The 72,089-nt window shown below is 41.9% G+C and overlaps 1 protein-coding gene across 1 annotated transcript; it reads left to right on the top strand.

Annotated features, from left to right (window-relative positions):
* Window positions 1-30,108: 30,108 nt before the first annotated feature.
* Window positions 30,109-57,196, top strand: SPTSSB (serine palmitoyltransferase small subunit B). Its single transcript, XM_080658428.1, has 3 exons — window positions 30,109-30,606; window positions 41,157-41,249; window positions 56,202-57,196. The coding sequence occupies exon 3, from the start codon at window positions 56,234-56,236 to the stop codon at window positions 56,462-56,464; it is 231 nt and encodes a 76-aa protein (XP_080514554.1). The 5' UTR covers window positions 30,109-30,606; window positions 41,157-41,249; window positions 56,202-56,233; the 3' UTR covers window positions 56,465-57,196.
* The last annotated feature ends 14,893 nt before the right edge of the window (window positions 57,197-72,089 follow it).

Here is a 72,089-nt window from a genome sequence, read left to right on the forward strand (position 1 = left end):
TAGGTGTTTATTCTTCCTGTGCTTTAAATTCCACAGTTATGTTTTAAATTGACCAATGAAAAGTGAACCCTCTAAACCCTCCAGGAAAAGAGCGAACATAGAGAACATACAAATTTAAATAAAATTTGGAATGGAGTCACTTAAACTAAGTGGCTACTGAATTATTAATGTTATGAAAGTTGGGTCATGAGAAAACGACTTTTTTTTTTTTTCTTAACTAGCCTAGGAACTCAAACTAAACTTTCCAGTCCCACAGCGAGGCCTAGACATGCATTAAACTGCAAATAACCTACCGAAGGACTCAGGATGCGACCAAACTCCTGGCACTCATCCTCCACACCACCTGGTATCCAGAGTCCAGACCATCTGGGCATCTGGCTGGTAATCGTCCTGAGCCAATCCTAGGACTAAGAATTCAGGATTGATTATACTCAAGGATGTGACTTTTACAACAAAACTCTTAACTTTTCTTTCTTGGGAACACGTCTGGGTTTTTGCCTTGCTGTGTTTCCAGTCTGCAAACTCTAAGACCCTTGAATAAATCTTTGTCATTTATTTCTAGCCAAAGCCTCCTGGCTCTTTCTGAGTACATTCAACACTCTAGGCAATCTCTCTCTCTCTCTCTCTCTCTCTCTCTCTCTCTCTCTCTCTCTCTCTCTCTCTCTCTCTCTATCTTGCAGTTGTAATAAGAACCACCAGAGCACCAAAGTAGGTCACTTATAACATTGGTTTAGAAAGGAGTGCTGTCTGTAGGCTCACACAGGACCCAGGTGAGTTCCCCAAGCATTTCTAGCTGATAGCCTTGCTGTGAAGAGACTGAGATGACCCAAAACAGTAATGTGTTGCCCTCTAACATTACAACAGCTATGATGTCATTAGGCTACAGGAAATGTTCAGCTCTATTTACCCTTATGGAACCACCATTGTAAAAGTTGACCAAAACATTGTTATATGGCGCGTGACTGTAGATGCCAGGTGAAGATATTTACTTGGTGACTATTATGGGCATTATTTTTTAAAGTCATCCTTAAGCAAGATAAATTTTATTTAATTAAATTGATAAAATTCCATAATGTATTGTTTTTAGCAGGTCTTCAATATTTACATAATTTCACTGTCTTTTTTTAAAAGGTGTTTTTGTTGTTTCAAGCTTATCAATAACATTTGTTGTTTCCCAATATCAGGATTTTTTTTTAATCTTTTTATTTATTGATTGATTTTAGAGAGAGGAAGGGATTGAGAGAGAGAGAGAGAGAATCAATTTGTTTTCCACTTATTTATGTATTCATTGGTCGATTCTTCTATTTGCACTGGCAGGGGACCGAACCTGCAACCTTGGGCTTATGGGATGATGCTCTAACCAACTGAGCTACCTGGCCACTGTCCTTCATGTCTGACTTAGATCCACAATCAAAAAGAATAAGTCTTTGCTTTGTTATTACTATAGTGTTAAGGGGGGAAAAAGAAAAAGTTATGAAGAAGTGATGAGATATATTGAAAAATATAGCTATGAAGGAATTCTTGTGAAAACAAGAGTAAATAGCAGTAATAAACTAAGAATATTAAGTCTACGTAAGCTCCTTAGTTAAACTTCCCAGAAATTTAATGTAATTGTTAACAGGGTATAAAATGTCACTGAGAAAACCACAGATCTGTAGTAACTGTAGTCTATTCAGTCCCTTTTTGTAAAATTTCAAACCTACTTTTCTATAACAAAGAAACATGAATACTCCTCTATAAACTCCCACTGCTCTTTGTTGATATGCATATTAATATATTTACCATAAACAAACTTCTGCGTATGCTTATGTACTCTACCACCACCACCCCAAATACCAGGTTATAAACTGGCAAGGATTGTATCTTAATATTTTTTAATCTTCCACAATTCCTATCCAAAGAATAAAAGCAGTAAGTGTTTAGTGAATGTTGTTCCAATTGAACTAAAGTTTGCTTTAATGGCTTAACATTTTAGCTCAAGAGAGAATTTCTGAATAAGATATCTAAGACTCCATAATGTTATGGTACACTGCATGGTGGACAGACTAACTTTTTTTTCTCATTAGTTCTGCTATTATACCTAGGTTCAGCAGAAATGTTGCTGATAAGTCAATATGGTCTATTTCCAGAGTTTTAGATTGCCTGTTCAAAACCCAAAGCTATGTTGACAAAAGGTGTATCAAAGAGACTGATTGCACTGGCTTCTGACTGAATTACTGCTGGATAAGCTTTATTACCCCTTTTTAATTTCTCAACACCGAAGGCTCAGTGCAGAGGTTGGATTTAATTGCACTATATCAGGTTTCAGAAAGTATGGCTGGCATTCCAGATTCTACCGCTTTTCCCTCTAGAACCATTTCCTCTAATTAAAGAGATACGTGACTGGTTTGTATGGGGTTTTGTTTTCTGTTTCATTTGCTTTGTTTTTCTATCAAGAGTGGCTCAAAATGAAAGACCTAGCAAGAGCAATGCACATGCGTGAGATGAAGACCAATGGATACAGCTTTGAGGAAGCAAAGTAACTAGAAGAGAAGGGGGGAGGGAAGAAAAGGGAGCAATGAAGTAAGTGAAAGATACTTCAGTGAAAATGAAAAACAAAAATAGAGAAGTGTAGAGGTGTTCTCTCTTTTCCGCGTCAGCACGGAAAAGGAACGGGTCCGATTCTGAGTGGAGGAGCTGGGGATTAAGAAATAAGAAAGAAAGAGACCAGATAGAAAGATAGAAACAAAGCTGGGAGCCAGGTGGGACACCATCCTCTCTGATGGAGAGGCAGGGACATCCGGAGCCCACGCAGCACATTTATTTTATACTCCCAAATACCAGGAAGTATCACCAAAACTTAGGATCAAAGGAGCTTATTTGCATTTTTGAGTAGGCCCTAGCATTCCTGGTGCTTGCCTGGATTTACATATCAAAGCCCGCTAGGCCGACACCTGGGCTGATATGAAGGCCTAGCTGATAACACTCTCCACCTTCTTGGGGAGGGTGTATCTGAGAAGCTGCTCTGCCAGTCGCCTCGGACTCAGCTGACAACAATTTAAAGAAATGCCCATGTGCCTTCCCAGGCGGCCCTCTACAGAGAAGTGAGTTTTTGTGAATTCAAAGGCATTACCTAGGCAGGGCCGGGACACATCTCTTCTAGACTTGGCTACTGGAAGCATTTATCACCCTGCCTTTTCCTTTGTGGGTCTCAGAAAACATTAGTTATGCCTCTCAAAACTGAGCATACGTAAAAATCACCTGGGGGTCTTATGAAAATGCAGACTCTAACCCAGGGTGTCTGGAGTGCATCCTGAGAGACTGCATTACACACAAGCTTCCAGGTGATGCTCATGTCTTCTGGGGACCACACTTTGCATAGTAAGGTGTTAGTTGACCCACAGAAATGTAGTCTGGAATTTCTCAGCCTCGTTGGCACTCTTGATATTTTGGGCTGGATGATTCTTTGTGGTGGAGGACTGTCCTCTGCATTGTAGGATGTTTATTTTAACAGCATCCCTGACCTCTACCCACTAGATGCCAGTAGCAAATGTCTAAATTTTGACAATCAAAATTGTCTCCAGACACTGCTAAATGTCCCCTGGGAGGCAAAATCGCTCAGCTGAGAATCACTGAAATACGCAATGTGTTGGGGATGTTATAGGGGGAAGGCTGTTAGATGAAATGCAGGCAAGCAGCCCTGTCTCTTAGTTCTGTGCCAGCCCTGACCCTTAGCCAACCATGGCCTTCCCTTAAAAATAACAGGGGAGAGAGGAGGGACAGTGGTAGAAGCCTTCATGCCAACACCTCAGATAAAAACATTACGACTCGGCCAAGTGCAGCCTGGCCTCCCTCCAGGGGGACCTGTTGTCCAAGAATCACCCCCTCCATCTGCCACAGAGCTGGTAAGACCTGAAATATTCCCAGCATCTAGAAGAAATAAACTTCTTTGTGCTGATTCTTAGGGTTTAGATAAGTGTTATATTAATGGATATTTTTACTATTTCAGCAATGTTAAGTCTCTCTCTCTCTCTCTCTCTCACACACACACACACACACACACACACACACACACAAATGTGTGGTTTTAACATCACCTATAGGATGTATCTCAGAAACTCCTTCCTTCCTTGTATTTGTTGGGGAGCTGGAAATCATTCCCCCCACCTTTCTTTAGTTTTTATGGTTGGACTAATCTATATATATAAAAGCCCAGCGACCAAATGGCAGAACGACCAGAACAACCAGAATGACCAGTCGCTATGATGCGCACTGCAGCAGCCAACCGGCCTGATCTGGCCCGATTGCCTTCCCCCAACCACCCACAACCACTCCCCGCCCCCCCTGCCGGCCCCAACCCCAGTCAGCCCCCAACAGGCGGGCCAGCTGGACCCCACCAGTGCACAAATTTGTGCACCAGGCCTGTAGTAACAAAATAATAAAATGGACACAATACTAGTTCAATAGAAAAAAAAAAAAAAACATTTAACACATGCACATGGGAGAATCAAGATATAATGCTCAGATCATGAAATGAAGTTCAAGGAAATGATCAAGCTAGGTACCTTTTTAATACTTTTTAGACAAAAATATAAATAAATATGTAAGAAATTGAGAGGGCAAAGAAAGTTAGTGCTCATTTGAAAGTCATCTAAGCAAGCTTTAAGCTTGGGCAGTAAATTAATGAAGGTGCTACCAGGTTTGTTTGCACAGGCTGGCTCTGATTCTGTGACTCTTGTGACCTGGGTTGTCTCTGGGCCTCAGGAACAGGGTGGCACCTGTGGCACGGAGGGCTGTTTCCCACAGTTAGAGAGATGGAGGAGAGTCACAGAGCTGCTCCTGCTCCTGAGGCTTCCCAGGAGATTTTAATTCTAAATAATCAATATGCCATTGTGGTGCTAGCTAGTTTGGCTCAGTGGATAGAGCATTGGCCTGCAGACTAAAGGGGCTGGGGTTCGATTCTGGTCAAGGTCTCATACCTCAGTTTCAGGCTCCTGGCCCCTAGTCAGGACTTGTGCAGGAGACAACCAATCAATGTGTCTCTCTCACATGAGTGCTTCTCTCTGTCTCTCCCTCTCCCTTCCACTCTCTAAAAATCAATGGAAAAATATCCTCGGTGAGGATTTAAAAATAAATTAAATAAAAGCAGTTGTATTTTTAAATTTTTTAATTTAAAAATATATATATATGCCATTGTGGGGTACATTGGGGTGGCCTACCCTGGGCCCTGACATATTTTAAGAAGCAAATATTTCTAGAATATTTCAGAAACATGGGAGAATTCTCTCCCACCCTGACAAACACAAATATTTCAGAAACCTAGGAGGTTGTAGGATATATTTTATTTTTTCTTCCTGTCAAAAGCCAGTAAAATAATCTTTTATCATTTCAATGTTCCCCTTGTTTTTTCTTCTCCACTTAACTTCCAAATTAATCAAATTCTCTTCCAAAGTGTTTTTCCTTTACTTTCTTTACTCTGTATTGTTCAATTGCATTGAATAAATTTAGTTGAATATTTACTGGGCTCTACTAAGCTACCAACTGATGGAAGACAGAGAATCAGATGTTGTCTCTCGTCTCCAAAAAGTGAATTATCTATTTAGTTAAGGTAAGACTGATACAAATAAAGCCACTAGTGAACAATGCAAACAGTGCATAGCTGCTTCTCCAGCTATGTCCACACACAGGAGACTCCCAGCTAATCCTTGTGGAGTGAGGGATGAACCATTAACGCTCCAGTTTCCAAATGCCATGAGAGATGACACATCGAGACCCATGAGCGGCCGTACTGGTCAGAGGAGGCCCCATGAGAACTGTAGAGCTCCCCGAACCTCTGCACTGAGACACCCAACTCCAGCCTGGCTTTAGCAGCGTAAGGCTGTCCCCAGGACGGCACAGCTCCCCATAACAATGTCTGCCTGAGCCCAGCCGGCGTGGCTCAGTGGTTGAGCATCAACCTATGAACTAGGAGGAGGTCGAGGTTCTATTCCGAGTCAGGGCACATGACCGGGTTGTAGGCTCAATCCCCAGTGTGGAGTGTGCAGCTGATCAATGAGTCTTTCTCATCATTGATGTTTCTCTCTCTCTCCCCCCCTCTCTCTTCCTCTCTGAAATATGCCATATATATATATGAAAATATATATATATATATATATTTTTTTTTTTAAAGTCTGCCTAAGAAAGCTCGCCTGCCAGGAAAATTACTGCTTTTCTAGCCAACACCTGAAGATGGGCCTCGACCTCCCTGCCAGCTATGAAATGTATGTCCTACAACCCAGGAGTGTCTGTCTCGAGGACCTGAGAGCCATTCCTTTGGAATGCAGCCATTAGGAAGGATAGGGTAGGGCCTCCTTGTGGAGGACAGAATCCCAGCTTTCCTCATTGCCGCCCAGCACCTACAGCCGCCCATCTCCTTTACACTGACAACCCTTTGTCGTTTTCCACTTGTGTCCCCGCTCTTTCCCATCCTTAGTGGGTCAAGAAGGCAGGATGTCCTGTCATCGGTCCCTCAGTCGGTGTGCCTTCTTCCAGTCCATTTCTTAGACACTGGTCAGGGCCCCGTATTCCAACCTCCTACAGCCCCTGTCATTGCCTACCTGCTCCCACTTCTCTGCTGAGTCTTTTCCCCAATCAGCGACAGCACCTTGGAAGCATGGTCCTAGGGCAGACTGGTTGTGCACCCCTGCAGGGGTCTAGCATCTGAAACGGCCCCTGTTGCATCTAACTCCCAAAGTGCTCAGAAACTGGGACCCACACCAAGAGCCTCTACCAGCTGAGGAAAGAGTGAAGAAGCAAAATGGAGTCACTGTAGCCAAGCTGCTAAAATACTAAAACCAAGTATACTGAGTCAATGATGCTACTTTTGCTTTAACTAGTCTGGGAACTTAAACTTTTAAACTTTCCAGTAATGACTGGATATATACCTATACCTATCTATGTCTATGTCTATCTCTATCTATCTATCTATCTATCTACTATCTATCTCATATAGTCAGACATCAGACATCTGAAAAATTATCATCTCACACCAATCCAGAAGCTAAGAATGCAGGATTCATTCTTCTCAAGAATGTACTTTTACAAAAAGAACTCTTAGCTCAGTTGATTAGAGCATCGTCCCGATGTGCCAAGGTTGCAGGTTCAGTCTCTGGTCAGAGCACATGCAAGAATCAATCGATGACTGCATCAATAAGTAGAACAACTAATCAATGTTTCTCTCTTGCCCTTTCTCTCTCTCTCTCTCTCTCTCTCTCTCTCTCTCTCTCTCTCTCTCTCTCATCTCAAAAAAAAATAATAAAATAAAATAATAAAATAAAAAACTAGCTTTTTTTTCTTCTTCAGAACCTGCTGGGTATTGCCTAGTTGTATTTCCAGTTTGCAAACCCTAAGACCCTTGAATTAACTTTTATCACTTATTTCTAGCTAAAACCTCCTGACTGATTTATATTTGGTTGACACGGCAAATTAAGTGGAACGCCTGCTCCACCCAGGTGTAGTGGGGAAGGAAAGGCCTTCCCCGGTGGGAGGAGATGAACACACTGTTCGTGGTGCTTCCTCCTTCCCCTTTATCCTGCGTCCATAGGACAGAGCTGTCAGAACTTGAGATGACCTGGGAGCTCCTTTAGGACAGTCACCAGGAGACTGAGACCAGGGTCGCCATGCCTATTACAATCACCAGCGGCTGCTTTTGCCTTTGCACACAGGCTCTGCACCAGGAATTATTTCAGGTGCTTCGGAAATGACACTGTCCCCCCTTTTATAACAGAGGAAGATGCGTAGGCTCCAGGAAATTAACAGTCATGCTGAGGTTATGCAGCCCACAAGGGGCAGAGCTGGAATTCAAACCCGCTTAAAAAAAAAAAATTAACCAAATTTCCAAACATTTCACAAATATGAAATTTAAAAGAAGCCACAGTGCTCTCTCCCAAGTTTAGAAAAAAAAAATGAGACCACCACCTCATTTTGTTAGATACATTATTAAAAAATGTGTACAAAATGATTAGTCCTGAAGATGTGGGTGAAAAGGGCTATGACATGTAGTTAGAAATTCAAAGTTTCTGTAGACTTACCTATAATCACATGTTCTTTAAATTTGGCAATATTTCAGTGACAGTTGGTTATATAAAAATGATAAGATAACATGTTGCCCTTGAGAAAAGCTAATGCTTTTAAATCTTAATTTGGTAAAAAATAAAAAATAAATAAATTGTGCAAGTATCAAACACTCCAGAAGGGGGCAACATGCGGCCGTCAAATAGGTGAGACATTTCCAAAAAAAAAACACCTGATTCCTCTCTTTAACCCCAACATTTTCTAGAGCTTCCACTTACTCCAAAAACAATACCCTAGGAATTGGGTTTAAAAAATATTTCCAGGAATTGCAAGCTCTGTGAAACCTTCCCAGTGATAATCAGAGCTAAATATCAAAATTAGGGAGCAGAAGAATTGAAGTTAGAATTGGGGCAAGTTTCCGGCCCTCTTTGGGTCTCCTTGTTTTTGTGATATTAGTAGGGCTAATATCACCTTCACGGCTTACTACAGAAGGCAGGTGTGAATTTTCTAATGCAGTGCCATGCCTGCCCATGTAAGATTTTATTAAAAACTAGAGGCTCGGTGCACGAAATTCGTGCACCAGCGGGGGGGGGGGGGGTTGACCTCAGCCCAGGCTGCACCCTCTCCAATCTGGGACCCCTCAAGGGATGTCCGACTGCCCATCGGGATCGGGCCTAAATGGGCAGTCGGACATCCCTCTCACAATCCAGGACTGCTGGCTCCCAACTGCTCACCTGCCTGCCTTCCTGATTGCCCCTAACTGCTTCTGCCTGCCAGCCTGATCACCCGCTAACTACTCCCCTGCCAGCCTGATTGATGCCTAACTGCTCCCCTGCCAGCCTGATTGGCCCTAATTGCCCTCCACTGCCGACCTGGTCACCCCTAACTGCGCTCCCCTAAAGGCCTGGTTCCCCCCAACTGCCCTCCCCTGCAGTCCTGAACCCCCCCAACTGCCCTCCCCTGCAGGCCTGGTCCCCCCCAACAGCTCTCCCCTGCAGGCCTGAGTCCCCCCCAACTGCCCTTCCCTGCAGGCCTGGTCGCCCCCAACTTCCCTCCTCTGACAGCCTGGTCCCTCCCACTGCTCTCCCCTGCTAGCCTGATCACCCCCAACTGCCCTTCCTTGCAGGCCTGGTCCCTCCCTACTGCCCTCCCATGCTGGCCATCTTGTGAGGACCATCTTGTGTCCACATGGCAGCAGCCATCTTTGACCACATGGGGGCAGCCATCTTGTGTGTTGGAGTGGGAGTCAATTTGCATATTACTCTTATTAGATAGGATAGAGGCCTGGTGCATAGGTGGGCGCCAGCTGGTTTGCCCTGAAGGGTGTCCCAGGTCAGGATGGGGGTTCCCTTGGGGCATGGGGCGGCCTGGGCGAGGGGTCTGTGGTGGTTTGCAGGCCAGCCATGCCCCCTTGCGACCCAAGCAGAGGCCCTGGTGTCTGGGTTTTATTTATCTTCTATAATTGAAACTTTGTAGCCTTGAGCAGAGGCCAGGGCAGGCTAGGGCGGGCGAAAGCTTGGCTTCCTCCATCGCTGGAGACAACCCAAGCCTCCTGCTCTCTCCAGCTCTGTGGCCGCCACAATATTTGTTGGGTTAATTTGCATGCTCACTCCTGATTGGCTGGTGGGCGTGGCTTGTGGTCATAGCAGAGGTACGGTCAATTTGCATGTTTCTCTTTTATTATATAGGATAATTAATTCAGCCCTAACCAGTTTGGCTCAGTGGATAGAGCATCTGCCTGCAGACTGAAGGGTCCCAGGTTCGATTCCGGTCAAGGGCATGCACCTTGGTTGCGGGCACATCCCCAGTAGGGGGTGTGCAGGAGGCAGCTGATCGATGTTTCTTTCTCATCGATGTTTCTAACTCTCTACCCCTCTCCCTTCCTCTCTGTAAAAAATCAATAAAATATATTTTTTAAATAATAATTAATTTAAATAGACTGTTGCACTATGTGTTTGGATCCAAGATCCTCAAAACAACCTTTGCCTGGAAGCAAAAAAGTGGAGATAACATCCTGCAACGTGAGGGCCAGGGCCCTGATGTCCAGGGAAATGAGGCCTCAGGTAACAGCCTTCTTCAATGACCACACTCCCCTGACAGGGATGAGGGGCCACGTAGCAACATTGCCCAAAACCAGTGGAGCCTGGGTGGACAAGCTCTATCAGGGACAGGAAATTTCCAGTGGGTCTCAGGAAACTGCATAACCTGCATCCTCACCGAGGGCCAGTAGCAACAGATACATCATCAATTAAAAGTACATTTTTTTAAAATGCCTCTGATATAATCAACTGTTTTGAAGATGATTGTACAGGTTTTTATGAAAATGATGTTGTCCTAGATAGGTTACCTAATAATTTATTTGCCTGCTCTTGACTTTAAAAATAGAAACTTTGGAGAGATCCAAGATGGCGGCGTAGGTAAACACCTAAACTGCTGCCTCGCACAACAATTTCAAAACTACAACTAAAAGACAAAACGTCTATCACCCAGAACCATGGGAATGCTGGCTGAGTGGAAGTTCTACAACTAGAAGGAAATAGCAAACAGCATTAAGGGGTGCACAAGCGCTGAAAAGCTAAGGTACGGAGACATGCGAATCAGGCTGGCGAGGGGTGACTGGGAGCGCTGTTGTTTTCAACCCGAAGGGAGATAAGCTCCCAATTACTCTGAACTCCAGTTTCTGGGGAGAGGCGGGGGACCCAAACTCCTACAGGGAGAAGCTGGACTGTCTGCCGTGGGGTCGGAAAGTGAGGGAGGCTTGCTTGCAGGGCTGCACACAGGAACAATTGTTTATTGTGCTGGGACGTGGGACGCGGGGACACAGTCGGAGCCGCAGAGCCGCAGAGCCGGCTTACTGGCAGCCATCACTGTTTGCCATGCCATAGCCTAGTCACACCCTGAGACCCCGCCCTGCACAATCTACGAACTCACCCAAGCTCCAAGCAGCGGCTATAGCATATGAATGGCCTGCCCTATTACAGCTTAACCTAGCAAACTTGCAGCCCGGGTCAGACAGCTCCAAAACCTCCAAACCCCAAGCAAAGAAGAGAAAACTGTAGTTCTTGCTGTAGCGCCTGCTGGGTGGCCTCAGACAGTAGCTGACCTGCACCCCATTGGAGATCCAGAAGCCAGTGTACCTAGAGGTCAGTGTGAGACACCAGATTTCAACTCCTCACATCCATAAGTGACACATTCAAGAGGCAGACTCAGTGAGCACCAAAGCCCCACTGAAACAAGTCCTGCACCATAAGCGTGTCTCCAGCGCAGCAGTTCTTCCATTATAGACACAGCGGGTCTTCACAGCCAATTGGCCTGGAGGTCAATTCCTCCCAGTGTACCAACAGCAATCAAGGATTAACTACACCAAGACTTTGCACTCAGCCCACAAAGGGGTGTACCAAAGGTGTCCACCTCAGGTGATTGGGGAGGCTGAGCTACTGGCCCCTATAGGTCACCTACCACACAAAGCCACTCCATCAACACAAGGAAGCAGCAAAATGCAGAGACAAAGAAACATGTCACGAATGAAAGAAATGGAGGAAAGCAAACTAATGGACGACATAGAGTTCAGAACCACATTTATAAGGTTACTCAAGAATCTTCTAAAAACCGCCGAGGAACTTAGTGAGACCTTTAAGGATCTTAATGAGAATGCCAAAAAAATGGAAAAAGACCAGTCAGAAATTAAGCATACACTGTCTGAAATAAAGAATATACAGAAACTCAACTGTAGATCAATGTACCCCAAGAATCAAACCAAAGATCTGAAACATGAGGAAACAAAAAACACCCAACCAAAAAAAAAAAAGAAAAAAGAACCCAAAAATATGAAGATAGTGTAAGGAGCCTCTGGGACAACTTTAAGCGTACCAACATCCGAATTTTTGGGGTGCCAGAAGAAGAGAGAGAGCAAAATATTGAAAACCTATTAGAAGAAATAATGACAGAAAACTTTCCCTACCTGGTGAAAGAAATAGACTTACAAGTTCAGGAAGCGCACAGAACCCCATACAAGAGGAATCCAAAGAGGACCACACCAAGACACATCATAATTAAAATGCCAAGGGCAAAAGACAAAGAGAGAATCTTGAAAGCAGCAAGAGAAAAACGGTTAGTTACCTACAAGGGAGCACCCATACGACTGTCAGCTGATTTCTTGGCAGAAACTATGCAGGCCAGAAGGGAGTGGCAAGAAATATTCAAAGTGATGAACAGCAAGAACCTACAACCAAGATTACTCTACCCAGCAAAGCTATCATTCAGAGTTGAAGGTCAGATAAAGAGCTTCACAGACAAGAAAAAGCTAAAGGAGTTCATCACCACCAAACCAGGATTACTTGAAATGCTGAAGGGTGTTCTTTAAGAAGAGGAAGAAGAAGAAAAAGGTAAAGATAAAAATTATGAACAACAAAATGACATCAAATACATACCTACCAACAAGTGAATCTAAAAATCAAGTGAATAAAAAATCTGAAGAACAGAATGGACTGGTGAATATAATAGAATCAGGGACATAGAAAGGGAGTGGACTGACAATTCTCAGGGGGGAGGGGGTGTGAGGGGTGCGGGAAGAGATTGGACAAAAAGCTTACACCTATGGATGAAGACAGTGGCGGGGGGTAAGGGCATGGGTTGGGATGGGGAATCAGGTGGAGGGGAGCTATGGGGGGAAAAAAGAGGAACACCTGTAATAATCTGAACAATAAAGATTTATTTAAAAAAAATAAAAATAAAACAGCTGAAGGAAGAAAAAAAATAAAAATAAAAATAGAAACTTTGGGTATTGTTAAATCATTGCACTCCCTGACAGTTCTAGTTTATATGAATGATTCAACAATGCGTACCTTCCTTTGTTTTATTTATATTTAAGAACAACTAACTGTGTATAGTGCCTTAGAGTTTATGACTTTATGTAAGTAAAGTGCTTCACAATTTAGGAGTTTGTGCACATGTTTATCTCCAGAACTAATCCTGAAAGTATTTTGAAATTCCATCATTTTTCACCAGTCTCAAAATGAGAACACTAAAAATCAAATGGCTAACACTAAAGTCTCAAAATGAGAGTACTAAAGATCAATGTGGAAACTCTCAGCAAATCCCCTTGTACCTGATGTAAGTCAGCAGCAGGGGTCGCTGAAGAAGAGATGGGTGAGACCAGGTATTTAGCTTCAGCCATAAAATGAATTTTCTTTTCTTTTTTTAAAGAATAGTTTATTCATTTTTAGAGACAGAGAGGGAGGAGGAGAGGGAGAGAGAAACATTGATGTGAGAGCATAACATGGATCAGCTGCCTCCTGCACAATTGAGCCAGCAAACTGGGCATGTGCCTTGACCAGGAATCAAGCCAGCAACCTTTCACTTTACAGGATGACACCCAGCGAATGGAGCCACACCAGCCAGGGCCATGAAATGAATGTTCAAAGGGGGTCCCTGGGTGATAAAAATCTGTTTGGCATTTTTCACAGAGGTTAAATATTGTGGAAATTATCACATTCCAGAAAATTTATCGGTTGAGGAGTTATAATAGGCCCAGCCCTTGAGGGTAAAAACAAACAAACACAGAACTTGTTCAACCTGGGTTCATCCATCTACTTAGTCAATATTTGCAATTCAAAACTTGCAGGTATCATATGTACATATTTGCTTTGAAAATAATATTTGGAACTGGAAAACATTCTATTCTTAGCAACAACCATTTGACATCTCCTGACTTTTGTTCTACTACACATGAAAATTTCTCAAAAGAATTTTAATTTTGACAACTGTAAGGGTTCTTATTCTTGCAACGAAAAACGCATAGAAACAAAAGAATTGTTACATCTCTGGGCCCCACACTCCTCTACAAAGCTTTACTATGAATTTGATTCTGGGGACTAACCTCGCAAAGTGCCAAAGAAAGTCTCAGGAGGCAATGAGAGAAGACAAAGTGGAAGAGGGAAGGTAAGAGAAGGTGAGGGGAAATACCCTATTTGTATTAAAAGAAAACATGACAGTTGTGTTGTGATAGAAAAGAGCTATGTTTTGGACACCCAAAATAAAAGCATAGAGTATAATAAATATGAATGCTATTTGGGGAACAGTTAAAACAGTGGTCGGCAAACCGCGGCTCGCGAGCTGCGGTTTGCCGCTCTGTTGACTAATGAGTTTGCCGACCACTGAGTTAAAAGAATCTTTGAAATCAGAGCTACACCCAGGTTTTGCCTTTGGAGTTAACAGACCCTTTCATAAGGCTCTTTGGTGTGTGGCTACAGGAAGTTAGCATCATCTATAGTCTTCTTTTCTTAGGCTCCGTCTACACACACACACACACACACACACACACACACACACACACGCACGCACGCACGCACGCGCGCGCGTGAAAACAATAGCCAAATTTCATCAAACACTTTAGCTTGATGCTTATTGAAATTTTCAGACCAGTTTTTGCATGTAGATGAGGTCTTAGCCTTCTGCAATCCCTGCTAAGCCAGTCTTTGCCCTAAAAAGGTATCGGTCGTCAGCTTGGTTTATGCCTCTCAGCTCTCAACCTCATGACCCGTGTGCTGGTTTTCAGTGGGATTTCTACCCACCTGAGCCCTCTCCCTGGCATTAGTATGAGCCCTTCTCAGTATGTTTCTTTGTTATCACATACCAGTCTGGAAGCCTACTGTTGTGCCACCCCAGAGAACATGGGATCGCCCACAGCGATCCAACACTTCGAGGATGTCTAGCAGATAGAATGTGTCTTCAGCACCAGCTCTCCCAACTTGCCCATCACTTTCAGTCCTTCCCTCTCTCTTTCACATCCCCTCCTCCATCTCACTCTGTCCCAGCATCACGACAGAACCTCCATGTCCAAGTCCTGCAGGCTGTGCCGCCTCTGCCCTGGGACCCCACGGAGAGGCTGAAGTTGGATTCTCTGGTGGGCATCTCCACAGGGGTGTTTGCTGTGTTGGAGAATAAATTCAAAAATATACAGGACACATCCCATATCCTTGAGCTCATTATCATCAAGTGTCAAAGGTGATCTCACAGTTTAACAAACTGTTCTCATACCATTTCCTCAGGCATGAAGAAATTTGTAAAACAACCAGATTGTCAAGAACAGGTTTTATGTCAGTGGTTTGTAGATAAGCCCCAAAAGGTAGGTTACATGAGAGCAGGGATGTTTTCAATACCAAGGAAAGTAGTTCAACTGGATTTGATGGGTCATGGCCATCGATAAAAGTTGGGGGCAGGGGTAACACATATGATGTGTGACTTAGTAATACCATCCTGCAGACAGCCTACCAGAATATTTGGAGGAAAAGTGTCTGAAACAGAAAGACCAACAGGAAATCTGGTATGTTTCTTCAACAGGGAAACCATCAGGGTCTGAGCCAGAGAAGGCAGAGAAAATTAAGAAATATGAAAGACCTTGCCCTAGCCAGTTTGGCTCAGTAGATAGAGAATTGGCCAGTGGAACTGAAGGGTCCCAGGTTCAATTCTGGTCAAGGGCACGTACCTCAGTTGCAGGCTTGATCCCTGGCCCTTGTTGGAGCGCGTGCGGGAGGCAACCAATCGATGTGTCTCTCTCACATTGATGTTCCTCTCTCTTTCTCTCTCACTCTCTCCTTCTCCCCTCCATTCCACTCTCTCTAAAAATCAATGGAAAAAAAATATCCTCGGGTGAGGATTAACAAATAAACAAACAACCAAACAAAAGAAGAAATATGAAAGACCTTGCAAAGGAAGAGGCCACAGGAACAGGATATAGAGTGGATAAATTCAGTAAAGGCAAGACTTAACTCCTGGTTCCAGGTAGAGGAGTGGTACCATGACCAGAAAGCCTCTGTCAGCTCATGTAAATCTGTTCCTAAGACACTGAAGACCTCTGATTCCCCCAAACAGAAACCACCGAGACCTGAAATGTGAATCCTGCTTTCCCTGGTTGTTCCTTCAACAAGCATTGATTTAGTACCTCGGATGTGCTAGGTCTAGGACATTAAGTCAGAAATAAATAAGGTGCAGACGTCCTAGGAGTTCCTCAGCCAGTCCCATGACTTACAGGTAATGGTGTAATTGTTTTGGTTTCCTCATCTCCAAAACACAGAATCAGCACTCAGTTTGTGTTTCTGATTTCCCCCAATAACCAATTACTGTGCATCTCTCATTATATAAACACATGCTCTCCTTGAGCTCCCACTGGACACAGCTGAAGGGTGACTAATTTATCATGCTCCCCTTTCTAGCTGCATTGTCAAGGAGAACACAGAGCTTAAAGAACCGCATTTCAAATGGAATTTCAGACATTACAGAGGACCAGAGGCCAAGGTCCTTCACAGAATTAGCAAAAGGTATTCTTCTCTGCCATTTCTCAGGTGGAATTCTGTGCATCGCGAGGATGGGAGTATTCTATGCTACACTTCAAGCCACAGGTCACAGGGTGGGCGTGTTATTTGGGAAAACCTATTTTATGTGACGATTTGGGGTAACTTATTGATTTGAAAATGTTTATATTAAAACACTTACACCAAAACATTATGCAGAAAATTTTGCACAAATTCTCTATTTAAATTGGAATTAAAAGCAGATTCAGTGCTGGACTGTTTGGGAGCATGTAAAAGAGACTGGGGGAGAAGAGAGAGGAAGGTAAGTGTATTGACTCTTGCATGCATTCCAGGGAGCTTGAGCTAGTTAGACTCCACACAGGTGCAGGTGAATCCCGTCTCAGCCAGGAGTCCTGGATAAAATCCCTCATTCCACCCTGCCCTGCCCCAGCAGCTCCGGGCAGCCACTTGGGTACATAGAGGGCAAGACTCATCTAGGGGGGCAGGAGGCTCCTTCAGCTCCAAGAAGGGAAGAGCCATGGGTGAGAATGGCCAGCTGACTCTGGACATAGCGTAGTTTATAACTTTAAAATATTGAGATATATGGTATATGGCCTGCTATCATACTGGTGAATCTGATCAAGTGTTAATAATCAATTCCAAGAAACACTAAGTCAGGAAAACATGTTAAACCAAAGCATAGGATATGAGGGTTCATGATACCATTCTCTCTAGGTTTATGTAGGTCTTCTTTCCTTTCTTTTTTCCCTCCTTCCCTCCTTCCTTCTGTCCCTCCCCCTTCCTTCCATCTTTCTTTTCCTCTTCCCCTTCCTTCCTCCCTTCCTTCCTTCCTTCCTCCCTTCCTTCCTTCCTTCCTGGCATACTTATACACTAGACTAGAAGAAAAATGGTAGTTTTTGCAACTAAATGCAATATCTTTTAATATTTGAGGAACTTAAACTTTTGAGACACATGTTTTCCCCCTGTTAAATGGGAATGTTACTTATATCAAAACATTTACTGTATTCAGACAGTGTAGGAGGGAAAGCAACTCTGAATCCAGAAGCAACTTAAATCTCACCTTACCAGCTGAGCGACCTTGAGCAAATCATGAAACCTTGCAGAACCTCAATGGCAGTTTTCTCACTTATCAAACCATACTGAAACCATTTTGTTTTGCTTTGTTGTGAAGATCAACAAGAATGTTTGAAAAGTGCCAGTAATATGACAGGTTCTCAGTACACAGAAGACACAATGAGTGATTATAGACACTGTTGTTCCTATTATTTATACAGAGTTCTAGACTTTAAAATTTTCGCATTTTACCATTTTATTAAAGATTTTGTAGCATTTAGTATTATGAAAAATTCCTTTAATCTGAGATAAATTTTATCTTATTCTTACGTCAGCTTCTGACTACTTTCTGTGTATATGTTTATCCATAAAAGTAAACCTATTAGTTGGCATATGCAAAATCCATCAGCTCTTGAGTTTAACAGCGTGAATGTGAAGGAGGAATGTGTGTCCAGCACCACAAGCTGCCTTCCCCAGGAACCTGGAGAAGTGTGGTCTCCCATGGCAGCTCATCCTCAGTGGGGCTCTGCTCCCGGCCCCTCTTTGTCTCAAGGACATCACTCCAGCAAGTCTCCCTCCTCACCTGCATCTTCGGTTTCTCACTCACTACTAGAGTATTCCACTGGGCATTAAATATATCTTCATATCATCTATTTAAAAAATCTCTCTTGACCCCAAGTTCCCATCAGCTTCTGCCCCACCCATCAGCTCCTCTTTATAGCAAAACTCTAAGATTTGACTGATCCTCACTTTCTACTCTCTCTCCAAGCACTCTAATCTTCTTTCACCCCCACCATGCCCACCAAACGACTTTTCAAGGACCTTTGGCCACACTGAGCCCCATGGTTAGTTCTTTGTCCACATCCAGCCTGATCTCTCACTGGATTTTGACCCAGCTGTCCACACTCATCTTTATGACTCATTTTACCTCTTAGCACCCATGGCTTCTCCTAGTGCTCCCATTCCAACTTACTTTTTCTTCATTTACACCCAGCTGCTAATTATAGAAGCCCAAGAAGTCTTTAGCCCTATTCTCTTCCAGACCTTTGCTCCCACCCCACCATACAGATCTCATCTAGGCCTATGATTTTAAATGTTATCTATTCATTCATGACAACTGTAATTTTATCTCCGGTCCTGATTTCTTCCCTAAGCTTTGGCCCATAACTATGATTATTTAGCCAACATCCACATTTGAGTATATAATTGGCATCTCAAAGCTAACAACATGTCCAGAAGAGATTCCAAAATTCCCTTTAATAATCTCCAACTCTTGATTATGTGCATGGTGGGGGGGATCTAAAGACACTAGTAGTTTTGCAAAAGTCACTTTAAAAATATTTAGGTTCTATAAATAATTCATCATTATATTATAGACATATAGCTGAGTGCTGAGGATACCAAGAGGGATGAAATAAGACTTCCACCATCAAGAAGCTCATTATAGTAGAAAGCGAAAGCTAAATGCTCTGCCTTTGATCTGCAACTTATCAATTGTCTAAATTTGACAAATAACTCTTGCCTTCAGTTTCCTCATCTGTAATATGGGGATAATAATAAAAAATTATACATTCCTCATATGGTTGTTATAAAAATCAAGTAAAAAGCACTTGATAAATGTTAACTTTTAAACAAGTGGCTAAAATTGTATGTTCTATTATCACCTGAAATTCAAAGTGTCTTTTTCTCTATGCCTGGAAGAGAGACAGACATGGAAATAAATACAAAAATTATGCAATACACTTGGGAATCTATATATATAAAAGCCCAGTGACCGGAATGGCAGAACGACCGGTGGCTCTGACGTGCACTGTGGCAGCAAACCAGCCTGATCTGGGCCTTGATCACTCCCTTCCCCAGCCTGGCCCGGCCCTGATTGGCCCCCAACACCCTGACTGGGGGTGGGGCCAGCCAGCCAACCGCCCACAGCCCCTTCCCCCGGCCGGCCTGGCCAAATCCCACCCATGCATGAACTTGTGCACCAGGCCTCTAGTAATTCATAAAATAACATAAACTCTGAAAGAAGATGTTCTCCAACAAAAAGCCCAAACCAAACCATTGCCACATAAACATCCACTGCAGGGGATGCCTTTTGCTCTATCCTACGGTCCCTCCTTTTACCTTAAGTATTTTTATGTTCTGATCATGTCCTTCCTCTCAGCATTCTTCATTCAAAAAGGGACCCCATATTCATTCTTCCTCCCACACACCAAGAACCTGTCACATTAAAAAGCGGAGGCAGCAGAATGAGGTGTTTAAAGTCTGACTATGTAAAGCTGTGAAGAAAGCGTGTCATTTAGCTTCCTATATAAAACACTTTGCGAGCACTCTGATTTCCAGCCCGTGAGCATGGTGTGTCCCCTCCAAGCACAAGCACTGACCCTGAGGAGCACGTTTTCTCCTTGGGAACATCGAGGGAAACCTTACAGGTAAGTGCTATGAAGCAGGGATGTTCTGCAAAGCAAGTACTCGTGGAACCATTTGAGATCAGACTTTTTCCATGTTGGTTGAAAAAGCTCAGTAAAGTCAAGAACTCTCTGACGTTTCTTTAGAAGCTCTTACTATCCACACTAATTATCCAACCCTAGGTTATTCTATGACTCCTCCCAGCTTTTACTATGACCAGAGTTTAATGTATTCTACTATTAAGTCATCCACACATCAATCTTTTCATAGATTGTAAGGTTGTCTTGGATGCATAGTTAGCCTCAAATTACATAGTAGTCACATAAATACCACTCTTTTTTTTTTTAATACCAAAATCTTTGCATCCATGTACATTATTAGAAAACTGAAATCATCAAATTTCACATCAAATCCTGAGGCATGAGACAATGAGTGCTATTTAAGGGTTACAGTGGAGAAACTAAGACCCAGAGATATTTCTAAATCCATAAAAGGGCAGAAATGGAGAGGTGGAAACCTGACAGTAAACACTTTCTCCCTCTGTCTTCCCTGCAGGTCTTCTTTAACCATGCGGCCTCATTAGCCTCTTGAACATTAGCCTCTTGAAGATGTTTTCATTTTTCTTGAGCAGAGATGAGGGGAAAAAGAGTGACATCAAAGAACACTAGCTGTATTTCTTTTCCCAGCTCTCTTAAAGCAAACAAGTTCCACCGTATCCCTCCCCATTGTTTTGTATTTGTGAGTACTTCACTAACAAGTAAACCTTCTCTCTATTCAGTCTATAAATAATGAATTAGTGTCTTCAGCGATAAAGGGAGGATTAATTCTTCCATACAGTGGAAATTCCACAACAAGGTCAGGGGCACGTTGTAATATTCCCTCAAGCCTATCCCTGATAAAATGCAGAAGGGCAAGTTCTCAGTCAGGAAATTCCTCACCGTGACCTGGGAGGGAAGCATTAAACTACCTCTTTTACAGATGGAGACACAGACTCAGAGACGTTGAATTGACTGAGAGCTCCCACAGCTAACACGACAGAGCAGGGATTCAACAGAGACCTGTCTAGTATGCGCCCATCCTATGTCCCCATTGCACCGTGGAAGACAAAGCTGCTCATCCTCAGATCATCTGAAGATCTGAAATCTAACCCAATGTCATCCAGATCCCATGCTCTGTCTGTCCCAACTCTTGGGCCAGCTTCAGAAATCCATTCACTCCACCTGAGAAACTGAGGCTTTGCCAATGGCTACTCCAGAGTAGGGCTGAATTTCTGAATTTTGATGGTCTGAGTCTTTCTCAGTCAAAGATGAAGGAGAATCAGATCAAATCCTAGAGTCAGACAGGGCAGAACTCCTGTTAAAGACAGAAACAAACTGGCCTTGGAAAATGGGAGAGAAGCAGAGGCCCTGGAACCAGAAGACTCGATCCTCCTCCTAGGTTCATCATTTGCCAACAGTGGGGCCTTACGTTGCCTCCCTTCTCTGAGCCCCAGCTTCCTAATTTGGAAAATGAAGGTAGTAGAAACTTCTACCTATCTAACATCATTACACTGATGATCAAAAGAAGTAATGGAAACAGCCCAGGTGTCCCTCAACAGGAAAATGGGTAAACAAACAGTGGTATATCCATACAGTAAAATATTACTCAGCAACAAAAAGGAACAAATTACTGATACACACAACAATAAAGATGCTCTCAAAAGCATAATAAGGGGGGGAAAGAAAGACAAAAACTGCATGATTCAATTTATATAAAGTTTTCTATCAAGAAAAGCTAACCGATGAGGATAGAAATCAGGGTAGTAGTTGCATGAGGCTGAGGTGGAGGGAATGCCTGAGGAGAAATGAGGAAACTTTCTGAGTGGTAGAAACGTTCTATACCTTGATAGAACTGTACCTATTTGTCAGGACTGATCGAAAGCACACTAAATATCTACACTTTTCACCACATGTAAATTGGCGAGAGAAAATGCTGAGATGCCCTAAATTAAATTAAAGCTGGCTGGAGGGTGGGAGGAACAGACAAGGGATGTAAATCAGGTAACAGGGCCACCTACAAAAGACTGTTCACATTCCTGAATGTATGTTCAAACTCCACATCAACTTCCAGGCAGCTATTTCAAGTGTTATCTAGAAAGAACAGCCAACCACCAGACGCCACCGCATCTTGCTTATACAGGAACTTTCCAGATTGTTGCCTACAACCAATCCAGAACCATCTACTGCTTGCTTATGAATTCACTCTGCTTTGCCTTCTCCCATTTCTAATCCCCTATCTATAACCAACGTAAATTCTTTAAAAGTAACACATCTTTTTCCCCCAAACCCATTGTGCAGAAGAGCCCTGTCAACCCCAGAACAGCAGACAACGATGTCTTTTACAACTGCTGGTAGTTCAGGCTGCATGGCCCAGGACCTGGGCCTTTCTCTGGCCTGTGGCTCAATGAACCCTTTTTTTTCAAAACAACTTTCAGTGTTGAAGGTTTTAACAAAATTATACCTCAATAAAAAGGATTATAAAATGTAAAAACCTTGGTAAATAGAAAAGCTTTGCACAAATGTAAAATGCCACAGTTGCTTACCAAAAAGTTAAATCCTCTGTACATCCCTGCTTGAGTGACTTGTGGTGACTCCAAAAACTGCACTTAATTGAGGTTTCTTTCTTATATTGCCCAAAGTTTATGACTGGATCTGAACACAGGGATTTCTGAGAAAAGAAAATAGCATACAAATAAAGCAACCTTAGATTTAGAAAGAATGAGTCATATTCTAATAGCAAATTGGCCTATGGTCATTCCACAGCATATGCACATTCCCTATAAGTCAGACCCCCTAGGTTTCCATAGGAGAGGGAAGTACCTCTTTAAAATTTAGTTCAGGAAAAGCAGGCAGCAATAAACAGAATAATGGCCTTTGTACTGAGTATACCAGCCTCTTTCAAAATGTTATTGCTTCTGCTCACAACAACCCCACAAAGAAGACAGCATTATCTCCATTTCCCAGATAAAAAATCAAGGCTTATGAGTAGCTAAATTATTTGCCATAAGATACACATCAAGAAATTAAACCTGTGGGTGTCTGACTCCATAGCTTCTTTATCCTGACAGACCAAACATATATTTTTCATTCTTACATAGTGTTCTGATTAGTTATCTTCACAGTTGTACGTAATTTTCTCATTACACAACAGCTATAATAGTAATATCTAACATTTACTGAGCATTTATAAAGTGTCAGGGATTTAACATGTACCAGTATTAACTCATTAAGTGCTTCAGACTTGGTAAGAGGTAGACATTAGTACTAGCCTGGTTTCACATATAAAGAACTGAGCAAGAGGAGTATAAGACCTTTCCCAAGGCCACACATGTAGCAAATAGCAGAGCCAAGATTTGTGCCCACAGAAGCACTCCAACGATGCACTCTTTTCTCAGTGCTTGTCAGTGGGCGGCTTACCTTTGAGAAACCCAATGTGCAAGGCATTATATACAATATGACTATAACCTTTATTTCAGAAAAGAGTAGAAACATTTTCAAGTTTCCCGGGAAAGGTCTGTAGCCAGAGGCTAGTCTGAGATTGTAAAACAGCGTATCTTCACCTATTTCTGTCTAACTTATAACAGTTGGGGCTATCCGTGTCCCTGCCATAGAGGCAAAGACAGCAAAAATTTATACACCTTTATTAACAAGTATCCTAAAAAGGTCACAGATCAGGATATGACTCCATCATGATTGACTGTCTCTTAGAAAATTTCATTCATCTAGTCCTTGGTCAGCAAACTCATTAGTCAACAGAGCCAAGTATCAACAGTACAACAATTGAAATTTCTTTTGAGAGCCAAATTTTTTCAACTTAAACTTCTTCTAACGCCACTTCTTCAAAATAGACTCGCCCAGGCCATGGTATTTTGTGGAAGAGCCACACTCAAGGGGCCAAAGAGCCGCATGTGGCTCGCGAGCCGCAGTTTGCCGATCACGGATCTAGTCCAATGGTTCACCCTGCAGTAATGGGAGTATTCAGAGGGGTGTAGGAAAGGGAAGAGAGAGTGTGAGCTTGAGAAAAGAAGAGACCCAAGTGTTTCTGATACTCCCCATCCTCTTCCTCCTTCTAAAGAATCACTGATCTAAGGCTCACAGTCCTGTACAGGACTCACATTTTAGCATACATCAGAACCAGCTGGAGCGGGGCGGGGGGAGGGGGTTGTTTCCTAACAAGTCCCCAGGTGCAGCTAATGCTACTACTGGTCTAAAGACCACACTTTGAGCACCACTGCCCTATAATACAGGGTATCCCCTCAAAAAAACACTTGAACAGCTGAGAGCTCAATTTTGAAAATGAAATGTATTTTAATAAATACTGCCTTTATATTTATTCAAAGTGTATGTATACATGTTGAGGGGACACCCTATATTAATCCCTACCAAACCTCTGCTTAAATATCTCCAACTGCAATGGGGCACTGAAGTGAAATTAACACTGCCCACCCAACAAAGCAGGAAGTCATAATTTTATTTACGGACCATGAGGAAATAGTACCAAACGTTAAGTAGAAAAATACTTTGCAAGAATATATGCTAAACATATTTCCTTCTGAAATGAAGTGACAAAAGTTGCTATATTTCACAAAATAAATTGGCATTATATATATATATATATACACACACATACACAAATATATAAAACTACCAGCAAGCCCAGTTCAAAAGTGTCCATGAGCAATGTTTCTGCCAGGTCAGAAGAAAACCCTTACAGACCCCGATGCTAATATGCAGGTTCTGCATAGACATTGACAGCCAGAGTCTCAGCTGAGCTCGTTGAGCTTAACAAGTCTCTAGCTTCCCTCACTGTAAGAAGCAGAGATCAATAAAAGCTCCATAATGCTTTCCTGATAGTCTCTAGACCAGTGGTTCTCAACCTTTCTAATGCCGCGACCCTTTAATACAGTTCCTCATGTTGTGGTGACCCCCAACCATAAAATTGTTTTCGTTGCTACTTCATAACTGTAATTTTGCTACTGTTATGAATCGTAATGTAAATATCTGTGTTTTCCAATGGTCTTAGGCGACCCTGCTAGCGGTTCTCAACCTGTGGGTCGCGACAGATTAGAAAGGTTGAGAACCACTGCTCTAGACTATCTTTGTGCAAAATGTCAAAGGATGAGCAAGGGTAATACTGTGATGGACATGACCCATGCCTGCCTGCTCATTGGAGCTCACTATAGGCACATAGAGTCACGTGGCACTTTTTGAAGGGTTTCTGTGTTTTTCTGGGGTCATTGTGGAGAGACACCTCCCTTTTATGTGTTACTAATTCACCAAATCCTAGATATGAAAGGGGCCTTAGGGATCTTCTTAGTTTAAATTCCCATCAGCCTATATTGCAAGAATCTTTCCTATTATATTCTTAGGAGACGTAAATATAGCAGTCTTCAAAAAGATAAAGACAGAGATCTCGAAGACGTCTGTCTTTCAGAGGAACATTACCTGGCTCTGTGGCTTAGTCTTCATATAATACTAGAGGCCCAGTACACAAAATTTGTGCACTGGAGGTTGGGGGTTCCTCAGCCCAGCCTGCACCCCCTTGGGAGATGTTTGCCTGCAGGCTTAGGCCCAATCCCCTCGGGCCTAAGCTGGCAGTCAGACATCCCTCTCGCAATCTGGGACCCCTCACTCCTTACCGCCTGCCTGCAGCAGAGATGGGAGAGGATCCCGCCACTGCTGCTGCACTCGTCAGCCGTGAGCCTGGCTTCTGGCTGAGCAGTGCTCCCCGCTGTGGGAGCGCACTGACCACCATGGGGCAGCTCCTGCATTGAGCATCTGCCCCCTGGTGGTTAGTGCGCATCATAGTGACCAGTCGTTCCTCTGGTTGTTCTGCCATCCGATCAATTTGCATTTTAGGGTTTTATTATATAGGATGATTGTTGTTCAAAGTGGAGGTATCTAAAACAGCCTTGGAAGGGAGTCAAGACTGCTCAATTAATTACCATCGCAAAAAGCTCCATGAAGGGAAATCAGCCTGTGATTGTCACCACTGTGTGCCATCAGGACATAGGTGCTCAATCAATGCTCATTGGATAAGTTAGTGAGTGGTTGAGATCATCGTAAGTATTCATAGCTGTAAAAACATTTTGAAACTTTCCAGAACTTGTGTCTTTGCAGCCTCAAGGGAACCTCAACAATAGAATATTCTATTCTTGACCACATGTAAAGCCAACCATTGAATTAAAAAATAAATAAAAGACATGATGAAAGAGAACCTCAGTATAGAAGATTTGGAGCAAATAAAATGCAACATCACTGTGAAATAGTGAACTCAAACTATTACATTGTTTCAATATAAAGAATGAAAACCTGAAGCAGAAAAGAAAAAAAAACACAGTATCTTAATATAAGACATTTTTCAAAAATAAAGGGAAATTCCAAGTGCTCATTTTGTTTCAGCTATTGCTCCTTCCTTTTTTTTTTTTAATATATTTTATTGATTTTTTTACAGAGAGGAAGGGAGAGGAATAGAGAGTTAGAAACATCGATGAGAGAGAAACATTGATGAGCTGCCTCCTGCACACCCCTTACTGGGGATGTGCCCGCAACCAATGTACATGCCCTTGACCGGAATCGAACCTGGGACCCTTCAGTCCGCAGGCCGATGCTCTATCCACTGAGCCAAACCCGTCAGGGTGCTCCTTCCTTTTTTATTATTGATTTCAAAATCAAAAGGAAGGCTTAGCATTTATTCATTTGTTCATCCCTCAGATGTCTGCGGGGAGGAGAAGGGCTGATGGGGAAAGGATATTATCTTCTTGCCTCTGCAGCTTCTAAACTTCGAGACAGTCTCAGAGCCAAATGCCCCCACGGGGAGGACACAAATGTTGATATACTGCTGACTGAACGACTCGCCCTGGGCTTAAATATATCAAAGAACAAAAATCCGTGCTCCAAGATTCCTCGCAGCTTCAGAGCCAGCACCAGGTCCTACCATGGCTCTAAATTCACAGTTCTGTTATTTGTTCCTCCAAATAGGTCCTTTTTTGCTCAATTCAATGAGTCCCACTCCCACTCTGTTCTCCCGGGACCTGAAAGTAGAAGGACTTAAGTTTGGATTTGCAGTTTCCAATGACATCCCAAAGAGACTTCTGAGCACGCCCTTCCCAAAAATGTGTTGCTTCCAAAAACCACTACAGTAAGAACAGTCTTCACCCTTATAACCTGGAACTGATCATTTATGGTTCACCCAACAGCTCGAGGGAAATGCGTAGGTACCTATTGCTCAAAAGTGTGTCTCAGCTTCCCTTAGCAACAACAAAAACCGGATTTTTTTTCTTTCTAAGAAACTATCAGCTTACTTGAAACTAAGGTGAAAAAATGAAGTCTTCTGATTTTTATTTAATTTGCTCCTGAATTAGACTTGGACACTTACTATGGAAATGCAGCTTCATGACAAAAGTCTTCGCCTTCCTCCTAGTTGTCACCTCTAAGAAACTCCTCAATGAAATGTGGAACTGCTCTATCTCCTCCATCTAAAGTCCATTTTCTACATTAATGGACAATAAGGGTAAATGAAATAAGACCCAAGTAGTTCAAATATGTTACCGTAAATGTCAGAGTAGGCGGCTGGAAAGATATGAGCTGGGTAAGGCAGGTGGGCTTGGCGGGGATGCGTGTGAGACGTGACAAACCACAATCAGACAATGGAGGCACCAGACCCCTCTGTGAGGAGAGATTCCAGGGCCCTCCAGGATGTGGTCTAACCGGTAGCATAACACCTGGGTGAAGGAGCCTGCTAGCTTGAAAAAAAAAAATCTTTTTGAGAAATAAGGGGGCAGACTTACTTAGGGACACTCCAATCTAGGGGTATAAGTTTCCACAACCCCCATTTGAGGATGGCACTGGGTTAGGTTTCCACCGGCTGAGTTGCCTGCTCAAACTATATCTGAGTGTATTCCTTATCTGCAAATAAATTCTCTCCTGCTTTTACTGCTGTTTGTTGTCTCGTTTGAATTTGTTCCTATAAGATAGGAACTGAGGATGCAGAGTACTGTCTCCAGCCAGAGGCCTGTGACCTCCACTGACACAAATATCCATGCTACCTACTACCTGTTTTTACCAGAGCTGCTGGCAAATTAAAAAAAAAAAAAAAAAAAAAAAAACACAAAATCAAAACCAAAAAAAATGCACAACTTTTTATCCTCAATGTCCTAATCTATCATTCTGTCTCTATAAAATAGGAAGCTTTTACCTTGAAGCTAATTTCTACTTTCAAAACCCAAACGTTTCTATTTCTTATCAACTACGATTTTAGTAAAAGTCTTTCAAGTGTTAGCGGAGTGAAGAGTTCTGTCTCTGAATATGCGATATGGGATTAAGGTATGTTTTCTATCGGTCTGGAATATGAGGGTAAACAATGTGTCTCCCTAGGCCCAGGGAAAGAATGGTTCATAGAAAACAGAGTTGAACAAGTCACAGGTACTTGGAACCAAAAAAAGGGGCGGGAGGAGAGGAGGTAGGGAGGGAGAAAGGTGTATCTGTATATGGTTGTAGTACAATATTGTAATATTGTCGCATTACACACGTGTCATTTAAGATGATTTTTAATGGTCTGGATGCTTCTGCCATCGTGCCAGTTTCTCCCACTCTCCGGTGGCAGTAATTGCAAGGTCTCACATCCATGTCCCAAACCTTTGGCAGGAAGTGAGACCCGTTTTATACTTCCCCAAATGTGCAACCCCCTGGGGGTGGGGTGCGTGTGTCATGATCTAGTGAGACGCCAGATAGCGGATAATGAGACCTGCAAACTAGTGTAAATGGTATTGGCCCTGCCACAAAACGGTTTTGTGACCCTGGCAAGTCACTTTTGGGGCTTCCAGTTCCTCATCTCTCCAGATGGGGGCGATCGTATTTGTTTTGCCCACGTGACCAGGTTTGTCAGGAGAAACCAGGAGCTAAGGAATGTGAGCAACACAAGTGATGACGAAATGTAATACATTGAATCAACAGTGGTTGCTAATATTTAGACACAGGAGAAGGAAAAGATAACGATGGAAAACTCCAACACAGGCTCCAAAGGGGCTCAGTTTCTATTGGTTCCCTTCAGCTCCCCTTGAGGCACCCCGCCCCCCCCCCCTTTTCCGCGTGGAGAAACCCCAGACCAGTCACACGAGTCTCTATGGAGCACCAGCAGCTTGGAACCTGCTGGAAGAGTGTTGTGAGAAAGAGCAGAAACGTGCCAGCAGCTAAAACTCGCGCTTCTGCAGAGTCAGCTAGGGCCCAGCGTGTGCGGCGCCTCCTCCTCCTCCTCCTCCTCCTCCTCCTCCTCCTCCTCCTCCTCCTCCTCCTCCTCCTCCTCCTCCTCCTCCGGCCGTGCGGGCTGACTGTCGGATGTCGCCCAAACGCTCATTAATCAAAAGAGCTTTCTCCCCCGACGCCCCTTGTCCGAAAGCCACTCGGCTACGCAGATATCAGGGACGAGAGCCTCAAGGGCCTCTGAGCTCTCGGCTCGCAGCCACCGTGTTAAATGTGAGCAATTCCCTCGGTAGAGAAGGGATCGATGATGTCTGCGCGGGTTTCCGCGATAGAGGTTCTATGCGGTCCTGCACCTCCTTCGGGAAGATCATCGAGCACCGGCGCCGAGCACGCCCGCCCGGAGCCGCGTGCGTCTGCAGCACCCAGCCACCTCCCAGCACTCTCCCCAGTTTGCCTCCTGCTGCAGTCCGGGCCCACATTAATTCTCTCCACCTGTGAGTGAGCACACACAGGTTCCCCAGGGCGATCCTTCCATCTGCCTCCCTGGGGAGTCCAGCTTCTCAACATTGACCTCCAGCCACGGGGTGCAGGGAAGGTGGCAGAATGGACGGATTTTGGGGGATGGGGGGAAAATTGGGGGGAGAGAGAAAGGGGGCCGTTCAAAGGCATAAAAAATTAGCTGCCGTTGCAAATGGGTTTGCTTTCTTTGGTTTCAGACACAAAAAAGCCGTGGGATACCCGTTTGGCCAACTGCTGCCCGCCGAGCCCTGGGCTCACTTGGCAGGCGGCTGCCGACTTTCCCGCCGCAGTCCTGCTCGGCCCCTCGCCGGTGTCTGCGGATGGATGAGCCCGGGCACGGGCTTTCCCGGGCAGGTGAACGCTGGCCTATAGGCTAAAGCCCCAGAGCTTCCACCTTGCGCCCCCAAGTTTTCTGCTCCTCCCCAACCCCTCCAAAGGATGTGCCCCTTTGGCAGTGTCGGGGCTCCCAGCCCGAGCGTGGGGGGAGGGCGCCTCCCTTTCCCTCCTCCCCATCCCCGCCTCGGCTGCGCTCGGGGTTTTACTGCAGTAGCCGGAGGTGACAGGGACGCCTTAGCCTCCTTGGCAGCTCTCAGAAGCCGGCTTCCCCAGCATCCCCAAGGTCCTGCACCGGCGAGGCCGACCCTGGGGAGTGCTACAAGCCGCAGAAAACCGGATTTTAAAATGTGCAAGTCGCGGAGCTGCATTCCTCCCGGGACCAGCCTGAGCGCCCAGCGCTGACAGTGGCAGCCTGTGTGTAGTTGGGACCGTGGAGCCAAGGGGGAGGGGAGTGGTGCAGCCTCGTTCCCTCTGCAAGGAGTCGCTGGAGCAGTGCGGTTGGACACAAGTTTGCGTGGGAGTGTTTTCCTTTTGTCAATAATTAATCGGTCTGGCAGAATTGGAGTTTTGGCAATAGTGCAGGCGGCGGGGCCGAACACCCAACTCTGGGAAGCTCTGAGGCGCCGGGCGCAGGGGAAGCTCGCAGCATCTGGAGAGGCGCCAACGCGTCGGTGCTCCGCTAAGCCGCAGAGAGGTACACCCACCCGGAGGTAAGCATCTTCTGGAATAGCTGCTTGAAACATCATTTGAGTAGATACAATTTCTGCCTTTACAGGGAAAAAGCAATACCGAGCTTTAATGCAATGTATCAGTTTATTATTTAACTGCATTAAAATTTTAAGAATTCAAAGGGGTTTTTTCCATTTGCTTTGAACTATGTGAAAACTGATGTTTCACTCAACAAAAACCAAACTTTATTACTGAAACTTCCCAAGCCAAGAGAAAATTACTTTGTAAATGACTTTCATCACTTATCTCTGTGCAGTTCAGTGTGAACTATTCAGGGAAATATCATTGGGAGGTACTTGGTTTCATTCTTAAACGTTCCTTTTTATCTACTTTCATACTCTTATACAATACTTTTTGCCCATAAGCTATTTCAGACAATAATACACACAAGTGAACTGCCCCAAAAGGATGAATTTCCAAGAAATACATTCAACATTTTCTCATAATTAAGTAGTGTGTATTTTCTCAAAAGTGCTTAAGTAACCCGGACTTCTAAAGCCAAGAAGAAAGGTATAGTTAACTTTGCCATGGGTTGTGGGAATGGAGAGAGAAGGGTTTTAGATATGGGGAGAGATTCTAATTCAGAGATCTATTTCAACTCAAATGAAATTAACCTGATTGGCAATTAACACATGAGCTCAACCCATGATCAAATAAAGAATTTGAAGAATTGTTAAATGTAAGTATTTGCCCTAAAACCACAAATAAATGCATCAGGAAAGTTGGGAATGTTGGTTTTCTAAAAGACTTTGTGGCATGGCAGTTCTTTGAATGAAACAAAAATTAAGAAATACGTGGTCATTTTTGTTTGTGAACTTTTTAGAGTATTATATAAAACTAATGAGGTATTAGTAACTTGATTTTCACATCAGGATTAATTATAATCCTATGCTTTTTAAAATAGGCATCATTTTGAATGCTGTTTCAGTAGTTCTGATGGCTTTGTACATAGATTACTAGAGCAACAACAAACTTTCATATGAAATGCAGTCACCTTCATTATTCAAATATTTCTATACAACTATTTAATAAAAATAAATTAAGAATGGTTTGTCAAACCAAATGCATAGGCAGTCTAGAATTTGACTGGATTTGAAGGTCAATCAGCCCTCAACTTCTATCAGGTTTATTAACGCCCTGTTTGTAAAACCTTTTGTTACAAATACTTTTGTAAAAACTGTCCCTCCTAATTCTGTATCTACTATGGCAGCATAAATGATTTTACCACCAAGTATACAAGATGCAAAATCTTCATTGAAAATTATTCAAATGGGACTCAACCTTCAGAATGTTGGAATGGAGAGCTCCGTAAACCCACTCTTTAGCAACACAACAATAACTGGTGAAAATTATAGGCAAACAGCAGTTTAGTCTCTAGAAATTGTCCTGAGAAAAATGCAACAAACACAGAAAAATTATTCAACACAAACTACTACGTTTCTGTAAGAACAGCAAGAGTTCCTGGTATTTGAGCCACAACCTACTTCCCTACCCACCCTCCAGGTGGGTATGATAGTACTCCAGGTAGGTGCAGCCAAGAACACAGGCCTCCTTCTCAACCTCAATCCCAGTCTAGAGCTATAGCATATTTCTGAGAAAAGCAGGCCACCAGCATCTAATCCCCCCAGCTTTATATTGCAGAAGCTCTAATCTAGTCAAGATTAGGTGAGAGGTCTGAGGCTGTCTTCCTCCAACCATCCCTCATTCTTAAGGCAAAGAAGAAAAACTCAACAATGAAAAGACCAATAATCCATTTTAAAATGGGCAAAAGATTTTTATTTTAAAATATATTTTTATTGATTTCAAAGAGGAAGGGAGAAAAAGATAAAAACATCAATGATGAGAGAGAATCATTGATCAGCTACCTCCTGCACACCCGTGACTGGGGCTCAAGCCTGCAACCTGGGCATGTGCCCGGGAATTGAACCATGACCTCCTGATTCATATGTCAATGATCAACCACTGAGCCACGCCTGTCGGGCACGAAATTTTAGATAAGTCTCTAGAAACAGAATTTCTTCAAAGAAGATGTCCAGATGTCCAATCAACACATGAAAATGTTCCTACTATCATTACTCTTAGGGAAATAAAGATAAAAACCACAGAATATCCCTTCACACCAACCAAATGGCTATAATAAAAAAAGCATATAACAATTGTTGGAGAGGAGATAGAGAAATTGGGACCATCATATATGGCTGGTAGGAATATGAAATGTTGAATAGTTTGGTAGTTCTGAAAAGGTTGAATATAGAGGTACCATATAACCCAGCCATTTCCCTCTTAGATATATACATCTAAGAGAATTGAAAACCTATGTCCATGTAAGAACTTGTACACAGATGTTTACAGCAGCATTATTCATAATAGTCAACAAGTGAAAACACCCAAGTGTTGACTGATGAATGGATAGATAAAATGTGATATGGAATGGAACAATGGAGTATTATTCAGCAGTACAAAGGAATGAACATTGAAAAGATTATGCTAAGTGAATGAAGACCACATATTGTGTGATAGCCACAATAGGCAATCCCACAAAGACAGAAAGTAAATTCATATTTGCCTATGGCTGGAATGGAGGGTGGAGTTGGGAAGCATGGGGAGTGACTGCTAAAAAATGCAAAGTGTCTTTTTGAAGTGATGAAAATGCTCTAAAATTGACTGGTGATGGTTGTATACTAAAAACCATTGAACTGTGTGTATTAAATGTGTGAATTGTATGGTATATGAATTATATCTCAATACAGTTTTTATAAATTATCCAAGATATTAAAAACAACAGATGGTTTAGAACTTGAAGTTCATGAATCCCCATTTACCACTAGACCAATATTTTACATGAGGCTTTTCCCCAAGGGTCACATTGAAATATATGAAATAATAAAATGTGGCACAGGTGTTACACAGCTATGTGATTTGCCTGTGTTTACACACCTGCCAAAGCTTTCTTCTGTTTAGAAACAAATCAAATGTCATTCATGTGGTCCTATAGAGAATTTGCTTGCAATGCCCTATCTTTTTGGACCCACCCACTCATATTAATCCACGTCCAGTGAGGCCAGTTGTTCCTCCTGCTTGGGGATAAGTCTGCTGGTAGTGCTTTATCAGTTCTGCAGGACACACTGAATGGGAGAGGGAGGTTACCTGACCCTCAGATTATACTAGATTGGCCCCAGAAGTAGGAGTCTTGGGGAGAAGGAAGAGCTGTAGCAGCCACTATGGTCCTCAGAGTACGCTGCCATGTCATTGCTGGGAAGCATGTCCTGTGATTATAACGATGTCAAGTACAAGAGAAACTCTCACATAATTACTACACTCCTCTATTCATCTTTTATGTTTTGAGTCCCAGTAAACTGCCTGATCCTGTACCAAGAATTTTGAAACTGGATGATAATGCTTTGTCCAGAAATGGGAATATAAAATTAGTGATCAAGTTTCATGGGAGGCGTCAGCAGCACCTGAACTTGTTATGAGTACACGGAGCCAAACCACACCCTTTGTTTTAGGGATTCATGTAAGTCTACCTGCATCAGAAACCTCCAGATTTTCCATTCCCACTAGCACAGACTTATCTTCCCACGCCTATGTTTAGAAGCACATACCATGCTGATGAAAATGGGTTCTGTGTGGTTTTTGACCATCAACTGCTTTGTAAATGCCCAACTGTTGTCTATAAATTAAATACATGTAAAAAACTTAATCACAGTTATTATTTATTAATATTGCTTTGATCAGGATTAATAATTCATGTATTCAACAGATATTTATTGTGCATCTACCCAGTACCAGGACAATTCTAGGCCCTGCATGAATAAACAAAATAAGCAAAAATTCTTGTCCATGAGGGAGCTTACATTTTACAGGGGATGTCAGACATTTAAATAATAATAAGTGAGGCATATAGCTCATGAGAAGGAGATAAGGCTCTGGAGAAAAATTAAGCAGGGAATGAGGTACAATGTTAAACTGTGGCATCAGGCTAGCGAGTAAAATTTCGTAATTAAATAATACAAAGCCTGGCTGGTTGGCTCAATGGGTTGAACAAACTAGTAGTCCATGCACCTAGAGGTGGCAGGTTCAGTTCCAGGTCAGGGGCACATGACCAGGTTGTGGGCTCAATCCCCAGTAGGGGGCGTACAGGAGGCAGGTGATGAATGTTTCTCATTGATACTCCTATCTCTCTCTCCCTCTCCCTTCCTCTCTCTGAAATCAGTAAAAAAATATTTTTAAAAATAATGTAAAGATCATGTACAAACCTGGCCACTGTGACTCTGGGATAGGCCATAAGGATTACCAACTCCAAGTTAACATCTCCCCTTAGGAGTTTTGACTTGCCCTTCCCCTCAGCATTATTTTGCTACCTTGGTTTTACTACTGTTTCCCTAAAGAAAATACTACATTAGCCACAGCACATTCCAAGCTGACACAAGGAAGGCGGAAATGTAATACCTGCTCTACAACTGAGAACTACAACCTAAAAAAAAACACCGCCTTGTGATAACAGAATTTCTCATGGGAGGAGACCATCAGCTTGGGCTTTTTCTGCTGGCCTTTCTCTTCCCCTCTGCCCTGGAGTCTTCAATCTGCCAGAGGATTGGGTGGTAAATAATTGAGAATCACTTCTCCAAAATTAACAGCATTTGAAAAGTGAAAAGGTAGGGAAGAGGCTGAGGGGAAGAAAAATTCCCAAGCCATCCTGGAGAGGTGAAGAGAGAATAAATCTTTCCCACTGCAGAATAGAGCATGGAATCCCGCGGGGGAGCTGGAAAAAAGAGGGGCAAAAACAATCAGCATCTCCACTCTCCCAGACTGTCCCAGGATCTCTAGTCAGAGCACCTGTTTTAAAGGATACTTGAGTATGGCTCAGTGGATAGAGTGTCAGCCCTAGGACTGAAGGGTCCTGGGTTTGATTCCCATCAAGGGCATGTACCTCAGTTGCAGGCTCAATCCGTGTGGGAGACAGCCAATAGATATGTCTTTCTCACATTGATGTTTCTGTCTCTCCCCCTCCACTCTCTAAAAATCAATGAAAAAATGTTCTCCGATGAGGATTAACAAAAATAAAAGATAAAAAAGATACTTGCGGATACACTGTTCTAGTAGAATATATTGGGTGTGGTAGCTTTCCCAGAATTGAGCTTTTAGAAAATGGCTTAAAAGGGAGCACCGACTTGATTTTTTAAGTCAAAAGGAACATTTATTTCAGGCTTAGACAAGAAGCATTTGAGAATGTCTAGAGTCATTAAAAATAAGTTAGAAGGCCGAAACCGGTTTGGCTCAGTGGATAGAGCGTCGGCCTGGGGACTGAAGGGTCCCAGGTTCGATTCCGGTCAGGGGCATGTACCTTGGTTGCGGGCACAGCCCCAGTGGGGGGTGTGCAGGAGGCAGCTGATCGATGTTTCTCTCTCATCGATGTTTCTAGCTCTCTATCCCTCTCCCTTCCTCTCTGTAAAATATCAATAAAATATATATTTTAAAAAAAAAAAAATAAGTTAGAAGACTCCCTGGAATAGTGGAGTTTTTATGGAGCATTAGAATTTTCATTTACTCAGCACATTTTAATTGAGCAGCCACTATGTTCCAGGCCCTGGGGGAACGACACAGAGGAGGACCTTGCCTCAAAGACCTTTCTTTCTAGAGGTTACATTATTTGCCTTTGGCTGCAAAATAGATGAAGCACACAGTGTTGAGGACAGAACTCTTGGACCTGCCTGCCTTGACCCCCGCTTCCAGACGGGGTTACAGCCTCCTATGCCCTGCACTGCCCTTCCCAGGCATGATAAGTACTTAGCACACGGTGCACAGATGCTTGCATAGCTGTTCTTCCTCCTCTCTGGAAAGTGGCCCAAGAAAAGTGACCATGTCAGTCTTATTCATGGCTTATGTTCCTAGTACATGCTTGCCCACTATTTTATTGGATGGATGGATGGGTGAGTGATTTGCCGGGTTATGATCAGAGCTCTTTGCATAGAGAGGCAGTCCAGCAGAGTAGTTAAGAGTGTGTGCTCTACCATCAGCTGGGTCAGTTTCTCAATTTCTCAATGCCTCAGTTTCCTCGCATGTAAAATGAGTATAGAAATAGTGCCTTCATTATAGTGTTGTTAAGGGAACTGCATAAGGTAATACGTATTAAGTAGTTAGCAAAGTTCTGAGAGTTACTCAATAAATATCTGCAATTATTACCAATGTGGAATGACAGTCTCCTGGGTGGCAGTTTGCTATTCAACTATCGCATCCCTGCTCTTTCAGCTCTATTATAAGATCAAAGGATGTCAATGAGGAATTTGAAGCTACAGTTATCATTTTGAGTTCAAGATCTTGGAAAAGACTAAAAAGAAAATTTGGAAATGAATATAAGTAGGATATTGAACAATAAAATTTCAAAAAGTTCAAGAGGCATGTCTAGAGCAACATTTCTCAGGCAATACAATGGCTCTCCAGATCTCACAAACACACCCTCCAGAGATATCAGAGTACCAGTTCATCTCTGTTCTGTAACACACTTGGTATGCTTCATAGAATGTCATCCTATATAATAAAAGCCTAATATGCTGTGTCTGGTCATCTGGTCAGCCGTTTCACCAATCAAAGCATAATATGCTAATGATATGTTAAGGCCGCCCAGCTGCTTGCTATGATGTGCACTGATCACCAGGGGACAGACGCTCAATGCAGGAGCTGCCCCCTGGTGGTCAGTGCGCTCCCACAGTGGGAGCGCTGCTCAGCCAGAAGCTGGGCTCACAACTGGCGAGCGCAGGGGAAGTGGCAGAAGCTGCTTCCACCTCTGCAGCAGCACTAAGGATGTCCAACTGACATCCCTGAAAGCTCCAGGACTGCCAGAGGGTGCAGGCCAGGCTGAGGGGACCCCCCCCCCAAGTGCACTAATTTCATGCACCGGGCCTCTAATGCCCAATAAGCATCAGTAAAAGTTCACTGGTGCAGAAGAAAGAAGAGTGGGGGCAAAAAATTCATTTGAAGTAGAATCTTATCTAAACCTAAGAGTGTTATATTATCTTTGTTTCTTTTGAAAATCCAATAATCCTTTTTGTGTAAGACCTTGGGTCAGCATTATCATACTACTTCCTCATATGCAGTTACCTAAATGTTTCCTTCTATTCCTATTAGAGGGAATTCATTTGCCCTCTTCCCCAACCATGAGGGAAGTATCATGTTTTGTATCTTCTAGTCATCCATTATAAAGCAATTTTTAAATAAATTAGCTTATTGTCATCTCATTGATAGAAAAAAATAGGTATAGAAAGAATATGTAACTGACCCTAATACTTTACTTACCAACTCTCTTTATTCCTTGAGGCCACAGATACTTTACCTACTCCACAGGGACAACTTGGTCCTTACATTTTTAGTAGGATGTTTCATTGCCTAGAACTTTAAACAAAAGAAAAAAATCAATCACGTTGGCCTAGCTCTAGTTTTGATGGGCAGGAAAATTAGTTTATAACATAGGACAAAACTGTTGTTCCACAGGTTTCCTCCATTTAGCAGAAACCAAACACTGATGTGAACACAAAACAGGTGATATGGTACCCCATGATCTTGGGGTGAATTCTTTTTTCCAGACCAATGAGAGTCACCATATTACCCTTATATCAAATGTCTCTAAAGGTTCAATAGAGTTGCCTGAAAGGAATCTCTTAGAAGGAGAGGAAATAAAATGCAGGTAGTGATGAATAGAGTGAAGAAATAAAATGGAGTCTCTATGGTTAAGCTGCTGAATTGTTAAAATGGAGTAGGCTGAGCCTTGAAAAATTATTCTATTCTTGCTTTAACTAGTCTGGGAACTTAAACCTTTGAACCTTCCAGTTGTGCCTGGAATATACATGTATAAATCCTATAAGATAGCCTTCTAACAGCCCTGAGGGATTTAGGGAAAAAAAGTGTTTAGTTGACCAGACCACCTGGCACCCAGCCTCCAGACCACCTGGCATCTATCATCCAGACTGGCACCCAACCAGACACCTGACATTTGGCTGTTAACTGTCCTGGATCAATACACGGGCCAAGAATGCAAGATTATTCTCAAGGATGTGACTTTTACAATAAGAACTCTTAACTTTTCTTTTTCTTCAGAACAGTTCTAGGTTTTAACTAGTTGTGTTTCCAGTTTGCAAACTCTAAGACCCTGGAATAAATTTTTATCATTTTTTTCTATTAAAGCTTCCTGATTCATTTATGCTCGATTGATATTAGAAAAATAAGAGGAACACAATAATAATTGTGATAAAAGCAACCCTCAGAAAATGTTGTCCATTATCGGTATAAACAGTTTCCCTAATGGAATTCTCACTACTTCAACCAAGCAAACTCTTCCCCTTGAGGAGCTCATATTGATTAAAGGTTTCCCTAAGAATCATCTCTGAAAACAATAAAACTATTCCAAACCTTCCCCTGACAGCTATAATACCACTTAAAACGTCTTAGATCTGTTAAGACCTCCATGACATGATCCTCCCCCTAACCTTTTCTCAACATTTCCTGTTGGAAATCTTCCAGACACTCTCCATCTAGCTTCCTAGGGTGTCTGGAGTGACGGTTTTTAACAGCTGGAAGAAGGATGCTCATCAAAGCCAAGAGCAGTATCCCCCTTTTCTCAGCCATGGCACAGTACTTCTATAAATACATACATAGGAATACTGGTACTATGGTCTGAATGTGTACCCCTAAAATTCATGTTGAATTCTAACTCCCAAAGGTGATGGGAAGTGCTTAGGTCATGAGGAGGGAGCCTTCATAAATAGGATTAGTGTTCTTATGAAAGACACTGCAGAGCCAGCAGGTGTGACTCACATGGTTAAGTGTCTTCCCATGCGCCAAGAGTGACCGATTTGATTCCCAGTTAGGGCACATGCCTGGGTTGCAGGCTCAGTCCTCAGTAGGGGGCATGCAGGAGGCAGCCGATGGATGTTTCTCTCTCTCTCTCCCTTCCTCTATCTGAAATCAATAAAAAATACTTCTTTAAAAAAAGGGAGAGAGAGAGAGAGGCTCCAGAAAGATCCCTTGCCCCTTCCACCATGTGAGGACCCAGCAAGAAGGTGCTGGCTATGAACCAGGAAGAGGCCTTCACCAGAATGCAACCATGCCAGCAACTTGATCTAGTCGCCAGAAATGTGAGAAATTTCTATTGTTTATAAGCTACCCAATCTGTAGAATTTTGCTATAACAACCCAAATGGACTAAGACAATTGGATCACTTATTTATTTGCCAACCATATCACAACACTATTGGCTCAAAATGAGCTTCTAGTCAAGTAAAATTTCTTAGTCTTTTTTACTTAAATTGCTCACAGGCCACATTTACCCCCATATTACCCTTGGGCAATTGACTTTGTGAACTAAAGAATAAGACTTTATATTTCCCCCAAGTTTTACCCTCAGTCATTCTCATATCTGCTCAGTCTTTTAATTCCACCCCATAACTTGGGTTCACCTGCAAATTTGACCACCCATACTTTCTATGACTTAATTCAGGTGGACACAAATGCTATAATGGTCAGAACAAAATACATAGCCCAGTGGCTCACCTCTAAAGACCCACTCACCATCTTTGTGATGCTTTACCAATCATAAAACACTTTTTAAAATTATTTCATTTAATTCTTACAACGCTCCTGTGAATAACATACTATCATCATTCTACATGTGAGGACAGAGATTCAGAAAAGACGACCTGAATTGCCTGATGTGATACAGCTAATGAACAACAGAATAAGAAACAAGCCTTGCCCGGCTGGAGTGGCTCAATTGGTTGAGCAACGTCCTGTGCACAGAAAGGTTGCTGGTTCAATTCCCAGTCAGGGCACACACCTGGGTTTTGGGTTCAATCCCCAGCCGGGGCATGTACGGAAGGCAAGGGATCAATGTTCCTCTCTCATGTTGATGTCTCTCTCTCTCTCTCTCTCTCTCTCTCTCTCTCTCTCTCTCTCTCTCTCTCTCCATTCTTTTCCATTCCTTTCTCTAAGCATGTCCTCAGGTGAGGATAAAAGAAAAAAAAGAAACAAGCTTTAGGGTTTCAGTGTCCAGTGTTTTTTCAAAGGCAGATTTTTAAAGACAATGATTAAATAAATATGCAATCTCTGTTTCCTTCCTCCCCACCCAAGGGTATCAACAGAGACTAATTAAAATCAAGAAACATTTTCCAGAAACCCAGTAGGTAAAACAGACTAAAAGCAAGCTGCTTTGATAGAAGCAAGGTAGGGGACACTTACCTCATCTCTCGGTCCCACCTGGGACATCCCCTCAAACTTGCCCTAGATGGTAATGTGACACCTTATACTCCTTAGAGTAAGTACATTGGGAACCCCCTAGCCAAGTGCATGTCCTCAAACTGTAACCTTTCCTAAAAGTAATTTTTAAAATAAGGCTAGGTTGTCCTCCCTTATTTTTAATAATACATCCTAAAATTTTGTGGGAGAAAACCCATCTAAGAGGTTTAATAATCTTTTACAAGGAACAGAAATGTTTTAAAATTTGAAGGCATCTTGGGTTTATTCAAATGTTTATTTTACAGATGAGGAAACAGCAGCCCCGAGAGGAGAAGTAGCCCAGAATCATTCCGTGGAGGAGCAAGAACAAGAATCCAAGCCTGGACCCTCCTGGGCAGGTAAATTCTTCTGATCGTACCACGGAGTCTCACTTTCAGGAATCTGACCCTTTGATTACAAAACAGCATTTAACAAGACAAAGTTTCTGGTTCCCACTTAAGTGGCTAACAAATACGTATTCTATACTCCATATTATAATGGTACTTAAGATGACACGAAGGAGTAAAATGTGGCAACTAGTTTTAGTAGTCAGGCCTTGAAACACTGGTTCTTTGTTTACAGGCATTACACAGGCTCCTTTGAATTGTACGCAGAAAAACTTTATGCAAAATTTGCAAACATTCCAAGGAGTTCATACAGGTGCCCCATGCCACCCCCAGCGTTTGGCCTCCGGGTTAGGAACCTCTGGCCAAGTCCAGTACAGGTGCCTGTGTTGGGTTTGCATAGCACCAGCTCCTATCTCGTTTCTGGGTCTGTTGGTTAGAGGCTGCTTCTGTTTCGGCATCCTTCATCTTTTATTTAAATGGAGCAGCATCTGATTTTGGAAGAGCTCTGATGCAAGAGAGGAGTAATGTTTTCATAATTTATTAGTTAGCCAGATGGGGCAAATTAATAGAGAAATATAATAAGATGAAAACATTTTCTTTCAAAAATGTTAACAATAAAAGTGGGGATGGTCAGTGTTCATAATAGGAATTTATTTTCTGTTTCTTTTATTTTTTATAAAAGAAAGAAAATGAAATAGAATTTTTTAAAAAAAACCTAGATTACCACTAGCTGCCTACTCACTTTTATTAAGCCAATAGCCAATGGGAAAAAAAAAGAGTAGGGGGTGTGGAAAAAAAGAAATAGATGCATCTTCTGAATGATTGTTTAATCCTTCCCTTTTGCTAGAAAAGATTTATAGTTCACAACAATTTCTTCATTTAAAATAGTTCACCCAGCGGGCATGGCTCAGTTATTGAGCATCGACCTATGAACCCGGATGTCATGGTTCAATTCCTGGTCAGAGCACATTCCCAGGTTGGGGGCTTAATCCCCAGTTTGGGGCATGCAGGAGGCAGCTGATCAATGATTCTCTCTCATAACTGATGTTTCTATCTCTCCACCTCCCTTCCTCTCTGAAATCAATAAAAATAAAATAAATAACCAGAAAAAATAGTCTGGGAAGCTCTGATATTACCTTAAAGTTATTGATAATAAGGCTTGATTTTTACTAATTCAAAAAGTATCTGATGAACACTCAGCATTTGGACAGCACTGCTACAGGAGGCAGTATGGTGTGATGGACCATTTTGGAGCGAGAGAGTTCAGGACTGAATTCCAGTATTGCTTCCTCCTTAGCCTTGACAATAAATGAGGTACAAAACCTTAATGAGCCCCAGTTTCCTAATCTTTGAAATGAGGTCATATATATTTTATCTCCTTTACGACAGTTATGAATAAACATTTTGAAGAGTAATCGCTCTAAAAAAGACTTGTAATTTAATAACTGATAAAGTTCATATGTTGTGCCTTAGAAATGATCTCATTCTCTTTTATTCTTTGCCTGGTATTAATAGCCTTAGCAATAGTGCATTAGCATAATGTGTAGTAATCATAACAGTGAACATTCATTTAAGCCCTTCCTATGTATTATCCTAAATACTTTACACTTTTTAATCTTCCTGGAAATCATATGAAGTTCTATTATCATTCCTATTTTCCAGTCGAGGAAAGTGAGTCCAAGCTGTTGAGTAGCTTAGCCAGGGTCAAACCCAGACAGAATCCAGAGCCAGAGCTTGTTACCAACTCTCCAAGTTGCCTTTTGCCAGGATTCTCACCCAGCTCCCTGTGTGTTCACCATGGGGCGCATTAAGTAAAGGGGTTCAAATATATGGTGACAGGTGGAAACTGAACTTTTGCCTGTAAACATGCAATAGAGTATACAAATATCACATTATAATGTTGTATTCCTAAATTTATATAATTTATTAACCAACGTTACCTCAATAAGTATAATTAATTTTAAAAATGGGAATCATTTGAGTTAAACACCTCACCAGTGCCTGCCACAGTGGTACTTAATAAATGCTGTTTCTGTTCCCTGAAGACTTCTACATGATAAGATTCATGCATCTTTTGGGGGGCCACCATTCAACCTACAAATAACATCTTTATCCAAATATTGTTTAGAAATATATTTTTATTGATTTCAGAGAGGGAGAGAGAGAGACATACACATCAATGATGAGAGAGAATCATTGACTGGCTGCCTCCTGCACACCCCTTACTGGGGATGGAGCCCACAGCCCAGGCATATGCCCTGACCGGGAATTGAACCGTGACCTTCTGGTTCATAAGTCTACACTCAGCCACTGAGCAATACTGGCTGCGCTTAATCCAAATACCTTTATGTCTTAGGATATTCCCTCTGGTATTCTTGACAAACAAACCCATTCATTCAAAGAGGGAAAAGAACATTTCATCTCACCCAGGTTAGGCCTGTAGTTTTATCGGTTACAAAATTTCTTGATTGAAATATTTCTCCTAATATGCCCAGTTGTCATGAGCCTTCTCCGTGTTTACTTGAGAACGAACAAAGTTTTCAGGAAACAAACCATTGTTACCCATTTAAAAGAACAAGTTGGAGTTCAGCACTTCCCCCCTTTTCACTAAAAGCATACCTATCACCATCCACTTAGAAGCCAAAAGAGAAGGAAACCAACAGTAAATATTGTGTCCTCACTGTTCTTCTCAGGAGAATGAAAAACCCACTTGGCTAAATTGTCAGCAAACTTTTTTCTTTTAGTACAGTTTATCATTTATTTATGTAGCTCACTTCTAAGTACAAGATTACAAAGGGTAATTAGAGTACGTAATGTAATTGCCTAAAAGCAAGTTTTAACATAACTCTATAAACTCCTGCCTTTCCCTTCTCCTCTCCTCCCGCCCCCACTCCACCCCCATGACTTCAGGAACTAGCTGACCGGGAATGCTAACCAACCCAGTAGGGAAATACCACTTGATCTGGGGGTTTTCAGAGAGAACATGTCAACAATGCAGACTCTTAGAGAAAGCCTAGCTCTCCACTCATTTTCCTAAAAACGGTAATAACTGAGATACAGAAGTAGGTCAGCTGAGGGCTGTGAACAAGTAACAGGCTACATTACTATTGTCACAAAAATAACACCTATGAAAGATCAGTGTTCCTAGTCACCAAAATAGGAAAGCCACTGAACTCATCACTAGAAGCTTTCCAGATTGTAGAATAAGAAATAAAGAATATGCCAGAAGAGTTCCTAGTTTGTTCAGTGGATGGAGCATCAGCCCATGGGCTGAAGGGACTTACATTCGATTCCAGTCAAGTGCATGTATTCGGTTGCAGGCTCCATCCCAGCTCTGGTGGGGGCAAACGCAAGAGGCAACCTATGGATGCGTCCTTCTCACACCATGTTTCTCTCTCTGTGTCTCTCCCCCTCCCATCCACTCTCTCAAAAATATTATTTAAAAAATATGCCATCAGAATGAGGAGGAAAAGGAAGATGAACAACAGAAAAACAAAAGGTTTTAGGAGTAAATGAACTCAGTGTTACCAAAAAAAAAAAAAATGACAAAGAAAACAGAAAATTATATACGAAAATTCTATTGGAAGAGTTTTGGTTGACCAACTGCCTATGCAACCAGATTTCCTTTGATAGAACTCTGGGAACGGGGCTCAGCGGGTATGCTTTTGACAAGTCGGTGCTGCAGTAAGTCCCCTTCCTGGCCCTCAGTTTGTTCTGTGAACAAAAGTCTGCTTCTGAAGACCATCAAATATAACTGATAGATAGAGATGACATAAAAGCTTAATTTTTCATGGTCTGATGTCTAGCTCCTATGAAAATCAAGTCCTTAGAACCACACAGTAAGCACGTAGTTCCTTTCCCAAACCCTGGGTTTGATGGCCAAGAGCTGGTGATGAAAGAGAAAAGCGGAACTGCCTTATATGCATGGAACACAGTCCTCAGGAAAGGGGTTTGTCATGACAGAAAAGTAGTTTCGGCTGAACAATTTAGCCACTTTTCCCACTCTTACTCCCTTTTAAGTGCAGTGAATATTGGGGTCTTATGAGCCCCTGCTAGGGTCTTTCTGCATTAAGGGTTCAGGAATCTGGAGAAGGGGCTGTGCATAAATGGATAAACTAGACATGAAATATAAATTTGGGAGGTATGGAGGAGCAAGGGGAGGCTCCATTTTCTAGTGAAGTGGGCTCTCCCAATATCTGGACTCACAGTTTTTTATTCCCACATGTTTCCTTTTAGCAAAGCAGATATACATATCAAAGGTAAGGTTTGGTAAACAATAAAGGACCATCAGGTTAAGGCAGTGGTCGGCAAACTGCGGCTTGCGAGCCACATGCAGCTCTTTGGCCCCTTGAGTGTGGCTCTTCCACAAAATACCATGGCCTGGGCAAGTCTATTTTGGAGAAGTGGTGTTAGAAGAAGTTAAAGTTTAAAAAATTTAGCTCTCAAAAGAAATTTCAATCATTGTACTGTTGACTAATGAGTTTGCCGACCACTGGGTTAGGGGAATTGCCTTCAGCTGTTCCAGTAGCAAGTAACAATATGCAGATTTTCAGCCCTGCTGAGAGTCCATTCAACCTTTTGAGGACTTCTCAAATTTATTATGACCTGCTGGACTTAGCCTCCAGCAGCCCCTTATTTCACATTCTTATAAAAAACAGATAAGCGCATCATAGAATTTATCATTTCCACAAGTACTGTAGGAAATTAAGCTACTAAAAGTTCACTGATGCCAAGAACAAAACTAAACATGCCAACCCTCCTCTCAGAAGTTTTTGGTACTTTGGCAGCTCCCAATTTTCACAAAAAGAAGGAACCCCAATTGGTAACTCACAATTATTATTTGGAGATCTTTGGGGTTGTTTACTCAGGTTTGGATGGTACATCTATGAAATTTTGCCGGACCAGTAACACCCCATTACAAATTAAGAATCTCAATGAATTTTTAAAAATATTATTCAGACTATTTCTAAGTATATTTTTCAATTTCAGTCCTTCATCATTTTTAGAGTTATTCGTTGATATTTAATTTTTTAATCCGGATAAAATACATATAAAATAACAGTTTATTATTCTTACCCGTTTTGAAATGTGCAGTTCAGGAGTGTTAAGTATATTCACATTGTTGTGCAACCACAATGTTTTCATCTTGCAAAACTGAAACTCCATTCCCATTAAACAGCAACTCCCAATCCTATTTCCTCCAGCCTCTGGTAACCACCATCCCACTTCATCCAGAGTTCGACTACTCTAGATGTCTCATGTAAGTGAAGTCATACATTATTTATCTGCTTTGTGCCTGACTTCACTTAGCATAATGTCCTCAAGGTTCTTCCATGTCGTAACATGTGTCAGGATTTCCTTATTTTTTAAGGATGAATACTATTTCGTTGTATGCATCTACTCCACTTTGCTCATCCATCCATCTGCTGATGGGTGCTTGGATTGCTTCCACTTTTTGGCTACTGTGAATAATGCTGGTTTAACATGTGTGTGCATTTAATGACTTTTTAAAAATGATTTGTAATGACTTTAAGGCCATGGCTAGTGCTGCAGCTCGGTTTACTTTTCCCTTCTAAAAACAGCGTGGTAGTCCTTGGGAAAATATCTTCTGAAGGAAAAAGCCACCCAGAAGCTATACTCTTTCCTCTTTCCTTATTGGATAACAGGGTTTCTTTTTCTTTTTTCAACAGGTATAAAGAGATTCATACTAAGAAATGACATTATAGTTAAACACTTGGCCCAGAAGCCCTACTTTCCCCTCCAATATTGGCAGAAGTAAACAGGGGTAACTGCCCTGTTTCTATATGAGTAAATGAAAAGTCACTAGGAACTTGAGGACAAGATATATCAGCCCTCATTACAAATTTCTCTTCCTATTTATAACATCTACTCAGCACTAATGTACTCGATCTTCTTTTTGATAGCCACACAACACTGAGATTGATCTAATCTGAATTTAATAGTTATTAAATTACTATGAAATATCTGTTAAAGTCCAATTCCAAATTTTCTTCCCAGACAACAGAAGTCCTTTATTCATAAATACCTCTGGAGTCTGAAAAAAAAAAAGCCAAATAATAAGTATAGCTTTGAATACACAATTACTCAACACATGCCATGTTGCCCAATGGCCTCAAATGATAGTTGGACTAGAAATACATGTTTCCTATTGTTCCGCTTTTGTTAGTGTTAATAAAAATGAGAGGCAGCAAGGGGTTCAGATAGCCACAAAAACCCTCTGCTCTTGTATATAACTCAAACCAAAACTGTACCAACAACTTGGATAAATTGTTGGTGAGACTTTTTCTTTTTAGCACATTATTTCAGTAACTCACTTCTATGTAAAAGATTATAAAACTTAAGAATAACTTAGTTGCCTAAAAGCAATAATGTGCTTTGACTTACAACTGATTGTTTTTTCCTCTCTGAGGAGTCTATAGAATTGTCCAAATATTTCATGAATGGGTAAAGAAAGTTTCTTAACTGCCCTATGGCTGTTTGATTTTCTTCTCTGGCTTTGCTTCATTGCAACTCTTAATGGTTTTCTTAGCTTCCCCTACGATTTGGGCTCTGAATCCATCACTTCTGGTCTGACTTCTAATATTCAACCTGGTATCAACGTGAGGAATTGCTTACCTAAGAATGGCTGGAGAGTACTCTACAATGGAAAGAAAATTCCCAGGAAAATGTTAAGCAAGGATGGAACTTTCTACAGGGCACAGAAAATATTGTAGTCACCACAGAAACCTTAGAGCAAGGTATCTGGAAACTGTGAAACCAATGAACTATCTATCATTGGGCCTGACTCTTACATAGATCTGAGCTTTTGCCATTAACCACAGGAACTGAGTTGCCCTAAAAGAGCAGCTTGTGATTAGTTCCCCAGGACAGGAACCATCGCGTAAGACTGCACAGTACACAGCCCACACGGTGGTATATGGAGGCCCTGACCAAAACATATTTGAAAATTTGTTCAGAGATTGCACTGCCTTTTAAGCAGTGGTTTGTGGTAATGCAGTGGCTTTTTTGCTTGTTTTTTACTGTACAGGCACTTCAATTAGCAAGCATAATTAAGGGCCAACGGTTTTTTCCCTATAAAATAATACAAAGCACTCCATTTTTTAAAAAGTAACCGTTATAGAGTATGCCACAAAGACTTTTTGACTTTATAATTTAGGAAAGTGTGGCAAATAGTTTAAAGTTGTACCAATTCACAAGGAACAACAATAAACACTACTATCACTATTATTATTACTTCTGAAGAGTGCAAAACCTTTCCCTACACTCCTTACCACATCAGCGAGACAGACTTATCTTTATTTTACACAGGAAAGCCGTGACAGAGAGATTGGGAACTTTCCCAAAGACACAAAGTAAAGTGAATGAATCACTGAATGAGTGAAGAGAAATAGAGAAAAAATATAAAAGAGAAGTGAAAAGTAAGGGAAGGAAAAGAAAAAGCTACAATAGAATTCATGTCTCCAGATATTCCTGTCCTGGGATTTTTTTTCCCATTAGAACCACTTTTCTACCTACCAATCTTAAATTATTACTCACATAGAGTAAGCATTTGTAAAAGCCATTGCAATGGAATTTAACATCACTTCACACTCCCCTCCCCCCCTCCCCCCCCCCCCCCCCCCCCCCCCCGCCGCACCAGCCAGGGCAGGGTGTTTTTTTAATGAACAAAGAGAATAACAAAATACAGTAGAAACTACTCAAATAGAACAGAATAAAAAAGAAAGTATCAGCATGCACCTATTTTGAGATGTTTGTTTTACACTCCTGACCTGTACATTTCAAAATGGGTAAGAATAATAAACTGCTATTTTATGTATGTTACCAGAATTAAACTATTTTGAGATATTTGTTTTAGTTATGTAGTTATGTGTATATATGTAACCTGCATCACAATGTAAAATGTACTTTTTCTCTTTATTGTGTTTAAAAATGTTTGAATGCCAATCCTTTGTGGAAGGGTATTATTTAATTCTGTTAAGAATTTTTAGAAAAAGTTTTCCAGAAGTTCAGAACAACACAAGCAAAGTTCACTGGAGTTTGACATAGGGATAACTCTGGACCTTTCAAACGTTTCCTTTGTTTTTTGTTGGGTTTTTTGCTTGTTTTGTTTTTGTTTTGTTTTTGCCTTTAAAAATAATTAGTAGATTTTATTGTTAAGAACAGTTTTACCCCTAGCTGGTTTAGCTCAGTGGGTAGAGTGTCAGCCTGTGGACTGAAGGGTTCCAGGTTTGATTCTGGTCAAGGGCACATGCCTGAGTCGCGGGCTCGATCCCCAGTAGGGGGCATGCAGGAAACGGCTGGTCAATGCTTCTCATCATTGATGTTTCTATCTCTCTCTCCCGCTCCCTTCCTCTCTGAAATCAATAAAAATATATTTTTAAAAAAGAACAGTTTTATATTTACAGAAAAAATTGAAGAAATAATATAGAGAGTTCCCAGATACGCTCCATCCAATTCCCTAGTAACAGCTTACATTAATATAACACTATCATTAACTAAAGCCTATACTTTACTCAGATTTCCTTAATTTTCACCTACTATCATTTTTCAGTTCCAGGATTCCATCCAGGATAACACAATACATTTCGTTGTGTCTCCTTAGGCTCCTTTGGGCCATGACAGTTTTTCACAATTGGCTTGTTTCTAATGACCTTGAGAGCTTTACAGAGCACTGGTTAGGTATTTTATAGGATGCTCCTCTATTGGAATTTGCCTGATGTTTTTTTCTCATGATTAGACTGAGGTGTTGGGTTACTGGGAGGAGATTAACAAAGCTAAGGTACCATTTCACGGCATGATGCCATGGGTACGCACTATCAACAGGACTTATCACTGTGGATGTGGGCCTTGATCAGCTGGCTGAGGTAGTACTCAGTAGTCTTCCCCATCATAATTTCACTCTTTTTTAACCCCCTTTCCACACTGTAGTCTTTGGAAACAAATCACTCTGCTCCTTTTTAAAATAACTAATTTAATTAATGAAAGTTTGAGCTTCAGTAAGTCATGTTGAGTTCTTTCCAAAGAATGCTACTTCTGAGTACACCATCCCTTTTTAGATACATCTTTTTCTGCAAGAGGAGGACACTTTTTTTCACTTCTCAGATTTTCAGGTTCCAAGTATGAAGCACAAAAAAAGCTGAGTGATTGATGTGGAATTCCAAAATAAGTTGGAAAGAAGTTAACCCAAATCAATTGTAGGTCTTTTTCTTTTCCTTTTTTTTTTTTTTTTTTTTTGGTCCTTTTTTTGTTAATCCATACCTGAGGCTATTTTTCTATTGATTTTTAGGGAGATTGGAAGAGAGAGTGAAAGAAAGAAACATTGATGTGAGAGAAACACATCAATTGGTTGCCTCCTGCACGGGCCCCAACCAGGGCCTGGGCCAGGGAGGAGCCTTCAACCAAGGGAGGTGTCCTTGACTGGAATTGAACCCAGGACCCTTTGGTCTGCAGGCTAACACTCTATCCACTAAGCCAAACTGGCTAGGGTAATTGTAGGTCTTTCTGACTTTTCTCTTCAACTCCAGATTCTGACATTTTAGAAGTAAATTTAACCCCAAATATGTTGGGGTTTTGTTTTTAACATTCCTTTATAGCTAGTATTTAGAAAGGTAAATCTCTTACTGGAAAAAAAAAAATTCCAATAATTTGAAGTACTTTCTTTAGGTGGAAGAGAGCTGTAGGATCAAGTCTTCTGAAATACTCCCCAGGTAAATGCCACTCTACCCAACACCTGCTACTCATCTTTCATTGAGGTTGCCTAACTTTCTACCACTCCTGTTCCCATGGACAAAAACAACAACAAAGAACGTCCTGAGCAAGCCCAGACTCTGCTTTTGTTACTTCCCCGCATGTTCTCCCTACAGTGCTCTCATTTCGTGACTCACACGTGGGCTCATGTGAACACGTGTTGTTTTTATTGCTCTATTTATTTTAACTTTCTCCTCCATTCAGGCCAGAACAAAGCCCTCCCCGTGAGTAATGTGGATCATAAATCCAGGTCTTCTCCCTCTCATTCTGAGAAAGGAGAGGAAATTTTACCTCCTCCCCTACTGTACACAAATCTAGGGAGAGGAAAATGTCATTGCTTGTTGCTAAAAGAGCAGTGACATTCAGCAATAAAAGACAGACTCTTACTCCCCAATCAAGTATGAACTAACTTCTTAGTGGACTTCAAGTCCTTGCTATTCCCCACTGTCTTCGTGTCCCCACCCAGTCACAGGGTTCCCTTTAGGATTCAGTCTCTCCCTCTGGCTCCCCAAACTCATAATCCTCCTCCCTCTCCTTCCCCTCCACCTGGCAAAACTCTGCTTTGGGTCTCTTATCCATGCGAAGATGAACATTACTGACAAGAACCTTAGCTTTGCCATTTCCCAGTAATATTTGCAATAAACAAGCCTCCAGATCTTCCTTCAGCTTGGAGGAGAATCTGAACTCTGTGGTTTCAGGAAAGTCATGGGTAAGGGAAGAGTAGCATGTGGGGAAACAGAGAGGGTGGGGCTGAGGTCTTCCAGATATCCTACACACCTGATTCCACTGTCCTTGCTCAACTTTGAGTCTTTGAAAGACTATGGCTCTCTCACATCATGATGTTTCTCTCTCTCTCTTCTCTCTTTCCCTCCTCTCCCTCCCTTCCACTCTCTCTAAAATTAATGGAAAAAAATATCCTCCAGTGAGGATTAACCAACAAAACAAAACAAAAATATGCAATACCTGACTATAGTCAGGGGCACTGACCTCCTTTCCCTTAGATTGTCAAGTGAAAAACTGACAACAGCCAGTACAACAATAACTGTCCAGTGTGAATGAATCAAAATTATTCCTTTTTTTTTCCAAATTGGCAAAAAAAAATTTTTTGGTGTGCTGCAGAATTTTAGTAACTAGTTTATGTGTGTGCCATGAGATGGAAAAAGGTTGAAAATCGCTGACTTACAAATGTAGAACCTAAATATAGTGCATATTATAACAATAGGTTGTAGCAGATAGTTTACCAATAATAACCAACTCTCTCTCTTCTCACCTTTTCATAATAAGAAACAATAAATACACAATCTTTAAAATTGCTTTTCATCAACAAGAGGGAAAAGAATCAAAGAAAGGGGAGCCAAAACCGGTTTGGCTCAGTGGATAGAGCGTCGGCCTGCGGACTGAAAGGTCCCGGGTTTGATTCTGGTCAAGGGCATGTACCTTGATTGCGGGCACATCCTCAGTGGGAGGTGTGCAGGAGGCAGCTGATCGATGTTTCTCTCTCATCGATGTTTCTAGCTCTCTATCCCTCTCCCTTTCTCTCTGTGAATTATCAATAAAATATATTTTTTAAAAAAAAAGAAAGGGGGAAATCAATGCTTTTTTTTTCTTTTTTTTTTTTCTGACTCTAGATTTCATGAAAGTGAAGTGAGATGTGACCATATAAAGCACTTTTTATATGTTAGAGCTGGCTACTGAAAAGGTTGGAAAACAATACAGGGAACTGTAGAAACTGGCAAGAAAAAAAAATTTTAATCTCAATTCTTTACATTGCTAGCAGGATGTGGCCAAGGTCTGACAAGGCGTCCATCTTTGGTGTAATGAATGTTTCTACGGCTCAGGCGTCTGGGCACGACTTAGCTGAGTGCCTCTGTCTCGGGTTCTCTCACAGGCCTGCGGGCAAGGTGTCCATCAGGGATGTGCAAGCAAGAAATTTAATTTTAGAGGGGAAAGCAATGGCCAGGCAATTAATTTGTGCATTTTTAAAAGCTAAACTGTATAGAGAAAAAGTAAATAGTATTTATAAATGAGTGATTTATCTCATTTATGAAATTGAAACAATCATTAGGACTATTTTAAATGGATTTTCAGTACATGGTTGATTCTAAATAAATAACACCCATAAGAGAGCAGAGGCACTGATTTTCCTGAGACGATTGTTATTCAAAATCATTTCCTTGGCTTTAGAGTACAGGGAAGGCAGCATGTCCTCATCCTCTTTTAACAGCATTCCCCTGTTAAAAACCTCACTCACCGGATAAAAAGCAAGTACTCAGCCTATCCACTACCAGGGGTCCTCAAACTTTTTAAACAGGGGCCAGTTCACTGTCCCTCAGACCGTGGGAGGGCCGGACTGTAGTTTTAAAAAAAGACTATGAACAAATTCCTATGCGCACTGTGGGCCCGGGACGAGTAGGCTGCTAAGCAGGACAGGCAGCAGCACCCGGCGGGCTGGATAAATGTCCTCGGCGGGCCGCATGTGGCCCGCGGGCCATAGTTTGAGGACCCCTGCTAGACCCTACAGTGTTTGGCCTCACTCCAGCCTTGGGCAAACTACGGCCCGCGGGCCGGATCTGGCTGTTCTATCCGGTTCTCTTGCTCTCCCCTCCACTCCTTTACTTTGAATTTATATTAGTTCACACAAACACTCCATCCATGCTTTTGTTCCAGCCCTCCGGTCCAGTTTAAGAACCCATTGTGGCCCTCGAGTCAAAAAGTTTGTCCACCCCTGCATCTAACCATTCCCTCCTCTTCCTTTTTCTCATACTCCTGGCCTCCCTCACTAGATCTCCATGCTCCATTACCTGCCCCCTGGACCACCTACCAAGCTCCTTCCCACCTCTCACCTTTGCATAAGCACTAGTTGAGCCCTCTATCTTGGCCGTTCTCCCCACCTGACTACCCATTGTTCTGTTAGACACAATCACCCCTTGGATCATATCTCAAACATCTCTTCCTTAGAGATATGCTCACACTGGATCAGGTTTCCCATAGCCTCTTATGCTCTGCTCTTTTCAATAATGTAATTGATAATTATGTATTTGTATATATTATTTAATTACTACCTGTCTCCCCAACTGGACCACGTTCTCTAAGCAGAGGGTCTCTCCCTGTCTGAGCACATTCTCCCACCTTCAGCCAGCACAGCCTGGAACTTGACACCTGAAGAATGTACTCTCATGTACTCATCAGCTACCTGGCACCACCCCAGATTCTATCTAGATAATGAAGAGGAAGCAAGTATGGGTCACCATGAATAAGATTTTTTAAAAATTAGGTTGAGTTTGGCATATACAGTTGTCTAGTGGGATAGCCTAAAAGCTCAAACAGTGATAACCTATAATTTTCTGTGGAAAATCCCAGTTGCTTATATAATTTCGCTCACTGAAATGATCACTCCTTCTGTCGCTCATTTCCTTCCAGACCTAGCAGCATGGGTCATTACTCTTCCTCTGCAACCAGAGCTAGGAATTTAAAAAAAAAAAAAAAATCATTGGCAGTAACTTCTCGCTGAGGTCCACCTACCAGGACAGGGCCTTTATGTCTACTTAGTTCCCACTCTGGCTTTGAGGAAAGATGGGAGGCTGACTTTTCTTTTCATAGGAAAGTAAAACAATTTCAGTTGTTTTATATGCTCATTTGAATTATCCTGACCATTATTACAGAGAATTATGACCAGGTAACACAAAGACTTGCCATTTTAAGTTTTTTGTGGAAATTATTCTTATCAGAAAGTGTTACTTATCAAAGCCAAGCGGCTGAAAGTCAACAGCAGTGAACCGTAGGCTATTTAAGCTGGGACTCTGAGTGACCCATATTTTTTTTAAGTTGGTGGCTTGACATTCATTCCTTCACTCATTCACTCAGCAAGTATTGACAGATTACCATCTCTGTGCCAGGCACTAGGATCATGAGGGTCTCCCCAAAGTCTGAGACACTGGAGCAAAAACATCTTGCCTGACTCAAAGGAGAATCAGAGAAAAAGGAGACAGCTGCAGGTCAGAAGATAGAAATGATCTTCAAAGAAAGTTAACTGTGATTTGAATGGTAAACGTTGTCAAAATGGACTCAGATGAGGTGGCACCATTAATCTCAGGAGGAAGCAAAACAGGCACAAAACAGGTCAGCTTGTTCCCCGCAGACACTGCAATGTCTACGGAAGTCTGCAAAACCTTCCCAAGGATCATTTTCTTTCTAGAAGATTTACATGTGATTATAGCTGTCCTATCTGAGAGGGGGCGGGGGGAGACACACAACAACAACCACAAATGACTACTCAAGGGTACACTTTGTGCTTCCCATTTGTTTCAGAGGTCCCCAAGACCACCCACGTGCTCAGGGACTCGCTAGAATGACTAACAGGACTCAACATACATTGCATCCACAGCTATGGTTTATAGCAATGAAAGGCTATGCAACAGGCTCAGCAAGGAAAGAGAGACACTGGTGAAGTCTGAAGAAATCCATTTACGGGCTGCCTATGCTCTCCCTCCCATGAGTGGATGCCCCTCTCTACCAGCAAAAAGTGGTCCATGTGCAATGTTTCTGCCCAGGGCAGTCCATTAGAGACTCCGCACAAGGTTTTTACTGGAACTGGTTGTGTGGCCATCCTCTGCCTGGCAACGAGCAAAATTTCAGGCTCCCGGAATAAAGCAGGTGTTCACCATTAATTAGAGTTCGCATAATCCAGGCATAGTGAATCATCTTTATCCATTAGCGAATGGAGAGAACATTCCAAGACCCAGGATCCCAGGTGCCAGTCAAAAGGCAAACTTGCACCAGGCCCTTCTAGAGACAGCAGCCTCAGAGTCGCGGTATTAACGCTTCTGCACACAATTCTTTACATCGTCTTTCAGAGCATGTTGTAGAGAACGGAAAATTCATGTTTATCTCTCTCTGTATACATGGCTAAAGAAAGTGTGGTTAGCTTCAATTTTTAGATTGTTGTCGCCAGAGTTATTACTAGGAATTACCACTTTTGGATGAATATTACATTAATAACATTGTTGCTGTCTAGTGTTAATGATTATAGTGGCAATATTATTAATTTCTATGATACATTGTGTATAATATTTCAATATAATATTCATATTAACCCATTCCATGACCATGAACATGTTAAAATCATGACAACCTCAACAGATTCCGTGTCTGGCTCCTTATCGTCGTTTTCTTCTAATCTGTTGCCTTCTTTAACAGGACAGGCTTTCTGCAGCTTGAAGGAGCCAACCATGGATTTCAGGCGTGTGAAGGACTATTTCTCCTGGCTCTACTATCAATACCAAATCATCAGCTGCTGTGCCGTCTTGGAGCCCTGGGAGCAATCCATGTTCAATACCATCTTGCTAACCATTTTTGCTATGGTGGTGTACACTGCCTATGTTTTCATCCCAATCCACATCCGCCTGGCTTGGGAATTTTTCTCCAAAATGTGCGGCTGCCACAGTACACTTTCGAATTGATCTTGGTGGCATTCTGTGAATTCGCAGTGCACATGTATATGTTGCTTACAACTCCTTGTTTTAGGTGATTACTGTGTCTTCTTTCACTTTCTGATCTAAAAAGCTCTCACTTCTCTATGCACTCTTAGGTCCTGCCTGAAATTTGAGACAGATGCCTCTTTAGGTTCTTTTGTACATGTTACATTGTGCATCAGACCAAGATAATACAATGACCTTACCTCACATACCATATTTTCTCAATTTAAATCTATGACTTCAGTGTGCGTTTTTTTTAATCAGGAAATTTCATATAAAATTTTTCTGGAAAGTAGGCTCATGACACCTATCAAAATCGTGTTTAAAATATTTGCTCCCTTGATACCTATTCTATACTAAAGGGTATATTTTTAAAAATGTGTTCATAGGCTACTGTCAAAAGTATCAGATTCTTGTTTACAATATAAAGATGTGAATAAATTATATGGGCCCCCTAAAGTATTGTTTTTTTACTCAACTACTGATACCTAAAATCCTTTTACTTCAAGTGCAAAAGAATAGGCTGGAGGCAATTAACTGCTTTCAGACATGGTTCCTGAATCGTTTCAAATGCCTCTAAAAGTCTGGCTTTACAGCAATTTAAAATCAACAATGTTGATTTTAGATAACCCAGTAAGTATTATAATACAAAATAATTTTTATGTATAAGAAACAAAATATAATCAGAGTAAATTCAGACATTGTGACTGTGATGTTGTCTTGCCTTGCATGATGCTGGAGGCGGTGGGATGGGGGGGGAGAAAAGAAATTGCTTTTTTTCTGTGTTTTCACTCAGTGGAGTGAGGAGCATGTATTGGGCTACAGGAAGAAAAGCTAATAAATAGGCTGGAAGTAATATTCTACCAGCAGGAACTCGACAGCTCCAGTTAAACACTCCTTTGCAGAGCAAAATCAAGATTTATTAAATTTCCTTCAAAGTGTTCATTTTAAAAATAATTGCTGCCCTAGCTCGTTTGGCTCAGTGGATAGAACATCAGCCTGGGGACTGAAGGGTCCCAGGTTCAATTCTGGTCAAGGGCACATGCCCAGGTTGCGAGCTCGATCCCCATTAGGGGGTGTGCAGGAGGCAGCCATTCAATGATTGTTTGCCTCTCTCATCTTTGATGTTTCTATCTCTCTCTCCCTCTTCATTCCTCTCTGAAATCAATAAAAATATATATATTTAAAAAAATAAAAATTTAAAAAAATAAAAACAATTGCACATTTTAATTATGCTGCTGAATCAGATGTGAATGCCAAAGATCAAGCATTGCAATTTTTCTTTCCTCTCAATAAATATCAAAGTTAGTGATACTGGAGGGTAAAAGTATAAATAGTTTTTGGACAATATTTGTACCCTTGTTTGTGTTATGGAGAAAAGAATTTCCAAAAAGAGCTAGAAAGATGTTTGGCATGCCAAATTAACTTGCATGTTTGTTTTAAAAAACACACAAGCACATGGTTTGAAGATAAACCAGATCTGACATGTATTTGTTGATCTTTGCAAAATAAAATTAGGTTTAATTTTATAAATAAAATATCCACTTCAGATTTGCTTTTTTCCTCATTTTACACTATCTAGATGCTTACATCCGTATTTCTCCCCCCAAATTATCATTTCTTACTAATCCATTGTGGCACCTGATCGTAAAATGGTAGGATAAAACTAACATTTATCAAGGGTCTTCTCCATGGCGGGACGTGTTTTACATGTTGAGGTAGGTGTTAAGGTCTCCCAGTTACAGGGAAGGAACCTAGAACTTGGAAAAGATACGTGTCTTGTTCAAGGTCCCTTTAGCTACTAGAGGCAAAGCAAGGAAGCAGATCCAGGTCAGGACCACACGAAAGCCCATGGGAGGACAACGTGAGCAAATGAAAGCTGATGGAATGGGAGTCACCACGTGTTAGAAAGCAGAACCCCGTCAAATAAAAGGAGACAGCTGAGGTCAGAGAAACAACAAGCCCAGGTCCCAGCTTCTGCCTTTGCTGCTTCCTCACGTACTGTGCTCACCATTTCTATGCTGTCCAGGCCCGTATGCCCTTTTGAAAGATTGCTTTCACTTTTAAATATTTAACAGAGGATTCTCAGTTAAAGCATGAACTTGGATGCATTCCCAGTTCACAATGATTCAGCACCCTTAGTAACGTGGACCCCCGGTAAGCACTCTTGGAATGCAGTCATAAAGGTACTGCACTGACACTAAAATCCTCCTTCTAAAAAGAATTAAAATAAATATGAACAGACAAGAAAGCTTGATAAAGGGTATTGCAAACCACAGCCCCAGGATGTCACTTTAAAGGTAAGCATTTCCTCTAGGCAATCAAAATAACAAAGACAGGGTACAAAAAATATAATCAAATATGAGTGGGGGCCGGGGGACAATCTGCAGAAGGGAAGAGGGCTGTGCCTGCCCTGCCTGCTCTGACATTTTCTAGATGAGGCAGAAATGCTCTTGTCCTTGACCATAGTCAGCCTGGATTAGAAACACTTTTTACATGCTTTTCCTTGGCTTCTGTTATTTGTATATTTCAATGGTTATACAACACTTAAAAAAAAGGCCAAAGTTTCATAGTTGAAATAGGCTTGCATTTGTCATTCACTAAACTAGGAATCGCAAAATGTTTCTTCATTGGTATCGGCCAAGTCTATAGTGGTTTTTATCTACTTGGGCAACAAAAGAAAGCACAAAATGTCAAGAAATAAGGCAGCCTTAACATCAAGATAACACTGGTCAGTCTTTAATTAAAAGTCATACATGAAAAAAATATCATTAGTCCACATTTTCTACTACTTTCTTCTTTCATCACTAACTTTTTTCTTCCTCTCACAAGTAGAGCATGTACCCCTAGAAGGCAGGAAATTTGACCTCATCTCTGAATCCCCAGTATCTACCCCAGGCCTGGTACAGAGCTTAGCAGATACACATCCTAGGGAACGTAACAGTTCCACACGGAAACAAGGAAGCTCACTTTGCAGTGGGCCAACCTCAGAATGGACAGTTTCTGGCTATTGACCAAAAGAATAACATTCATTTTGCATTCAAAGAATGTATTACAAGTCCACCATGTATTAATAGGTAGAGAAATAGATGAATAGATAAGTGATGAAGTACAGTAGAAACTAGGTGGTAGGTATTAAGGTATTAATTGTAAAGTTCTCTTTACTGCATGTTTGAGATTTTTTATTTAAGAATGCTGAGGAGAAAGTCTACCATATGCTAGTCATTGAGCTTACCACTAGGAAACAAAGATGAACAAGACAGAAACAGAAAAATCCCTGAATTTATGAGCCATACAATTCTGTAGGGAAGAAGACACAAGAAAAAAAGATGCAAACAAAATATTTATGAATTGTAAGATCTTATGAAAAAAAACATCAGAGTGCTGGAGAAAAAGCAACAGAGGGCTCAGGACGGTGGAGCACTTGGGGACTGCATTCGAGTAAAATCCAAACTTCTCTCAAACTTCTAATCCATATGAAATTCAAAATTCCAACGGCTCCTTTTTATTATAGTATTTCTAACAGAGGCAGCGCTTAATCCAGATGTCTGATTGTGGAGGAGGGGGGGACTGCAAAATAGAGGAGAGCTCCTCAGGTCCCACCTCCCAGCCTCTGCTGGCACACCCACACAGGGCAAGTGAATTTCCTGGCTGGCACTGTCTGGATCACTGGGACCAGTGATTGGGGACAGCCCACTGTCACTCAGCTCGGATTCCCACTCAGTGGTGAGCCCGAAAAAAGGGAGGAGGGAGGAAAAGGAGAGGGAGAGACCGGGGAGAGGGAAAAAAGAAAAGGAAGCGTTATCCTTCTGGTTTCTACGTTCACACTGGAAGGCCCTTGCTTCCAAGTAAATTGCAATACCTCTCTTCCATCCTAATCCCTCCACGAACTTCCCTGACCTCGCATATTTTTTCCTAACATGTACCATGTCTAAATTACATCTTGTTCATATTAATTTTTTAGTTTCTTTTGTTAAATTAATTCACTTTTGCCCAGGTAAGAAATCTTCTGCATAACCAGGCAACTGATCTTCTCTCCATCCTCCAGTCGCTCTGCCTTCCCTCCAAGGCCTGGTTTATAAGGATCCCTCTGCCTCTCACCATCCCCAGCCCCTCTCCATCACTATTTCTCAATAACCTCGTCAGAAAATTAGGGACTGAAGTCTCTCCACTGATTCTTCCCGTGAAAAAGGCAACAGTCCATGACATTCTAGTGACTCAGCATTTCAGCTTCCCAAGCTTTCCCTGGTGATTGATAGGACCCTGCTCAAGGCCTTTGTAACCCAACACTATTCATCCCTGTTGTGGAGAAAGGTAATGCAGTCCATAAATAAAAACAAGCAAGCAAACAAATACAGAAAACTCCAAACAGCAATCAATCCGTTCTTTGCCTGAGAATTGGGAGAGAAAATCTAGTTCATTCAGTGGGTGGTGGGTTTAGTGGAGAGGCCTGCCTGGGGGGTACAGCTTGCATTTCAGCAGCCATCCTACTGGCCCTACTACAAACCCCTCCTCTGATTCCCCCACAGCCCTCAGGCCTTTTAACCTCTCCATGGCCCTCCCCCGCCTTCTACACGCAGCACAAGTTTACTGTCTTCTCTGCAACCTCAATTTTCACCAGGAAAAGGGATTGCGGGTGAGGATGGGCAGCTCTGAACAGAATAAAACAACAACAAACAAAACAGGGAAGTGGTTCATGCCCTGGTCTAGGCCAGTGGTCGGCAAACCACGGCTCGCGAGTTTGCTGTTCTGTTGACTAATGAGTTTGCCGTTCTGTTGACTAATGAGTTTGCCGACCACTGTCATATACTACCCTTTACCACTTTGCACACAATATGCCACAATTGTCTAATCCTCACAGCTTCCAACTACACGGTAACATTTAGTCTAGTCCAGTGGTCGGCAAACTCATTAGTCAACAGAGCGGCAAACCGCGGCTCGCGAGCCACATGCGGCTCTTTGGCCCCTTGAGTGTGGCTCTTCCACAAAATACCACGGCCTGGGCGAGTCTATTTTGAAGAAGTGGCATTAGAAGAAGTTTAAGTTCAAAAAATTTGGCTCTCAAAAGAAATTTTAATCGTTGTACTGTTGATATTTGGCTCTGTTGACTAATGAGTTTGCCGACCACTGGTCTAGGCAATCGACAAAGTATTCAAAAAAATCAGCTGTCAAATGTGACCCCATCTAGTAGCTTCTCTCTCGCACCTTATTATGCAAAGAGGACACCATTCTCCCAGCCCTGAGTTACATTTCCCTGAACCATAGAACATACCCGGCTCCACGAAGGAGGCAGAAGTCTGTTGCCCACATGCACACATGCTGTGCCGCTCCTGGGTCAGTGCCCAGTTATGCAGGCGCTGCTTCCGGAGGGCACGGACCTGGTGTGTTTCCATGTATTTCAGTAAAAGCTCACTAAGTGAACAGAGAGATGGATACATTAATAAACTTCCTATTCCAGTTTAGGCTGCATGGAGTCCTATTCCAGACATGATTTGTGTCGAGGGGCCCACCTATAAGGAGAGTTTTAAAGTCCGAAGGAGCAGCGAGGATGTTGTTGCTGGTCCTCCCTTGCCTGTTGCTTCTTCTTTCCTGCTCGGAATTTACGCTCACGGCAATCCCCACGTGGGCACTGTTAAAAAGGCGGAGGATCAACATAGGTGTCTTGCTAATTGATATTTGCTCCTCAAGTACCAAACTATTTGTTCTCGTCTGTGGCTCTACATTAGAATCATCTGGGAGTTTTAAAAACCACCGATGCCTGGCTCCAGCCAGAAACATTAAATCGAAATCCCTGGAGCACCCCTGCCCCAAGTCTGATGGTTTAAAAAGCTCCCCAGGTAACTCTAACATTCAGCGAAAATGGAGAACCACTTTACCAGGGTTCAGTGAATGCTAATTAAGTCACTAAAATGCAGCCCAGAGCTGGACCCTCCACTGACTCTCTCCCACTCACTGGTTCCCTGAACATGTCTATGTTATGGTCAAGGCGCCACTGTTTCTCTACATACAGTCTTAATTGCAACAGACACAACTTCCTGCCGTTCTTCAGTACAAGTACTAAATACCCCCACAAGAGCTGGAAGTACTAAGCAGTTAATAATATCACACTCCCCGCTGGATTTTATTCCTTGTAATGATGTCTTCAATCACTTCATCACGCATCATTTAAAAGCAGTAAAATATCCCAATTTGAGCTTGTAGGCATGAAGCTCCAAATGCATGCAGCCCGTGCCGATGAGCCTGGTGGAGCTTTTTCATTTGCAACCTGAGCACAAGATCACGTCAGGATAATTGGGTTAAGCCAGACAGATAGAGCCATCCGCACTGCCCAGAGCCTGCTGGGCTTACTCATCTCGCTGGAACGCTGAGCATCTTGCAGGTAAGGGATTGTGCCTCGCTTCCTTTTGTTTTTAATCACTTGCAGCTATACATCTTTACTGTGAGGGTATATTACATACATATGCACGATGTATATGTGATATTGGGAATATCAAAAACATACAGACACCAGCCTTGAAAATTCCCTGAGCAGACAGAATTAGTTGACTCATTCAAGCAAAGCATAATTTAGCTTATTGTGCAAGACTAACTTGGCCTGGGTCATTTCTTGCTTATGCCTCTGGAAATCATAAGCAAAACTGTCCCCCCAAAAATCGGTATCAGGTAACCACTAACCAATTCCCTGTCATTTTAAGAAAATTCTAATTTGATAAGCAATCACTGTGAAGAAGAAACAGTCACGACCTTCCCACTCTATAAAATGCTTTACAAGGACACACTCTGAGCCTCAGTCCATGTTGTGGTTTGAGCTCTCCCAGGTCACAAACTGTCTTGTGTGTGTATGTGTGTGTGTGTGTGTGTGTGTGTGTGTGTGTGCACAGTACCCTTTTACTAATTACTACTTTGGTGATTCATTCATTTCACTTCTGTTACTTATAAACTTTCAACTATATATACACACATACATACACTCAGGCTCACATATATATAAATATATATATTTAACTGTCTAGAGCTACACCAATGTAACTGGTGGCAGAAGCCATTCTAATTAGAAACTAAGCCAGCCAAATGATACGTGTGATAAAAAAAGAAACACCAGTCACGTATGATGGAAAGATAACTATCAACCAGTGAGGAGTAAAACCTGAGTTCCAGTTCTCACTTCACCTTTGGAGGCTCCAGGTTTCCCTGCTGTGAAATGAAGGACTCACCTCAGGATGGCATCTGTGTTTTTATCTCTCTGGTTCTTCCAAACTGGAAGGCCCTCCCTGAGGAACCTGTTGAGACACATTCTGAGGTTGCATCTGCTCACTGGAAGGAACACATCAGTGTCAGTCATGAGGCCAGGAGAAAGCCAAATACCCAGAGAATTACTTCCCTAACGCATGGAGACCAGTAGAAATAAAATGAATGCAACTATTTATACCACCTTAACTGCTTATCTTTACAGCCATATACAAATATGTACACATACTGGCATATAGCTGTCTTTACCCAGTCACGCTTAACCCTCAGCTCCAGTTCAAATTCTACCTCTTCTTCTAGGCCAACCACATTCCATGATAATAGATGGTCATTGTGTAGCATGTGCTGTGTGTCAGGCACTGTTGTAAGCATTTTGTGTATGTAATTCATTTAATCCTGTTAGGTGGATGCCACTATTATCCCCATGCCACAGATGAGGAAAGCGGAGGCACAGATGGTTTAAGTGATTGGCTCACGGTTACACAGTCAGTGGGAGAGTTGGAACTGGAACCCAGGCAGTTTGCTCCAGAGAAAAGGTAATTAACCATTGGATGAAATGGTACCCATAGTTTTTAGGGTTTGTTTTGTGTTTGCGTTGTATTGTTTACTGATGCTCTGTGATTATAGGAGATCGATCAACATGGTAAGCACTCTGAGATTTAGGCAGATCTTTATAGAGGTGACCATATATCCTGGTTTGCCTACCCAGGGAATTTGGGTGGGGATGGGGATATTCAGAGAAGGCTTCCTAAATGAAGTAATGCCTGAGTTACATATTAAAGGATAAATAGCAATTAGCCACATTGAAATAAGCCATTAAAATCAGTTTATTCTCTAATAAACATTCTCCCTTGCCAATTGTGTGGGCCTCAAAATACATTCTTTTGTAAATGGAGTTGACTAGCCCTCCTCAAAACTCAAAGAAAACATTAAATGCCTGCAAGAATAAAGTTCAGTCTTATCATAATTGTGGTAACTTGCTTTACATGTGAAAGGCTTAAAATGTCACTTAAGGTGATATTCTTAGGTTATTAGGAAGGTGGGGGAGAGAGTTAATAAAACTCTTACTTAGGAGAGGAGAAAGTATTTCAGGGCACCAGAGAGTAAGGTAGAGTTCCCTCTTACAGTTGAGAGCTTCAGACTCTTCAATAAATCAAAGGTAATGAGCTGATAACACCATGAGAATGTGAGGGAAAAGATGCTACATCCTGGTGAGTTTCAGACAAACAAAGACTGTTTCTGCTTATACACTCTGAGACCTACTTCAGGGACGGTTGAGCCAACAGGAAAGCACACTGATCAGATAGAGAATAAAATGGGTCCACATTGGAATCCTAATTTTATTTGTTTCTGGTTTGGTGATCATGCCTTTCTATTTAACAGTCAAATTTTTCAAATGTATTATAATAATGAATAATTTTCAACCTGATCATGATGACTTGATTCCATGGTCTTGCAAAAGTACAAGACTTGTAAGACACATTCACCTGTAGATCTGAAAGCACTTAGCCACTCAGAAATGTCTGGGAAAACAGCTGGCTTCTCACTTCAAAGCCACATCCAGATAACTCTGGGTTAATTTCCACAATAGAACACTCAAACCAACCTCAAGAGTCTACCTGCTTTCATATAAAGGGGCAGGTAAGGGACATCTATTCCTAGATAAGGGGTAGGGAGAAGTGAAACATTAGATGGTGGAAGCCTGACTCTCCAGAGATGGAAACCAACTTAGAAACAATAAGAAACCAGTCAGGTTAAAAATAGAGATCATGATCTGGGCAAAAAAGAAATAATTAGGAGTTAGGAGAACAGAAATAGGATGTTAAGACCAAGTGAGAAATTCCAGAGGCTGGAGTGGAAATGCTGCCGGGGAAACTCAATGGTTCCTACCCTGGTAAGGAGCATCTTGGGGTGCTAAATTCTAGGCTGCCCCTGAGAGGTTGGGGTGGAGGAGACATTTGGTCGACCTGACTCAGCTCCCCAGGCTCAGGGCCAAAGCAGCTCCATCACTTTCAGGGCTCACTCTTGCCACCATTCCTGACTTTGGAAAGGTGCCTTTGATAAGTCAAAAGATTCAGGAAGGCAGCAGAACAAGCTTCCACCTGAAGTCATCGAACATTAGTGCCCACAACCAAGTGCCCTAAAAGTTACAGCAAACCCCAGTGTGCCCATTTGCACGAATCTCTGAAAACTGGAACATTTTTTTTTTAATGTTCGTGGCTTTTCCTCTATTAATTTGTTCAGCAAAACTTTCATTCACATGGCAAAGGTGAGCTGAAGCAAAGCCCTGTTTGAATGATCACAATTTTTCATAATGTGTGACATAATTCATTTAATGTCAGTTCTCCCTGAGACAATACAGGGTAAAACTCTATCTATTTTTGTCTCCCATTGTAGCCTCATCACCTGAAACACTATCTGGCACCAAGTAGCCCTCAATAAATGTTTGTCAAATAGATAATATCCACTTAAAAAGTTGTGAGGATAAAAGAGAAATATATGTGAAGTACCCATCACAGTGCTAGGAGGCTGAATCAGTATTTTGTGAATGGAGTTAACAAGTGGAAAAGACTACTTCATGCACTCACAGCGCCGGCTCTGGTTACCTTCCCATTTTTTAGCTTTCTTTTATTACCATGCTAGAAACCCAATGCACAAAATTCGTGCAAGGGGCTTGGTCCCTGCAGCCCCGGCTTCGTCTGGAAGGTCATCCGGAAGGACGTCCGGAAGATCATTTGGCTGTCTGGTCTAATTAGCATATTACGATTTTATCATCATAGACTTTTCAAATGAGTGCTCAATGTTTTCATTCCCTCTCTAGTTGTTCTCAAAGGTCTGCCCTTTCCACTCCACTGAAACAATCCCCTCCAAGCTGTTTTGAAATTCAAACAACTGGCAACAGTTCCCATTCCTTGAAAACTCTCTTCACTGTCCATGGCACCAAGACAGATTCTCCCACAACTTTCCCAGTGCTTTCTCCCTCGCTGACTCCTGACTTCCTCCCACTCTCTCACCATTAATCTCAGCAGCACTCACACCTGGGCCTTCTGCCATTTTTTCCCTCATGAAAATTGAACTTAGCCAATCTAGGCTTCCACTTAACACTTCTTGCTGATGAGCCCCAAAATTTCAGATCTTCCATATTTAACCGGATATGTAGTTCCCGAGTTCCAATACCTTGGGAAATTGTCCTTCCTTTGTGCTCCTAGAGCCTTTTCATTCTCCCTACGTCATAGCATATATGTCAGTCTCTGTCAGACTTCCTTAGGATAAGACCCACATCATGGGTTTTTGTACGTCCAGCATCTAGCATAAATCCTGGCAAAAAAAACAAAACAAAACAGGCAATTGTTGAATAAATGAATGAGTTTTAAAAACTACTACTAAAATATTTTTATTTGAATCTCTTGCAGTATCAGACTTTACACCAAAAAGATGCCCTTCTTCCATAAATTCCTTTGCCTGCTGAATTTCCTGCTGACAGTGGCACTGGCACTTACCTACCTAAGTATAAAATCTTCAAGTCCTCTGTGACTCCTCTCCATTTCTCTTACTCATCACATTTTTAATGTTTCCTTTGATATTCTATGTCCTATCCATTCCCCATCCCCCCATCAACATGCAAACCTAGCAAGGCCTCAGGTTCCAAACATACAAAGATTCTCTATTATCTACTACAGGTTTGTAACCTAATATCCTTGATCTCATTGTTAGGTGTCTCCATAATCTACTCTCTCCTCTTCCCCTACTACTGGCTACTGACCCAACTTCAGCTCAACTTCCACTGCTCACGCCAGGCAGGCTGCTCTGGTCATTGACCAGTCGAGTAGTGGTGTGTCCTACCCTAATCTGGACTCCTTTCCTCCACCATCTATGGATTCTGCCTACAATCAAGACTGAGAGCAAATAAGTTCTTTTTTTAACGGCTTTGAGATATCATTGGCATATAAAAATGGTATATATTTAAGGTATACAATGTGATGTTTTGACATTCAAATAACTTCTATGCAGGTAACTTATTGTGACCATTCCAGCCTTCTTTACCAGCCCTCCCACAGTGCTTAAATTCTGCACCATGACCTTATTCAGAGCTTCAGTGAGGGTTTTGCCCTAATTTCTCAATATTTTCCCTTTTCCCCCGAAGAAATTGTGAGCTTATTGAGGATTGCAGCTATGTTCTGAGTTCTCAGCAAGTGGTAAGTAGACATTTGCTAATCAATTTTACCAGATTTAGATACACTGTGACTCATTTAAAAGATGACATGCAGTCCCTAAAAGCAGACTACCACAGATAACTGGGGGAATCAAAACTCATTTCCTCTCCCTGTAAAGTTGAAAAACTTTAGGAAAAACTGTGTGCTCAGAATTTTATAATGATAACACTTAAAATACAACACAATTTTTAAATTGCACTTGTCAAGGAAAAGCAAGATATTTTGGTGGAGAATGGGAAAAGGAGGACAAAATTAAATCAATAAAATGCCTCACCCAAACTACAATATCCAAATGTTCTCAAAGATCTTTATCCTGTCACTTTGCCTGACCCTCCAAAGATGGTCTTAAACATTTCAAACTTTTCTTCCCTTGTCAAGAGGAGAGAGTCTCTGTCTTGAGTTTTTTGGCTTTTTTAAACTTTAACTTCTTATTTTGAAATAATTTTAGGCTTGCCAGAAAGTTGCAAAAATAGTTCAGAGAGTTTCCTGTTCCAAATATACTCTCTTCACTCAGCTTCCTCTAATGTTAAAATGTTGTATAACCATAGCACAATCATCCAAACCGGGAAGTTAATATTGGTATGGTTGTATCGAAAATCAGCGAGTGAAATACAAGACACCTTAATGAGTCAATTAATTAGGAGTCGTTTATTGCGTGTGGCCCAGAAGGAGGTGTTTCTTCCAAATCTCTGAGCGAAGTCACACAGGAAGTTTCCAGTATTTATACCTTTTGACTGCTTTGTCTGCAGGTTTTACAAAGGGCTCTGTGTGGATTATTGTTATAGACAGTTGTAACCTTGAATACATAAAGAACAAACATTTGGCATTAGAATATGGGAATTATTATCAGTATTAGTCCATTACATTAGATGGCTAGCTTGCAAGATCAGACAGTTAAGTTTTTACCTTTTTTTTTTAATTATTAAAACTAAAACAGTTATTCTACAAAATAAGAGACTATCTAAAAATGATAGAGTTTATAGAACAAGGGACTACCTAACAATAGCAGAGAATTTCAAACAGCAGTTTTTATACAAGATGGAGATTACGATGCTTCAGTAAAATACTATTGGCTGAACTACAGATCTTATTTGAATTTCTCTAGGTTTTTATTTGCTGGTTTTATCTTTTCTGTCCCAGGATCAATTCAGGATTCCAAATTATATTTGGTTGTCTCCTTAATCTCCTCCAATCCTTCCTTGTCTTTCATGACTTTGACACCTTTAGTGAGTATTGGGCAGTTATTTTGTAGAATATCCCCCAACGTGGGTTTATCTGATGTTTTACCATGATTAAACAGAGGTTTTATATCTGTTTGGCAAGATTATTGCAAAAGTGATGTTATGTCCTTTTCGGTGCCTCATTATCAAGAGGTACATGATATTGAGATGTCTCCGTGATTTAACTTGGACATTAACTTTGACCACTTAGTCACTGTGGCATCAGTTGGGTTTCTCCATTGCAAGTTACTATTTTCCCTTTATAATGAATAAATATCTTGGGGGAGATACTTTGAGATTTTTGCTCATAATCCTGTTTCTATTTTAACTTTCACCCACTAATTTTATCCATCAGTGGGTCTTGCCTGCAAACGTTATTACTGTGGTATTTGATTTACCTAATGGTGGTTTTACATTTCCCTCATTCTTTCTATATTTATTAACTGGAATTACATAAAGCTGAGTGTTTCCTGATATAGTATTGATTTATATACCTCGAAGATATCTAGTATGAAGAGCACAGTCCTGAGATCCTTTTATATAACAGCTTCTTCAACTCGGGAATATGTCCGTTTCATACTTCTGGGTCAAAAGAGTCACCTAAAGAACATCTTTAAGGAAAAAAGAAGATGGAGGAAGAGAAGGAGAAGGAGAAGTGGAAAGCGAGAAGAAGAAAAGGAGGGAGAGGTGAGGGGGATAGAGGAGGAGGTAAAAAAAAAAAAGAAGCATTAACATTTTTTGTCTTTTTCTGAACTGTAAGTTAATTTGAAAACAGTATTTTAAAGGGACACTTTCCTTTCAATGAGTTATACCAGCAATTTTCAACCAATGTGCCCCAAAATTTTTAAAACATGGCCTATAGGGGATGCCCAATAGATAAAAGCCACATTCTTACTCTACCAAGTGTTACTATAAATATTAATACAGTTGTTTCATGAGATTAGGTTGGCTTTGGAAGTAGCCAAATGACCTGTCTGGCCCATGCCATCTGTTTCTGCTGGACATCTGTTATTTGCCCCTTCGGACTCACATTCCTGCCTTCTCCACCTGCTCCGTGCTTTGGGAAGGCTGATCCTCATAAACAGTATCAATGAACGCCTGTCTTCCAACTTCCATACAGGTCCAGCCAGTGGGTGCACTGGCAGGAGACTGAACAGTGGGGTAAGAGGAAACTCTGCTATTCACTCTCACAACTCCCTCTTTTCCAGGGAGCCCTTGGTTGGATGCCCCCTGTATCAAAGCCCACAGCTTCTGTCCTCGGCCTCTCTGAGTTCTGAACCCTCCCTGTCATTGCCCGCTTCGGGGATAATGGGTGCTGCTAAGGTTTTCCCAAGGTTGCTCGTCTCCAGGTTCTGCACCATTCTCTGTTGTTTTGCCTAACTCTGTAAATGGTCCTTAAACTTATCAAATGAATTGGAGTATAGCATCTGTTTCTTCCCAGATTCCTACATAGTCACTGTTCCATAGTTCCAGTAGGATAATCAAGCACAACACAGACAACTGCACTGCTGGAAATTTCCACCAGAAATTCCCACGAATCTCAGTAGACCAACTTTACACACAGGCAACGGAGGGAGACTTACATTGTGCCATTTCCATTCCTTCTGCAGGTCTGAAATTCCACCACTAGGATAACCACAGTTTGCTCCACTAACTGATGGTCATGAAAGATGAAAATTTTCTAATTGTAAATTATAATTCCAAACTGCCCATTCACAACTTGTTTGATGGATAGAATCTTTGATATGTAATTTTCTCACCCCCACTTTCAAGGTCTTAACCCTGCATATGGTGGCTCACTAGCATGTCTTACACAAGCAATGCACCTTGGGTCAATGGGAATCAGCTCTGACAAAAACAGTAGCTGCAACTGGACCATTTGTCCTGCCTTTATTACAACCTCTCACCCTGCTCCAAAATGCCACTTCAGTGTTCAAAAATCTATAATTGCTGCTATGGAACTTACTATGTTCTGGGTCTAAGCAATCTATATATATAATCTATATATATAAAAGGCTAATATGCAAAGTGTCCCCATGGGAGTTCGACCAGGAGACCGGGAGTTCGATCTCTCACCATGATGTGCGCTGAACACCAGGAGGTGGTGCGGAAGGAAGGAAGGCCCCAGCCGATAGCCAGCAGCTGGGGAAGGGAGGCCCCGGCTGGTAGCCGGAAGGCCCCAATCGGCCCTGATCACCGGCCATGCCTAGGGACCCTACCCATGCACAAATTTCATGTACCCGGACTCTAGTTTGTAAATATTAGATTAGTTAATCTTCACAATCTCTCTATGATAGCCATTTTTAGATAAGGAAACAGGCACAGAGATATATTTTTAACTTTTTGAGGAGCCTTGATACTGTTTTCCATAGTGACTGTACCAGATTACAATTCTGCCAACAATGCACAAGGGTTCCCTTTTCTCCATATTCTCACCAGCATCTCTTTTCTTTTTGATGATGGCCATTGCAACAGGCATGAGGTGATACCTCACTGTGGTTTTGATTTGCATTCCTCTAATGATTAGTGATGTTGAGCAGGTTTTCATGTACCTGTTGCTCATTTGTATATATAAAGGACTTCAAGAGCCCAGCCTACAGTGGGGGAGACAGTCTCATCATGATGGCAAAGAATGGGTTTAACTGAGCAACTGAGGTGTACACAGGCTATCACAGGAGCACTTCCTAAAGGAGAAGCAGGCAGCTGCCTCAGACCAAATTCACAGACAGGGGTTTCCATGCACCAGATGCCCAAGAGGATAACACACACAAAAAATAATTGGGGTTTCAGGCAATCGTATTAAGTAAATACAATCAATTTGTATAAAATTTTTATTGTTTCCTCTTTGGGTAATGAGACTATTTTTGAGGGATTTCAAGCTTAAAATCCATTAAATTCAAAATGGCTGGATATGTACCTAGAAGAAGG

This window comes from Plecotus auritus (assembly GCF_963455305.1).
Source record: "Plecotus auritus genome assembly, chromosome: 2".
Classification (NCBI taxonomy): domain Eukaryota; kingdom Metazoa; phylum Chordata; class Mammalia; order Chiroptera; family Vespertilionidae; genus Plecotus; species Plecotus auritus.

Bases quoted from the DNA above. Each gene is read 5' to 3' on its own strand.
- SPTSSB (XM_080658428.1), top strand. From the start codon at position 56,234: ATGGATTTCAGGCGTGTGAAGGACTATTTCTCCTGGCTCTACTATCAA.